Source organism: Ahaetulla prasina, chromosome 8 (assembly GCF_028640845.1).
Source record: "Ahaetulla prasina isolate Xishuangbanna chromosome 8, ASM2864084v1, whole genome shotgun sequence".
Lineage (NCBI taxonomy): Eukaryota > Metazoa > Chordata > Lepidosauria > Squamata > Colubridae > Ahaetulla > Ahaetulla prasina.
The window spans coordinates 31,770,384-31,825,490 of NC_080546.1; the positions used below are offsets into that span (position 1 = coordinate 31,770,384).

The 55,107-nt window shown below is 39.8% G+C and overlaps 1 protein-coding gene across 3 annotated transcripts; it reads right to left on the reverse strand.

The window, feature by feature from the left end:
* Positions 1–3,208: 3,208 nt before the first annotated feature.
* Positions 3,209–54,154, reverse strand: MND1 (meiotic nuclear divisions 1). 3 transcript variants are annotated; one of them, XM_058193633.1, is made up of 9 exons: positions 54,023–54,154; positions 40,902–40,967; positions 39,676–39,733; positions 36,957–37,105; positions 22,480–22,554; positions 21,765–21,879; positions 6,042–6,086; positions 4,058–4,100; positions 3,312–3,426 (listed from the first exon to the last, which is right to left on the reverse strand). In XM_058193633.1, the coding sequence occupies exons 1-9, from the start codon at positions 54,023–54,025 to the stop codon at positions 3,423–3,425; spliced, it is 558 nt and encodes a 185-aa protein (XP_058049616.1). In that variant the 5' UTR covers positions 54,026–54,154; the 3' UTR covers positions 3,312–3,422. The 3 variants fall into 3 exon arrangements, with proteins under 3 accessions (XP_058049614.1, XP_058049616.1, XP_058049615.1); XM_058193631.1 differs by lacking the exon at positions 4,058–4,100 and having other exon boundaries at positions 3,209–3,426; XM_058193632.1 differs by lacking the exons at positions 3,312–3,426; positions 4,058–4,100; positions 6,042–6,086 and adding an exon at positions 13,332–14,069.
* Positions 54,155–55,107: the final 953 nt, after the last annotated feature.

The window sequence follows — 55,107 nt, forward strand, 5'->3', positions numbered from 1 at the left end:
AAGTGCTAAGCTAAAGAACAAAGAAATGCTTGCATGCTCACCTTCTAATAAGTTCCAATGAGTTTTGTGCCTCTTAACTCCGTGCATAGGTAAGCATGCCTGGCAGGCATAGGTCTTGTAGTTCTATTTTGTCAGTACACTATTGTCATTCTCATCATGTACAAAGTGAAGGTTTTCTTCTTCCTCATTTGCGTGGACAGTGGAGGTTCTCCTTTGCAGACACTCATTTTGTATAAGTGATTGTCAGCAAGAGAAGGATAGGCATGCATGCTGCTTGAAGGAATGTCAGTGAGTTTGCCTTTTCCCTCTGCATTTGTTTCAACGATTTGACTTTATCAATTTATCTGTTTATTTACACTTTCTATTTCTAAGGCTGTTCAACTTTACATCTCCAGGCAGTGTGCAAATTAAAAACAAGTTTATTAATTCCCCCCAAAGTAACATATTATAATAGGGGAATAGAGAACCAGCACCATCAAATACAACATAGTTTAATCCAGGTGGATTTATATCCCAAACAGTTTCAGAGATTGGGGTAAAAAAAAAAACAGGTCTTCAAGGTCCCATTAAAAGGACCACAGGGTTGGGCTCAATGGTGGGTTTCAATTTTTTTTACTACCGGTTCTGTGGGTGTGGCTTGGTGGACATGACTGAGGAAGGATACTGTAAAATCTCCATACCCACCCCACTCCAGGGGAAGGATACTGTAAAATCAGTATTTCAGCTGGGACTCGGGAGGCAGAGAATAGATGGGGGCGGGACCAGTCAAAATTTTTACTATTGGTTCTCCAAACTACTCAAATTTCTGCTACTGGTTCTCCAGAACTGGTCAGAACCTGCTGAAACCCACCTCTGGTTGGGCTATTCAAATCTCTGAAGATAGGATTAATCTTCCAGAAGATTAATGCTTATTGTTTTACTAAGGAGAATATATGTCAGGAAACTATATTTAAATAAAAATCCTAAATACCTGCTCTAGCTGTTAGAAAAAGAATAGGGACCATACATTTCCTTTGCCATTACCAGAGAAAGAATGTGGGAACTAAAAGAGGTACTGAAAGTTATAGTTCTGTAGCCTCAACAATATTAGTCTAGCCAGTTAAGAGGCATGCTAGATAGTTGGAAGAAATAAAATAAGAGACTCCCTACACTAATGTTAACTATAGCTATCTTCCCTAGTGAGTAACAGATTGAGAAATCTACCGAGTAAAGTTTCCACGATTTCTTACGATCAACCTTCAGAAGATAAGTAGATCTTAAAATATATTTGTGTCTATGGAAAAGACTACAAAATAAAAGAATCATGTTGTCTTAAAACGTGGCATGGATGAAATTTGAAGAAATCTTTATGAAGAACGAGCAAACTAAAGCCACTTCAAGATTCACAAAGGGTTGAGTCTTACTAACAGTGTCATATATACAGTAAGAACAAAATACCTGGAAATTGGCCACCTGTATTTCTAAAGGAAAAGGGACACGGTGGCTCAGGGGCTAGGACGTTGAGCTTGTCGATCGAAAGGTCGGCAGCTCAGCGGTTCGAATCCCTAGTGCTGCCGTGTAACGGGGTGAGCTCCTGTTACTTGTCCCAGCTTCTGCCAACCTAGCAGTTTCGAAAGCACGTAAAAATGCAAGTAGAAAAAATAGGGACCACCTTTGGTGGGAAGGTAACAGCGTTCCGTGCGCCTTTGGCGTTGAGTCATGCCAGCCACATGACCACGGAGACGTCTTCGGACAGCGCTGGCTCTTCAGCTTTGAAACGGAGATGAGCACCGCCCCCTAGAGTCGGCAACGACTTGCACATATGTGCAAGGGGAACCTTTACCTTTACCTTATTTCTAAAGGCCAGACTTCCAACAGTTATTACCAAACTGAAATCTTTAGGAACGTATTTCATGTATAAAGGATTTCCCACAAATAGAAGTAATGTATGACTCATGGAGGGCTAAATTACAATTATGACATGTTTTATTTTACAATTTATAAACTATCACATGCTTTATTTTGGATTGTCCCAAGGCAGGGTGTCAAACTGGGGGCCTGTGAGCCAGATATGTCACATGCAGGCCATGCCCACCCTAGCTCTGCAAATGAGAAAAATATTGCAAAACTTCAAGTGATGGCAACTTGATGTCACGCGTTTGACACCCGTGTCCTAAGGGATGAGCAGGGCAATAAGATAATGGAAGAAATAGACCTCATTTAGCAATTTCATATGCGAAAACAGATTGGCTAAATCTATAGAGAAATATATATGGATATATTATGCTAAATATGTATTTTGCTCAAAATCTGGAAAGAGAAGTTGGAGAAGCAATACCAATTTTTATCAGCAGTCATATTTGTATACTGTGAAAAAGCTAGTGCTTCTATGTATTTGTTTCCTTTTATTGGTTATTTCTGAAACAAGCATTCTGGGAGACATGGAGAAGACAAATAGTGTGAAAAATATTAACTAAAATATTATATTTTGCCTTTTAACTTCAGCAGGGGTCTAAACTGGCTTACTGAACATGAATTGAAATAATACAAGCTAGAACAAAACAAAGCACAGAACTAATGAAGTTGACAAAGTGACACAGAGTAGAGCTCTTGCAATTGCTGTTGATGAACAGGCTCATAGAAAAAAAATTAGCTGCATTACATTTAATCATATATTAACCATTTTCAGAGTTTTTGAAGCAACATTCTTCCTTCTTTGCTGTATATTTGTACCCTTGCATGAATAAATTGATTTATATTTGAATCCTTTCATGAATAAATGCTATGTGTGAGATCTAATGAAGAATAAGAACTGAAACCTTCAAGCTTATCAAACGTCAGTAATAAGAAGCTCATTAATATCATTGTACATTCCTTTTCCCCACTAAATCATATGAATTGCTTTTCTTTAGATTTTACTTTTTAAAATAGTTCAGTGTTTTTCACTTCAATTTAAGAAAACAGATAAAACAACCAGTCTATTTAATTATGCAGCTGAAGTAGGCTTTTTTGAATTAAATATATGGAAAAGATACTCAAGATAATATATTCCATTCAACTTCCAGGAAAAAACCCTTCATATCATTAAAACCCATTAATGCCTTTTAATTTTTCAAATAATTCTATGACAATTAAAATAGTTTCCTGTTTCTTTCATTGTTTTGTAAAGGAAAACTTTCTGTTTCAGACAATGATCAGGAAGATCAAAGAAGCAAAATTATGTCAGGGTTTTCAGATTTTATTAACAACAGTACTAGTAATGGCAGGAATGAAATACAATTTAAAATGAAAGCATCTTGAACAATATTAAGTTATATGGCATCCTTTTTATTAAACACTTTTAATCAATATAGTCAAAATCTTCTGGTATACCAAATGTTTTGTCAATTTTGCTGTCTTCAAATCCAAACTTCCGTTTAGCCCAAGATTTTACAGCAAATATATTATCTGTAGATAAAGTAGATGAAAAACAATGGATATTAGGGCTTCAAGTGTTTATAATGATAATCAAGATAAAAGAACCTTAATGTTTAAAGATAATTAACAGATCTTCAAATTGTCATGCTGAGGCCCCTCCTCAGACATAAATCACCTATTTGGTTGCAACATCTAACAGTGATTATTTTTCGATTTCCAATTCTCATATAGAGATGAGGATAAGAACTACACTGAAAGAGTAGTATGAGAGTATGAGAGACTTCAGCAGTAATAATTATCCAAAAGGCAACCAATTGCGCCATAGGCACAGGGCGAACAGTTCAGCACAAAATCTACTGAGCTTAGAACTTGATGTACACACTTTACCTGAGGAGTTATATGTGCTTGAACATATATATAACCCCCAGTTATATGTCTGGGGGTTTCTATACTGGCAAGCACCAGTTTTTCCTCTGTTTATTTAGACTCTATCTAGATTTTAACCAAAATTGTTTACTTCAGCATTCGTTTGATTCAGGAATTTTAAAAAAGAAACCAATCCTTCTCCCTCTCTACACTGAAACAAAGACTGAAATACCAAACTATTTGCCTACAACCCAATAGAATAAAATTCTGATAGTTTGGGTTTTATAATGCTAACCTTGATTTGATTTTTCCTGTTGATTTTAGTGTCGCAATATTTCCTGCATGGTAAAATTATAAAACTGATTGTAACTTTGAAAGAATTGTACTTAATAAAGTATGACTGCTCCAAAAAACCTGTCAATAAAGCAGTCAGGCAGAAAAGTTTTTGAGAAAAAGATTACAATAAGGATAGGTATTCATATGTCATGAAGTGAATAAGTAGGTATATGATGACATATATAACATATAGCATATTTAGCACACATTTTTTTTCCAATTTAGTATAAGTTAATTTTATAACAGGAGCTGCTTACATGGCAACTGACACTAAACTGTTACAAAGAGATGAAAAAGCACAAGGAAAGAAATCAAGTATTCAGTTTGCTTGTAAACACTTAATATGTTACTCTTTTATCCTTCAATTACTAGCAAACAATTGAAATAGCTAATTCAAAAGAATATATTCACACTACGGGGAAAAGATTTTTAAAATTAAAAAAAATATTTTAAAATGAAGTCTTTTTTTTTTATTGAAAGAGTTTTAAAAAACAAAAACATTTCCCCCCTTTTTCCCCCCTCCCTCCCAAAAAAAAACAAACCCCTTCCCCCCTCCCCGGCTTCCCGGGTCAATCACAAGGTATTGTTATACATAAACCAAACATAGAATAAAATTTTCCCTTCCAATCCAAATAACCACATCCAAAGCTTTTCATCTCCCAACCAAAATGAAGTCTTGAAAAACTAAAATGCAATCCTAAATACAAGTAGTCCTCGATTTAGAACAATTCATTTAGTGACTGTTCAAAGTTACAATGGCACTGAAAAAACACAACAGTTGAAGCATCCCCATGGTTACATGATCAAAATTCAAATGCTTAGTAACCGACTCATATTTATGATGGTTACACTATTCCCAGGGTCATATGATCACCTTCTAATAAGCAAAGTCAATGGGGAAGCAAGATTTACTTAACAACTGTGTTACTAACTTAAGAACTGCAATGATTTACTGAACAACTGTAGCAAGAAAGGTTGTAAAATGGGGCTAAAATCCCTTAGCAACAAAAATTTGGGGTTCATTTGTGGTCATAAGTCGAAGACTACCTGGTAGATGGCAGTTCTATAATCAAGAAGGGTCTTTCCCAGCTAGCCACTTCTAAACTTCTGAGGAAGAGTCTCTAAAAACTATTTCAATGAACTAGAAATTTCATATAGAAGACAATTCTTCTTATTTAATTATTTGCAGTTTTATTGATTCATTTTAGGTAACATATGCAAATTTACTTTTCAGTGATAAAATTGATGGAGCTGAAACATGATTATGTACCAATTATTTTGGACTTGATTACACATGACTGTTCCTGGAAAACTGTCCCAATGTGGAATATGTTGTAATGTGATGAAATTGTAATTACAATGTAAAATAATATACCATTTATATCGTCATTCACAGTAATCTGACAATCAGCAAACCAATTCGTGTCAGCTGCTTTGTATGATTACCATGAATCATATACTACTGTGCGCACTAATCCAAAATCCCAAGTAACTTCAAATTAATTTACACATTTTACTGCTTCCATTCAAATACTTGGTTAGTTTGCACCAACCATAATTATTTGCAGATTACTTGAAGATTGTCACAAAACACACACACACGAGAGAGAGAGAGAGAGAGAGAGAGAGAGAGAGAGAGAGAGTATAAAATGCTTAGTACCCAAACAATAACAGAAGTAACCTAGCAAAACTGACTCTATAAGAACAAACAAAAACATAAAAACATATGAATCAGAAATCACAAAAATTATATTACAAGCAATGGCAAACTTCATCGGTAATAGTTATTTTATGAGTTTTCAGCAATCTGTTGCCCGGAAAATAAATCAGTTTAATGTAAAAAAATAATAATTAAAATCTTAAGTTCAAACTTGTATCTTTTCATGTATTTATTTTTGTTCACAGAAGAATGAATGGTGTAAAATAATATAATGCAGACACACCAGTCCATCTGTTGGTTGCTTCTTTAGCTATTTTATTCGCTTGACCTAAAAAGAAGAACAAATAAAAAATAAAATTCCATAGAAGCAATTCATTAGATCAATAACTGAACAGACTCAAAATAATAAAAGTATATTTTCAAACTTATTATGCATTTTAAATAACTTGAAAATGTTTTACTGTTCCTTTGAAGTTAATATTCAATCAATCCCCAAAGATAGTTAAAGTTACATCAAAATGAAATTATATGCTGAAGTAATGCCTTCTATCAGTTACAACTGAAATTTCTTGACATATATCTGGCTATACTACAGGAAAATAAGAGTCCTTTAGCGCTTCACTGAATTAGAAAAGGCTATGCTCTAAGAAGAAACAATCTATTGTACAAAAATTTAAAAATTAGGATATCTGAATTCTGTGATGCATGAAGAATGCTATTTGAAACAATGCTTTTATTTGTACTTTTCATCAAAGATGAATACATTTATTTTTAAAAACCATGGATGAATGACAGAATCTTGACCCTTTAGTAAAAATCCCTTGCTCATTTATTATAAATTATTTGGGCAACTTCTTAATGTGCCAGTTCATATATTCTTGTTATTCACTTTTCTCTGCTATGGGACAATTTATAAAATGGGAATTAGGAGCTAGTAAAGTTCATAAGGGTATGCTGAAAAAGCTTCTGTATCCAAAGTTCTACACCAATGAGTTTGTTTGCTTATAGAAACAGAAAACACTGGTTAAGGTGAACATCCCCACCCCCCCCTAAAATATATACATCAATTTTATGAGATTATTTAATCACATTCCAAAATAATACCGAAACATTTCTACAGTAGAGGAGCCTATGATCACTTAACAGAACAATTAATCAGTGGAACAACTTGCCTCCATATTCCAACACTGGAAGTTTTTAAGAATAGAATGGACAACCATTTGTCTGAAATGATATAGGGTTTCCTGCCTGAGCAGGGGATTGGACTAAAACATCTCCAAGAACATCTTACAACTCTGTTATTCTATTGTCCAGAAAATTGTAGAGAAAGAAATACTGGGTCACATAGAAACTGCTGTTGTAGCAAATAAGGTTTTATAGCTCTCTCTTCATTTTCTGATTTCCAGACTTCCACAGTGAGATCCTGAAATTATTTATAGATCTCACATCCACACATAGCCCTGGTTTGTCTAGCATTTTTAGTGGCAGTGATCAGTGTATTTGTTTGTCTCTAGAAATGATAAGAAACATTAATGCAACATAAAATGTTTCATTATTATAAATTTACACTACAGGTAGTCCCCAACTTACGTCCACAATTGAGCCCAGAATTTATGTTACCAACGGAGAAATTTGTTATGTGCGTTTTGTCCCATTTTACGATTTTGCTTGCCACATTTTTTTAAGCGAATCACTGCAGTTGTTAAATTAGTAACATGGTTGTTAAGGTTTCCCCATTGACTTTGCTTGTCAAAAGGTCGCAAGAGGGGATCACATGACCCCAGGACACTGCAACAGTCATAAATGTGAATCAGTTGTCAATGATATAATGTAAATCTGAATGTAAATTTTGTGACTGAGAGGATCCTGCAACAGTCATAAGTGTGAAAATCATCATAAGTCACTTTTTTCAGTGCCATTGTAATTTCAAATGGTCATTACAACGGTGAACTGTTGTAAATCGAGGATTACCTGTATTAGCAAGATTTAATTTGTAAAATAAACTATGTTAAACATGTGGCAGGACAAATGCCCAACTCCAAGTCCTAGCCTATAACATAAAGAACAATTTTATTTAAAACTTGCAGATGAGATCATATAGCTGCTTTAAAAAACAAGTGCAAGTATTTAGAAAAGCTCCCATACTTTTGGCTTTGCCATGACATATAAAACCAAATTTTTTAAAATGAAACTTAGTATGCTAAACTGTTGAGTAAATAAAAATTAACTTCAGATTAAAAATCATAATAATTTTTTTAAAAAAGAAAAGAAAGGAAAAATAAAGTAAAAGAAAAAAGGATCTTGTAAATTATATTACAAAGACAGATTCTCATCTAAAATGATACATATTCCCTGAAATGATAAAATGAATCATGAATATTACAGTATGATTTCACTGTAGTTAGCATAGGTTCAAAAATAAATCTGTTACTTTTAATAATCATATTTTAATCAATATCAAACAAACTGATGATAAAACTTTACAACTTTATAAATCCGTTTTATTGGAAATAAGCAAAAATATTTAAAATTTGAAACACCATTTGTAATAGAATGTTCTTGCTTGCTTTTGCATAAGTCCTGAAATTTGGGTCTTATTTGTACATAGCCATTCTTATTCACTGAAATCAAAGAAAAAGAAAAAAAGAAGTAAAAAACCTGCTTCAAAATGCCCGCAGCTTGCAAAAAACTGGCAGGCAATAAACTCTTTTGTCACTCTTTCCTCCCATGCAGACAGTGTGTGATAACAACCACAGCTCATTTTCTCTTTCTTCTCTAGCCTAATGTTTGAGTCCCTTGTGCATTCTTGCAACTTTTTCCTTCTTCATAGTCCTTTTTCTTGCCCTCTATTGCAATTCTGTCCGTAAAAAGATGGTCTTATAGTTCATGAGGGTTTGTAACCCACATGCTAGGAAATCTTCTTATACAAACAGAATTTTTAAAAACTTTTATTGTATTTCTTTAAGATGTTTCCCCTTGCTTCTCTGCCAAATATTGATAGACAATAAATAAAATTGCTGAAAGTCAGCTATAGATTTCCCCTGCAAGTATTGCATAATGTTTTTAGCCAGACCCCAGGTCCCCAAAATGCACAATTCTAAGACAAACAAAGGGATCCTGAATAAATAGTGATACATCCAAATTCATGTTAACAATCCTACCAATATTGGCCCAAAATAGGACTACAGAGTAAGATTAAACCAATGTTCCATCTTGTGAGTTAATTTTAACCAGCCTGGATAAAACATATCTGAAGCTTCCAAAGTACATGAAACAAAATTTTGCTTTAAAGCACCACTCCATTGGTTTACAAAGACAGAACAGTCAACAGAGTGATGGAACTTAGAAGAGCAGCTGGCCGCCGCATGCATACACACGGGGCAGCTACTCTCTTACAGGTTCTGGTGCTCTGACACGCGCGCATGCAAGCTCCAGTTTTGGCACTTGGTGCCAAAAAGGTTAGCCATCACTGCCCTATACCAACATTCTGATCCACCCGCTGAGGGAGATCAATGACCAACAGGTTTCCAGATGCCCTGATGCAGGACCATTCATTCGCTAGCCATGAGGCTCTGAGGCTCTATGATCTCTTGTGCTTTTCTGCTAGAGAGAGCCCACACAAGCAACCAAAGAGTATTTTTAGGTTTTTTTTTTCTTTGCCTGGAAAAGCCCTGTGCTTGCTACAGAATAGAAAAAACAGTGAGAGCAGAAAAACTAGAAGCCTCTGTAGAATAGAAAAAAACTCATAAGGAGATAGGTGCCCTTTATCCTCCCTCCCCACTTCTATTCCCTCCACTTGCTCTTATCTCTGAATTTACAGGTAGCAGTCACCTACAAATGCAATCCTGATTCCATCTGAGGGTACCAGCTTTGCTAGCACATCAAGAAGTATATTGTGGGGGGAAGCAGATTTAGAAGGAGCAGGCCATCCCTTATCTCAAGGACACAGGTAGTCCTCAAGTTATAAAGGCAATTGGGACTAGAATTTCCAAGAGGAAGTGATGTGTGGTTATCATGCATTATATCACATGACTGCATTGCTTAGTGACGGTAATCTTGGTAATTCTCGTTGCCTTGATTAAGCAAAGTTTGCAGGTTATTAAGTGAGGACCTCACCTGACCATAACTCGTCACTTTGTAAAGATTGCTGTCTTACAATAAGCAGTCAATGGGGAAGCCAGTATGAAGTCATAGGCTCTGGGCAGCCGGCAAGCATGCCAGCAGATGGGTGAGTACTAATGAGTGTAGCCACAAAAGGAAAGTGCTGTTATCGTGCTGTGCAAATACTGGACAGATGTGCATGTTCTGCAGATTGCAGGTGGGCAGTGTGCTGTGTAGCAGGCTCTTTAGAAAAAAAAGATGGCAGAAGTGACTTATGGGACCAACTTGCAACCTTTCCTTCCGGCTTCCCCATTAACTTTGATCAGGTGACCACACACTGCTGTAACTACGCAAGTGTGAAGTGCTTGTTAAGTGCCTAAATCACAAACACATGACTAAAAGAATGATGTGACAGAACTATGAGCATCACTTGTTTGGTGCCGTTGCAAATTTGAACAAAAATTTGCCAAAAGAGCAATTGTTAAGCGAGGACTAAGAAAAATATGAAGGATCAACTGCAGGTATGATACATTTATACATATATAATTCCACTCATAAATTTCTGGAAAGATAATAAAATAACATTACATTTTAACTAAACTGTAACACATTCAAAATTCTTCCAGTCATTTTTCCACTGTAAACATGTTTCTTAGAAACAGCACTCAATAGAGAAAAATACTTTGTGGGAAGGCAACTAACAAGACAAAATGTATGCATACTGCTGCTGTATTTGAGAATATACTATATTTTAGGTATTAATATTGGTTTTACTATAATCAAAAGGGGAAAGGGAAAGGACAGGAAAAGAGATTTAAATGCATTACTTAGACCCATCAACTTTTTTATGAAAAGTTTTTTCATTGAGAATATAAAAGCAGTAGTGAAATAAGGAAAAAGAAAAAAAAGTGTTTGATTTTGAAAAAACATCAAGCATGCATAGCTGAATTTACAAAACAAGAAGTAGCTTGGACCAGTATGAGTTGTCAGCTTGCAAATATCCGCCAACAAGCAAGTTTGAGAGTTAACAATAGCCAAATACTGAAACACTTTCCATTTAGTTATCAAGTAACACAGTATACGATAAATCTTCCCCACCCCCTAGCCAAAAGAAAGCATTTCTGTAATGCTATTCTATCTTTGGTTTGGATTCATTTATTCCAGTACCTTCCAAAATCATAGTTGATAGACGCTCTGAATTGCAGTTATGTACTTTTCTGAAAGAATAATTCTTTGTATTTAACTAATGAGACAACTACTATAAAAGCAACGACTGTTCTCTAGGTCATTAGAACAGTAACCTACTGGGGGGGGGGAACTATTCAAATGCTGACAGTAAAAAGTGGTGAATTCTAGAATACAATAATTTTTATTTTTAAGATACAAATTTGCTTCTATAGCAGAAACTGTAAAATTGAACTTAAAGGGTGGATCCAAAATTAGTGTATTATACAGTATAATTGAAATACATTCAGTTTAAAGGGAGACACATTCCATTTAAATTAAGGCTGATTTATATCAATTGGAATGCTATTTTAAGTATACTTTTTATGATTAGTGCAGTATAGATCTGGAACTTGCTCACCCTATCAGATCTCATGGGAAGGGCAGGTATTCTTAGGGACAGTCAGACCTTAAAATAACCTGTTCCTGTACCATGCAGGGCTTTAAAAGTGATAACCAGTGCCTTGAATTGCAACCAGAAGGAAATCTGGAGCCCAGGCAACTTGCTCAATAAAGTGTAACATGGGCATACTTTAAGAACATTCCATATTGTGAGGGTTTCTGCATTTGGACCACTTGTAGCTTCCAAGTGGTATTCAAAGACAGGCTCATGTAAAACACATTGCAATAATCAAAATGGAAACTGGTTAAGGTGTGAGGGAGCATTAACAAAGGCTCCTGAACTAGGAAAGGGTACGACTATTGCACAAGACAAATCCATGCAAAATCACCCCTAACAACAGCTGAATCCCAGAGAACCCTCAGGCTGCACACCAATTCAGGCTGAGGATGTGCAACGCCATAAAGACAGCAAGTCACCAGTTCCGGAGGGATCAAAACCCCAAAGGTACTGCATCCTGCCAGGATTGACTCGAAATCAGCTCAACACCTCCCCAGATCCACACAGTCTCCACATATAGATAGTAGACGGGAGATACCTAAGCCCTGAGGTGCTCCGCACAAGAGCCTCTCACTCCGTCACCAACATTGACTGGAACATGCCACTGAGAAAAAAGGAGAACCACCATAAAACAATGATTCCAATTTCCAACCTCTGAAGCCAGCCCAAAAGGGTATCAGGATCAATGGTATAAAAAATGGCTGACAGAGCCAGGAGAACCTAAACCAGGGGTGTCAAAATGATGGGCCAGATGTGTCACACGCAGGCCAGGTTCATCTCAGCTCTGCGAAGGGGAAAAACATCATGATACGTCACATGACATCAACGTGACACAAGTTTGACACCCGTGACCTAGGCAGTTGCTCCAAAGGTGATCAGCAAATGTGTTAAGGGTAATCTGGGTTCACAACCAAAGTTGTGGACTGTTGAGCAGAGTACCCTACGCATGAAAACTACTGAGACTGGTTGTATACAATAACAGTCACTTGCAGACAAACTGGGGTTTGATATTCCTTTATTTTTAGGGAAAAGGCAAAGACATAATCCAAAAACAATTCCAGGTCATACACATATAAAGCCAGTCAGGGTTGTTACAAATATCTTCTTACCAATGTAGACTTGCAAAACAAACAAGGTCTTCTTTCAGTTCGGCAAAACACAGTTCAATTCACAACAGTCAGTATCTTGAGGAATCAGTAACTAGCCATGATCAAGCAACGATCATAAAGCTCAAATATACAGTTGCAGCATGTCATCAGGTTACAATGCTGTAACGTCCCTGTAGATTCCCAACAAGCCATAATTTAGTAGTCCTTTTATACATTGGCTACAGAGCTCAACCAATCAGGATGCTTGCATGATGCAGCACAGCCTTAAAGCAATATCATGCCTTTCTACAAACATACATAGTTAGTTTATATATTGCCTGGCCAACTAGTTAGGCAAATAACAATTTCCTGACAAAATGCAACCAATCCCATCTCTGCTATACACTGGCCTGAACCTAGACTGAAAAGGGCCCAAATAATTTGCTTTATCCATGGGTCTCTGAAGCTGAGAATTACCCTGTCATCCATCTTTCCCGAATGGTTGGAGACTGGACAAAAGTTGTCTAGCAATGCTGGGTCCTTCTTGAGAAGGAGGCGCACCATCTCCTCCTTCAGGGGAGGAAGTACCACAAAAAGGAATTAACCACTACCTGGACCCAGCCACATGCCACCTCCAGGAAGCTTTAACAAGGAGGGCATAGGTCTAGAACTCAAGTAACCAAGCTCATAGCTGCAATGACTCTACTCACTTCTTCAGAATAAACTGGCTCAAGCTCCTCCCAGATAACAGGGCTCAGGTGTATCTTAAGTCACTTCCACAAATACCTGCCTAGCCAAAGCTCAATTCCAAATGAAGCTGCGAGACTTTATCTGTGAAATGCTGAGAATTTCCTCATAGTGAAAATAGACAGAATAGTTGGAAATAGCGTGTCAGAGAAATATAGAAGAGATAACTGTAGAGAGAAGACAAAGGAACCTAGAAGAGATCATGCAAAAATAAGGACATTTCAATCACAGCAAAGATCAGAATAATTAAAGCATCGTCTTGCTAATTGTTAAGTTCGGGCAATAAAGAGGCAGGAGACCAGTGAGTAACAACAGCTCTTTAGTTTATAGTGATCCCAGCAAAAGACAACAGGCAAAAACCCCTCTTTAAATACTATTTTGGCTGAGGCTTCAACCAATCAGCAACGTGCTAGTTCCCGCCCAAACTTCCCTCCTAAAGTTTAAATACATTACACTCCTTCCCTCCCAGAATGCATTGTACCCATATTTACATAAAATTAGCATGTTATTTTTCCACGTAGTCACCCAGGTAGACAGGGCGTCTCCTAACTCTTTCTGACCTGCGCAATTCATTCTCTGGGAGTGAGTCGAGCTGGTCGGAGGGACTGTTTGTTCCTCCCCGCTCCTCCTCTGGGCCGTCCGGCCCTGGATTATTGGCAGTCGTCCCTGCTGTCTTCAGGAGGAACCGGTTGGCGTCGCTGGACTTCATCGGATTCAGATAAGTCCTCCGCTCGCCTCGGGTTTGAGTCAGCTGTAGATTCAAACATTTGGTAGTCAGGGTCTGGCTGTTTGGTGTCTGTATTATTTGGTATTCGTTTTCTTAATTGGTCTATATGGCGTCTCCAAACCCTGCCATCCTCCATGTCTACTATGTATGATTTTGGCCCGGTTATGCCTAGAATTGTCCCTTTTAACCATGTTGGGCCTTCGCTATAGTTGTGTGCCCATACTGGGTCACCCGCTGTCATTTCCCTAGTTTTTTCTTGGATACTCTTGTACCCATCTGGGGTATAGGTTGGGTTTAGTCGGTCTAATGGGCACCTGAGTTTCCTGCCCATCAATAGTTCCGCTGGGCTGCGGCCAGTTGTCACACAGGGGGTTCTATGTTGGACTGCTAGGAAAGTATCGATTTTGGTTTGCCAATCTCCTGGACTTATCCTAGATAGCGCTTCCTTGGCGTTCTGCAAGTCCGTTCGTCGCCAGGTGGAAAGGCGCCGAGAGGACATGTCTGATGCCTTCTTCCGCTAAGTACCCCTCGAACTGGTTTGCCGTGAATTGCGGGCCGTTGTCGGAGACTAGGGTGTCGGGCAGGCCGTGTGTTACGAATAGATGCCTCAGGACTGTGATTACTGCTTCGGCCGTCGTGGTTTTCATAAGGATGATTTCTAACCATTTTGAGTAGGCATCTACTATAATTAAAAAGGTCTGCCCATGGAATAGCCCAGCAAAATCTATGTGAATCCTGGACCATGGCCCCTGGGGTTTCTCCCACTCTCTAATTGGGGCTGTAGGGAGTAGTGGCCTTGACTCTTGGCAGGATTGGCATTTCCCTACCCTGTCGCTAATGTCCTTATCCATTAGGGGCCACCATACATAACTCCTCGCCAAACTCTTCATTCTCACAATCCCTGGGTGGCCCGCATGCAACAGTTCTAACACATTTCCGCGTAATTTTTCCGGGATAACCACTCTATCCCCCCATAACAGACACCCCCCTTGAACCGACAGTTCCGATCGTTTTTTCGCATAGTCTTTGAACGCCGCCCGCAGCGGGCCATCCCCTTTGCACCCAACCGATTACAGTCCTTATTGTAATGTCCCTGTACGATGCCCTAGCCACTTCCTTAGATGTGACTGGGCCTGAGTCCAAAGAGTCAATGAGCAAGACGGGTGTCCCCGGGGTCGGGTCTTCGATAGTCTCTGGTAAAGGGCACCGGCTAAGAGCGTCCGCATGCCCTAAGTCTTTTCCCGGGCGATGGAGCAGTTTGTAAGAGTATGCCGCCAGGAAGATAGTCCATCGGGTCAGCCTGGGTGAAAGTGCAACGGGCGTTGGGCGGTCGCCCGCTAGGAGTCCCAGTAGGGGTCTATGGTCCGTGACAATCTCGAAATCTCGCCCGAATAGGTATTCATGGAATTTCTTCATCCCGGAGACTATAGCCAAAGCCTCCCTATCTAGCTGGCTGTAATTCCTTTCAGCTGAGGACATTGTTCGGGAATAATACGCTATAGGGGCTTCTGTTCCATTCGGTAACCTATGGCTGAGCACAGCCCCCACTCCGTAGGGAGAAGCATCGCAAACTAGTACTAGTGGCAACGTGCCATTGTACTGGATGAGGAGGCTATCGCTGGTCAAAAGGTTTTTTTACCCCTCAAATGCCTTAGCCTCCACTCTGCCCCAGGACCAAACAGCTTTCTCTGCTAGTAATTTATGTAGTGGTTCGGCTATTGTTGCCTTATTCCTTAAAAACACCGCATAGAAGTTAACAAGCCCTAAGAATGCTTGTAATTCTGTTTTATTTTGGGGCGCGGGAGCATTCCTGATGGCCCGTACCTTGCTCTCGGTGGGGTGGATCCCTTTCCTGTCTATTCGGTATCCCAGGAACTCTACTGATTCTACCCCAATTTGGCATTTGTTAAGCTTAACCTTAAGCCCTGCAGACCTGAAAATGCCCAATACCTTCCTTAGTTTTGCCCCTAGTTCATCTAAGTTTTCTGCCGATATCAATACATCGTCGAAATATGGTACCACCCCGGGTAGACCCTGTAACAGTCGTTCCATTAAGTTTTGGAACAGCCCTGGAGCCACACTAACTCCGAACTGGAGTCGCGTGCATTTGAAAGCACCACGGTGCGTGACAATTGTCTGCGCCTCGGCTGTGCTGCTATCTACAGGTAGTTGCTGGTAGGCTTGAGCCAAATCGAGTTTGGCGAAAACCTGCCCTTGTCCTAACGAGTGCAGCAAGTGTTGCACTACCGGGACGGGGTATGCGCTTTTCTGCAATGCTTTGTTAAGTGTTGCCTTGTAGTCAGCACAAATCCGGACCGACCCGTCCGGTTTGACTGGGGTTACTATGGGTGTCTCCCATTTTGCATGGTCGACGGGGACTAGTATTCCCTGGCTTACTAGTTTGTCTAACTCCCGGTCAATCTTGGGCTTTAGGGCGAATGGGACCCTCCGAGCCTTTAACCGGATAGGGGCAACTTGTGGGTCTAAGTTGAAAGAAATAGGGGTCCCCACGTACTTGCCCAGGCAGTCCTTGAAGACGTCCTCGAACTCCTTCAGTAGTTCATCCTTGAGGTTGACGTCGTTTCTGTAGATCCCGGTCACTCCCATGCCCAAAGCTCGGAACCAGTCCAGCCCTAGCAAACTCGGTAGAGTTCCATCTACTACGATGATTGGCAGGGTCTTCTTGTGCTGTCCATACTTGACTTGGACGGACGTGACCCCTCGAACAGGGATCCGATTTCCCTGGTAGTCTTGCACTCTTAGCTTCTGGGTTTGTAGCTGGTGCTTAGCGATAGCTGGCAAGTCTCTCACGAGGGTGTCCCAGGACATAATTGTGATTGATGAGCCGGTGTCTACTTCCATTTGGCATGGTACCCCTTCAATGTAAGTTTTGGTAAAAATCTTCTTTTCTAGTCGTGTCGATGTGTGGCCTACTCTCACAGTGGTCTGATTTAACTTCGCGCCCTTTTTGAATGGACCAATCCCGGGCTGTTTCGCTGCTCCGGCGCTCTGATTGGTCGGTTTGAATTTTTGGCGGGAAGGTAGGGGGGCTCGACAGGCCTGAGCTATGTGTCCTTTCTTTTCGCACCGCCGAGAAACCGCGTCCTTGAACCTACAGTTTTGTCGTTGGTGTTGGCCCCCACAACTCACGCACTCGTCCCGGTCCCCTCGTCCCGGCCTCCCGGTGTGGAAAACCTCTTCCTCTTCCTCACCCTCCAATTCGGCCTGGACTTCCTCGCTGTGGACCGGTGTAGTTTTCGCTCTGGCACCCTGCGCGTTCGGCTTTTGCAAGGTTTCCGCCGCTTTGGTGGACATCTTGTGAGCCCTGGCCTCGTCCAAGGCTATTGCCAAAGTCAGGTTGCTCTTAGACAGTAGCCGCCTTTGCAGTCGGATGTCCCTGACCCCACAATTGAGTTGTTCGAATAAGGAGTCCTCCAAATCTCTGTACTCACAGTGGTTCGCGGCTTTCCTCAACATGGCCATGTACACGCTTATCGATTCGCCCTCTCGCTGTACCTGTTGCCTCAACTCGAACCGTTGGACGAATTTTGAGGGTACCGGTGCATAGTGCGCTCGAACTGTTGTTTGTAGTGTTTGCCACGGTACCGATTGTACCAGCGTTGGCTCTGAAAGCGACTCCGCAGTATCAAAAACCTCTGGACCGCAGTGGATTAGGAAGTACACTCGCTTTTGATTGTCAGAGACTCCTTGGAGTTCGTTCGCTTCGAGGAAACACTCGAAACGAGCCATGTACGACCCCCATTTCTCCTTGGCTGGGTCAAATGGCGCTGGCGGCGTGTAGCTGGACATCGCTAACTATCCGCCTTTGAAACTGGCTGGGTTCGCGAATTCCTTTGCTCCTTCAGCTCTTTTCCCGATCTCACTGCCTCAATATCCCACCTTCGTCGCCAATGTTAAGTTCGGGCAATAAAGAGGCAGGAGACCAGTGAGTGACAACAGCTCTTTAGTTTATAGTGATCCCAGCAAAAGACAACAGGCAAAAACCCCTCTTTAAATACTATTTTGGCTGAGGCTTCAACCAATCAGCAACGTGCTAGTTCCCGCCCAAACTTCCCTCCTAAAGTTTAAATACATTACACTAATAGTAATCGATTGTTGCGAAAACTGGACCCTGGGAAAGACTGAAAAACCTACACCTTGGATTTATGGATCTGCAGGTCATTACAAAGAGTACTAGGGTCTGCAAGGAAAAACAATCAATCAGTTCTGGATCAAACAAAGGCTAATTGCTTCCTTGAGACAAGAATCAGCAAGAAGAAATTTAAATACTTTGATGTAAGTGCACGATGGATTAAAAAGAATTATTGTGCTTGGCAAGAAACGGCAAAAAGGAAAGTTAATGGATACAGTGGATAGTAGTGATCAGATAAATCCTTGGAAAGTCCCTGAAAGAGAAATACAATTGTCAGAACAAATTTGTGAACTTTTGCTCATAAGGTCGCCATAAGGTCACCATTTATCATAAACAGTATGTATCACCTGTAAATCTTGATAGACCTTCTGTGCTCTATTTTGCAGACTTTTGCACTGTATTAAGCTACATATGAAGTGAATAATTAGCAATATTTTTATCAGATGAACTGATGTTCATCCAAGTTCAAACTTGGAACAAATGGTTAGCTCACAGATGATAAAAGGAAGAATTTGCTTTCTGTTCTTTCTTCCACTTTTGTAGCATATGCATTAATAGAAAATAATAAAGACAAGCTGCTTCCTATCCAAATATCTAGGGGGTGGGAGACTGGGAACTGCTCTGTGTGGTTATGTAAAACTGAAAAATACAGCAGTAGATTTTCTAGATCACCTTCCACTGCTGAATACAAAGTCAAGTGCTCAACAAACTAAGTAAAAGATATATCTTTTATTATTTAATCCTTGAAAAACGTTTTTTGAATAGCAATGTTATTGGCATTATTAGATTTTACAATGCACGTTCATTAATAAATACTCAAAGACCCAATATTTTAACAATGTAGTTTCATACGGGCTTACCTAAATGCAAACTTTTAATATTTCTTGTTCTGAAGCATAATGGAAGATGTGACTTTGCTTATGCATTTTCTCTATTTAAGAGAAATCCATGATGCATGTTGTAGCAAGAGATAATGCTTACCTACATACGCACAATTAATGATTTCACGGAAAACAGCAAACAGGATTGTCCAAAATTTTCCTTGCACAAAGGATTTACTGTAACTCATCCAGTAAAAGTGAAAGGTACAACTAAAGAGGCAATTTTATACAAAAGGAAAGGAGAAGCCAACATAAGAGGAGACTTTGAAGACTGGACACTAGAGGCATAAGAAAGAACTAAAGAAGAAACCACTAATACAGAAAGGAAAATTTATTTAACTTCGGAAGAATTCAATGATATTTGGGAAAATAACACTAGGAAATTTCTATTAAGATGTCTACTATCATAAAAATAGGCTTAAAGGAGGAACTGGAAGAAGATGCCACTGCAAAACAGGCTATTTTGGATTTGGCTTTAAAAAGATGAAGATTCTTAATATGTTGTTCTTGGTAGCTGTTAGTAGATTTTTATTGACTAGATCTGACTGATGAGGTTTTAAAGATTTGTTTATAGATAGATGAAGAAGCGTGTGTTTTGTATTTTTAAAGAAAACAATAATACTGTTAAAAGTAAAGGAATATGAAACCGATCTATTTGATTATATATTAACACATATGTTGTTATTTCTGGTAACTCTTAGTGACTTTTGCTGACTAGGACTGAGTGTTTAAAATTTGTTCATAGATAAGAGATGAGATATAACATAGGAGAAAGTGTTCTTTTGTATAAATGATAGGGATGGTGATAAGTTACTGAAATTTTACTTGTCTTAAATGAAGAGGCAAGTAATTTCTTTATATATTTTTCTTTATCTTTTTCCTTTTTTGCATTTTTCATATGCTTCTTAGTTTATATTAGTTTTTTAATCTTTGTATTTATAAACTGTCATAAAAATTATTAAAAAGTTGTCCCAGTCATACACAAGAAAAATGTACAAAAGTTGTTAGTGGAGCTTTATAGAAGTACAATTTTAAAAAAAAGAAGAAGTGGGGTACAGAACCCTTCTCCCAAACCAAAACAGTCAAAGCCACCCATGAAGGGTTGGAAGACAAAAGAGAACAAGAATGGAAAGGGAACACAGAAGATAATGCTGCTGGGCGTTTTAGTATTCCAGGTAGCTTTACTACCTCAAAGTTGATTGCCTAATCAATATGTTCAAAGCATCTCACCTGTTTTTCTTCAGATAAATTATGTTTTTTCCTCCTGCTTGAGAAAATGTTTTGTTGCATATTCTACCTAATCCAAGGGAGGAATGTAAGGTAATAGGGTGAACCATATATGGCAGAAGTATATGTGAAAATGATCTACCTGCTTTGGAGTCTCACAGTTGAATATGAATTGGATGTATTATGCAGGAGAGAGGAGGGGAGGGGAGGGGACTGATTCCAAACTACATCACTCAAAGTACAGTGTTCAGATGAAGAAAAGTCTTCATTCCTTCTACTCTTAGTTGGTCAGACTGTACTTAGAATAGTGTGCCCAGTTCTGAGAACCATATATTATGAAATGCATTGATAATCTGAAATCTGTTTAGAGAACAATCAAGTTGATAAGAGACGTAGAAGGGAAAACAAAAAAATCAATTGGAGTTTTGGATGTCCCTCTAAAGAAAACCACAGTAAGAAATGATATCTGAAGAGACGAACATCTGAAGGGCTGTCTGTCATATGGAAAATAACAGAAAATTGTTCCACTTCTACAGGAAGAACCTGTGCTCTTGCCAACAAATCTTGCCTACTATCAGATCCTACTCAAATCAACCTATTATAAATAGCTACAAAGAGTGACTTTTGTAGTCATTCACTATTATCCTTACTAAATCCTATTGTCGCTGCAGCCTTTGTGTTGAGACAGTCTCCTCTGTAAAAAGAGATTCCACACCCAGTCTGAATGGTTTTAACCTACATCTGTTTGTCAACATATCTAAATGTGAGCCCAGTAGGTAGATGCAACAAAAACAGTTTTTCATCTTCTTAGCAGGCATCTTCCATCATGGTTACAGTATCATCCATTTCAACACCTAAATTCTAAGACAGCCTTATTAATTTCAAAGTGAAAGCTTAATCTACAAATAGTGGCTGCCCTGATTTTCATTAGCCATTCAAATGGTGGTAACCATAGTTAGATACTGACTCAAGCAGGGGTAGTAAAAATGGCAAATAACCACATCTCACTGACTATATTGCCACCACTATGATGTTGTTTTATCCACTGCTCGCATGTGCACCAATCCAGCTGAACCAGTTTTCTAAGTCTTCTTTCTTCTCTATGCCACTTGACTGTCTCCTTATAGACACTAACCTCCACAGTTATCTTTGAAGTGGATTTATCCTTTCACAAGTAGATTTATCCCATCCTTATAACCACATTATAAGAAAAACCAAGATGAAAAGCTATGACTAATCCAAACAACAATTTATATATGTTTTCCAAAACATGCCTTCTATTCTGTACTCATAGCATAACACACACACCGCAAAAAGGAAGTATATTGTGACCAGGAGGGAGGTATCAAGAGTTAAACAATCATCAGTGAAAATACTACTGTTTGAAAGCTATGAAAATGGGATTATTACGAAAAGTCCTGGAAAAAAATCAGTATTATAATACTAGACAAAACTTACGGATTTCTTCAACAATATCTGGATCACATTCTTTGTATTTATCTACTTCTTTCTTTAGATGGTCTTTCTTCTGTTGTAAGGCACTAAGTTCCTTTATTAGTGCTGCACGTTCTGCCTGAATACATTTAATTTGGGAGAATCCAAAATAAAATAATCATTATCATTAAAATGTATCAAGTTTTCTGGTCACTGGGCATACAGAGAATCCAATTTCTTTCAAATGTAGCAGATAAAACTACATTTTTTTTCTATAACACACAAGCACAATATAATTATGACACCAACACAATGAGATAGAATTTTTATGTAACAAAATTATAATTGTAACAAATTATAAAAGGATTTAGAAATAAAACTATTTCTAAAATATATTTAGAAGTAGAATTTCAAAGAAACTCCCCTCATGTAACATATAATGTCAGTATTATTACAGAGCTGTGTTTTGGATAACGCAGACAACCCTGCATTCTACAGCTGCTACTTACACAAAACCCATATTTTCATCTTGACCACTATAATACTATGGTATTCTCCACCACCACAAATAATTTTTAAAAAATTATTTCAGAAGGCACCATAAAAGAATACAAAAATGTCACAAGATTTGATATTATCATGCAGTAGTTTTTTTAGGGTCTTCGAGCCACCCCGCAAAATTACACATGGCAAATGGGGCTTGATTGTTTGTCAATCAGTATTCTGAAAAAAAACTTACAGTATCTTGCCGCCCAATTTTTGATTGCTTAATGCTTTCTTCTAAATCCTTTTTCTTCTGACAATAGTCTGAGAACTAAAGGAAAAGAAAAAGCAAATCTCAGATTATATAAACATTAATATTTATATTCAATATTCATTTTTTCAATTTCATTTTCATTTTAAGAAATAAAATTTAGTTTCAAACAGGTTTAGATTTCTATAATATGCCTGTTCATAAAATGATTATTATGATTAATTAATGATAACAAAATATCCATTTACTGGAAGACTATGGCAGGGTAGCATCTTTCTGTTGGATAGCAGACAGTACTATACAGTACAAAAATACGTGGAGAGAAAAATACTTAATACTTAACATTTCAGCTTGCACAATAGGACTATAAAACAGGCAAACTGCAAGACACCTAGAACAGTGCACATGACTGCATTCTGGATCATTTGTGACTTCCTATGTACAGTACCTTGTAGTACAACAGCTGAAAAATGACTAAGGCCATGAGTGATTGTGATAAATGTATTTATCAGTTTATATCTTTGGATGGCTATTTTCACCAGTTTCCAGTTCTAGTGTTGCTGAGATAATCCTGAATTTGCACATTGAATGACAAAAATGCAAGATATTTGTAAAGAAACATTGATATGTGTGTATACAAACGTTACGTACCTAAAACATAGGTGGCGTAGTGTATGCGTATTAAATTTATCACATGGCTTTCCAGAGAGAATTAGTTTAATTTACAGCAACAGAACACACTCAGTGCCTTATCATTCCTTGTTAGGTTTTAAGACAACTCTTCTCAAACCTGGGTAAATTACCTAAAATTGAGTAAAATGGTAATAATACACAAACCACAGGGGCATTTAAATAAGGACATTCTGATAAGTAGTAAAAAGAACTACTTATAAAAAAAATGCAATGAAATTTGGGAAGTGCTACTTTAAGATGTCACAAGAGTTCATTGCTTTTCAACTTAATATCTCTCAAATTTCCATGAATTAATCTTAACTTTGTAGATGACAGCAGCTGCTGATAAGCTTACAAAAAGCATTTTTAAAAGTTTGAAAAGATATAAACTCTGCATGAATATAATAAAGCACTATAATCTGAATATTTTATATGTTCTGAACTTCTTAAGAATATCAATAATCAGTAAGTTTTTTTAATATTTGTAAGTACATAAGCCTATTGCCGTGATGGCAAACCTATGGTACGAATGCCAGAGGTGGCGTGCAGAGCCCTCTCTGTGGGTATGCGTGCCATCAGTAGCTGCTCTTCCTTTTTCCAGCGCGCATTTCCGGAGTGCCAGAAAATAGCCCAAAAAACGGCTCGAAAACGGCCCAAAAAACGACCCGGAAAATGGCAAAAAAACCAGGCCGTTTTTCAGGGCTGGTGCGCCGGCGCACACACATGCACACATGTTTCAGTTTGGCCACTTGGTGCCGAAAAGGTTCGCCATCACTGGCATATTGGATGAGTTACTCTATTTTTAATGTCTCTGAAATGTTTGCTAATATAGCAATTTTTATGATCGGATTTCCAGCTAAAACTTAGAATGGTCCACAGCATACCATATAAACTATATTCTGTTTTGTTGATTCACTGACAAGTAAATTGTAGAATCTACTCTATCCACATTGCATGGATAGGCTCCATGTATGGAAAAGGCTCTCAAAAGGTATTTTTGTACACAATAGCTTTATACAGCAACTCTTTCGTTTTTGCAGCAAAGATGAAAAATTAATCTTGGATCTCAGCCTTCTACATTCCAGCATTTTAACATTTTAAACAAAAATCTCTTTCAACTGATAGTATTGCTTAGTTTAGCAAATCTTTCTGAATTACTATACAAATTGACTTATCTGGAACTGATGACTAAATATTTACGATCACTTTAATAGGATATAAGATAGCCAGTAAAAGATCAGCATTTTTACATAATTATTCTATTAGGCATTTCTGGTAAACCATAAATAAAACCTGAGGGTGTTGCCATTTTTTTTACTAATGTTCTCCAACAACCAGTAGTATGCATAACATTCTGCTTTGGCATATGAAAATATTGCTCTCCTTTTAAACCGCCCCAAGTTGGTTCCTATGAAATTCACACAAATTTGCATTATGCAAAGTTCTTCCTTAATCTTTGTGCTCAAGATTTTAGGATTGTAAGCATACCTAGCATGATAACCACTTTCACTTGCTTTGATAATGCATAATTTTACATACAGGTACATCCTGAACCCCCTTATTTATTTTAAGGTAAAAAGCTACAAATGTTGCTGTATTTCATAAAATTCAATTGATTTTAGTAATGTTATTTATTTAGTAACAGTAGTGAAAATATAGCCTTAACCAAAGTAATAAAACTAAACGTTAAACAATGTTTCCCTGAAAATAAGACCCGGCCTTATTTTCTTTTGGGCCTCAAAATAAGCATTCAGGTTTATTTTCGGGGAGCTCTTATTTTTTTGACGTGGAAGGATGCCTTGAGTCTTGTCTTGCCGGCAGGACGCTGTGTGGTGTATTGGGCCGTTGTGCATGTGAGCAGCTTCATTAGCGTGACGAGGATTGCCATGTCCTTCCGAGAGCAGCTCCACCAGCGCAGCAAGCCTCGCAGTGTCCTTCTGAGAGCGGTTCTACCAGTGCGATGAGCCTTAAGGTATTTGACTGCAAACAGACACAAGCAGGGCAGTAGCATGACAGATATTGGGGTATGGGAGGCCTGGCTGTAGCAGTCCTAAGATAAGTGGGTGCGGAGCGCGTGGGGTACCTCCAACCCCACACCCCCGCCCTAGCTTGATTTTTACATCTGCGCCTCGCCCCACTTTGTACAACCAGATGGTGGGTGGGGCCTAACTAGGGCTTATGGGGGGGGTAGGGCTTATATTAGGTGTGAAAATTGGGCTAGGGCCTGTTTTCAGGGTAGGTTGTATTTTCCGGGAAACATGGTACACTCATAAATTTCCCAGAATAATTCCTGAAATTTGTGAGCTTTTTCAACTATGGAAAAAAAAATCCTGCAAAAAATAATAATCCTGCATAAGCATGATGAAGTTTGACTATCTTATGTGGCCAGGTATGTTTAGATGCACAAGGAATTTGTCTCTGGTATAGAAGCACTCAGTGTACATGCAAAGCAACAGAATGATGATGATGATGATGATGATGATGATGATGATAATAATAGCCATTAGATACGCAGTTGGAATAGTGAACTGGACTAAACAGAATTTAAAGCCCTGGATAAGACCAGAAAAATAATGACAATGAATCATGTCCTGCATCCTCACAGAGACATAGATAGACTCTACCTACCAAGGAAAATAGGTAGCCGTGGAATATTGTGATGTCCTCAGTTGATGAAGAAAAAGAAAAAAGAGCATTGCAAGAATACCTAAAGAACAGTGAAAAAGATGTTTTGAAGCTAGTATACCGCCAGGAAGGCTTACTGGCTACTGGAGAGGCTAAACTGGCTTACAAGAAAGACCAAATGAAGAACAGAATGGATGAATGGGAAGACAAAGCCAAATGTATGGCCAAATGTATGGCCAATACATTTTTAAAAATAGCAGGTAAAAACAGTTACGTTATCTTGGTTATCTTATCTTTAAATTTACTGAATTTATATTATCCTCATAAATTAACCACTGGGATAGGACAGCTGAGAGAATGTACTTTCTATTTCATAGCAAGGGACATAAAGTACCCTGATCCAGTCCTTTAAATTTGGCCAATAGCGGGATAATTCCACTGGGATTGTTTCCCCTGCTTTGCTAGACAGAGCATTTCGCTCCTACTGAATAGTAAGCCTTGCATCGGGCAACTGAAAGGCAGGAATTATTCAAGCAAGAATATTATGAAACGAAAATGGGGAAAGCATAAATTAGATATTAATACCACTTATATTCATATCTTCATCATAGATTTTTAAAGAAACAATTTTCCTATTTTCCTTTTTTATGGCCCTTTCTTTATATTTCTTGTCTTTATAAACCAGAAGATAGACCTGGTTTTACCGTCTCTTATTTTTATTTTACTTATCCGAACTACTTCAAGAGGAAATTAAAAAATAATAAATAACACTTTATTATATCTTATAGGAAACTGTTGCTTACATGCTAATGTAGTGAAAATTATTAAAATGTATCAATTGTAGTGAAGATCAGTTTAAATATAAATGGGAAACTAGAATTTGACCATACATATATACTGATTTTTAAATATACATCTATTCTCTACTATATGTAAATGTTACAATCTCTCATTATGTATACATTGCATGTACAATTATACATACAGTTTACATTTCACATGTATTTTTCACATCCTTGGATAAATTTATATGGGGGCCGAGAATAAAACGCTCTTACATTTTAAGCAATCTCAATATAGGGAGGTGGGATAGTTCTTAGCAAATATGAATTTTCCCTTCATAAAGTGACACATCCTGGGTAACATGTTGATTTAACAATCTTTATTTTTATTATGAGATTTACAGCTTTAAAAATATTTTTTTTCTTCTTGTTGACCATCTTGAAATTTAGATCAGAATTGCTATGCAGGAAGAAAATGTCTCTATTGAGTTGAACTTGATTATACTATTATATAAATATTGTTGTGTTGTGTTATAGAAATGGATTGCCACTGTCTTCTTTTAGGATCTTTTTTCAACTTATCAGTCTTGGGCACAAATCCTAGGAAATCCTGGTAGTTTCTTATTCAAGTACTAATCAGGTTTATCCCTGCTTATTTATTTTCAGAGATTAGCGAAGCTTAGAAATTGCTGGACTGGCTTTAATTCTCCCTTCCACAGTGATTTTGATAAAAATTAATTTTTCCCATTGTTAACAACAAGAAGTAGACCTTGCTGGGAAATATTGAATTCCTCCCAAACTGCTCCCTAGCCTAGTATTGATTTACAGAATGGCAGAATGGCAGGGGCACTCAGCAGAATAGTTTCAAGAGTTAACCAAAATCAATAAAGTCATTCCAAAGTCTTCTGGGTACTGCCAGAACACAGCTCTTATGGAATCATTTGGCAAAACTTTTGAAACCTGATATGTTTTGTTTCAGGTTTAAAACAGGACACATTTTCCATTTCATAAAAGCCCTGCATGCATAGTTTATAAATGTTCCCTAATACACACTTACAAGAATTCTCGAAAAGTTACAAACTGGGCCGATGTGGAAAACAAGTCATTCTTCCTCTCAGCATCTGGCAAGCTGAATTCTGTCCAACATATGACTTATATTTCAATCTCAAAAGGAAAGTTAGACATAATATTCATCATTTAAAATCAGACAATTCTTCTATAATCAAAGTAGGGCATTCCTAATAATGATTAAATTTGAAAAGTGTGACCTTCTGCTTACTACCTAATAGAAGTGACTAGATCAAAAATGTATGAAAGATACATAGAAGAAATAGCAATAAAATGGCAGTTGAGCAAATCAACTGATCTTTGGTAAGCTTCTTACTATCGCACTGCAACAGAAAATTCTAGCACCTTTTTACTTTGATCCTTCATGGTTGTAGTGTCTGCTTGTTTTTGCATTGTTCTTACCTAGTTATTATAGCAAAACTATCTATGTGTGAAATAACAAAGAAGCTTTTTTTATCGGCTGGCCTGATACATAGTCTAACTCTGATTAGGGTGGAAAGAAGTGATTGGCCCAGAGCCTCCAGCTGGCTTCCATCCCCTCCTCCAGAGGTGGGTTTCAGCAGGTTCTGACCAGTTCTGGAGAACCGGTAGCGTAAATTTTGAGTAGTTCAGAGAACCAGTAGTAAAAATTCTGATTGGCCCCGCCCCCATCTATTCTCTGCCTCCCAAGTTCCAACTGATTGGGAGGAAATGGAGATTTTGCAGTATCCTTCCCCTGGAGTGGGGTGGGAATGGACATTTTACAGTATCCTTCCCCTGCCATGCCCACCAAGCCATGCCACGCCCACCAAGCCACGCCCACAGAACCGGTAGTAAAAAAATTTGAAATCTACCACTGCCCTCCTCCCCCAGTTCAGCATATCAACCACTGTACCATGCTGCTAGTACTATAAGTATAGCAAATTTATTATATAGACTTGAGAACATGAACCAGTTACAATGCCCTAGAATTTTGTTAGGGTAGGCTAGCCTTTACCAAAATCTTAACAGCAAATATTTAATCAGGGGGCAGTTAATTCTTAGATTCAGGGCACTAATCTTAAAAAAATAAAATGTTAAAAAAAATCACAATATTTCTATTCAAAATATTTCATGTGATCCCAAAATATTTCATGTATCCCAAAAATTTTACATTATCTTAAGTAGGAATATCGATATCTTATTGCCTGGTATTATTTCTGCTTTAAAACTTTGTTTTATTATTTTCATATTTGATAACACTAGAGATTATTTTCATATTTGATAACATTAAAGATAGCACTGTAGGCAGTGATGCTTTAATGTCTACAGTGCCAGATGTAATTTAATCATATGTACTTCAGACTAGTGCAATGAACTAGCCAGGAGTACATATTATCAATGAAACTAGCAATATCTGATTCATAGTAAATTGCATAGGTAAAATTACCTTTTGAAATATAAACTCAGCATATTTTAAAAAAAGATTCTTACATTCATTGTTTTACTATCGCTAATATTCCACTTTTTCTTTGGCTCCATTTCATTTTGGAGTTAAACAAAGCATTCTTCCTTCTTATATCTGTGTAATCAACACAAATGTAGCTGTTTTATTCATATCTGAATCTTAGAGTGCTCCTGTTCATTTCTATATTACTTGCTCAAAATATTTCTGTCATCCTAGCATTCCTTCCTCTGATCTTATTTATGACTGCTTCTTATTCTCTACACTTTATCAGTTTTCACTGAAACGGCAGCTGTACTGTCCCTGCAAATCAAACTGTTCATGTTCTGAGTAGCCTTTATGTAATCTATATTAACCTTTAAACGTTCTAAGTTCTTCCCTTCCCATCAGGGAACCAAGAATTCCTGGCCTCTAACAAAGGGAATGTGGCCAGGATTCTTATAGCACAGGTGAATTCCTCCCAGCATAGAGTAGCAATGAAATAAATGTCACTAGAAAAGCACTTGTCTATTATGAAGGTCATGTACGCTAGCACTGCTCTGCCAATAAAAAATAATAAATTCAACGACCATGAGAAACATTCAATTAACTAGATGGCAGAAGAAATACTTATTAGTTGGTAATTGCATGTGGTAAAAAAATAATCATAATATTGGTGTTTTTTATAAAGGAAAAACTGTTCCTTTATATTGTATTAAGAGGAGCAGGGCAGCAAAGCAACTCAGTAGACAGAAAAAGTATATTTGCAAACATTTTTAAAGTTATCCATGTAATATCCAAATACAACTTTGCATCTGGTTGTCCAACTTTTATTTCTCTAAGATAAGTAGCATTCATAAAAACTACTGTACATTCTCAGGTCTCTGTTTCATGAAGTTATTAATGGTGCTTCAAGCCCTTGCATGGTAAATTCATTACTTAACCACGCAAAGGTACCACAAAATGGCAATAAAGAAGCTTCCTCTACTAGCAGCTCAGCAGAACAACATTCCATTTTATTTGCATAAGTTTCAGTTTTGATAAGGCAACCTAATCAGCTTTCTGGATATTAAGATTATTGAACCTGACACTCCAAGGCTTTCTCTCACATTCCCATGTTCATCAAACTGTAACACCGATCAAACCCTCAAAAAATGTTAGTGTAGCGTAGTAGAGTGCAGGGGTTCCCAACCTGTGGGCCACCGCCCACTACCGGCTGTGGCCTATTTGCAACTGGGCTGCCTGAACCTGCCACTCACAGAAATGAATCTGTGTGTGCGCACACACCTGCCCCTGACACAAAACCATCCCTCCCCCACCCCATGCCAGGCCGCGAACCTGGAAAGGTTTATTTATTTATTTATTATTTATTTATTTATTTTTCAAATTTATATACCGCCCTATCTCCCTAAGGACTCAGGGCGGTTCACAGGCAGTTAAAATACATATAAATACAGATTAAAAACAACAATTAAAAAACTTATTCTATTGCCCAATTTAAAAACAATATAAATAATAAAAAACCCCTTAAAACCAATAACTTTAAAATCTAATCCAGTCCCGCGCAGATGAATAAGTGCGTTTTAAGCTCGTGACGAAAGGTTCGGAGGTCCGGAAGTTGACGAAGTCCTGGAGGGAGTTCGTTCCAGAGGGTGGGAGCCCCCACAGAGAAGGCCCTTCCCCTGGGTGTCGCCAGACGGCACTGCCTAGCTGACGGCACCCTGAGGAGTCCCTCTCTGTGAGAGCGCACGGTCGGTGAGAGGTTTTTGGTAGCAGTAGGCGGTCCTGTAAATAGCCCGGCCTAATGCCATGGAGCGCTTAAAAGATTGCCACCAACACCTTGAGGCGCACCCGGAAGGCCACAGGTAGCCAGTGCAGACTGCACAGGATAGGTGTAACACGGGAGCCCCGAGGGCTCCATCACCCGCAGCCGCGTTCTGGACCAACTGAAGCCTCCGGATGCCCCTCAAGGGAGCCCCATGTAGAGAGCATTGCAGTAATCCAGGCGAGACGTCACGAGGCGTGAGTGACCGTGCATAAGGCATCCCGGTCTAGAAAGGCGCAACTGGCGCACCGGCGAACCTGGTGGAAAGCTCTCCTGGAGACGGCCGTCAAATGGTCTTCAAAAGACAGCCGCTCATCCAGGAGAACGCCCAGATTGCGCACCCTCTCCATCGGGGCCAGTGACTCGCCCCAACAGTCAGCCGAGGACTCAGCTGACTGTACCGGGATGCCGCATCCACAGCCACTCTGTCTTGGAAGGATTGAGCTTGAGCCTGTTTCTCCCCATCCAGACCCGTCGGCTTCCAAACACCGGGACAGCACTGATAGCTTCATTGGGGTGGCCCGTGGAAAAGTACAGCTGGGTGTCATCAGCGTACAGCTGGTACCTCACACGAAGCCACTGATGATCTCACCCAGCGGCTTCATATAGATGTTGAACAGAAGGCGAGAGAATCGACCCTGCGGCACCCACAAGTGAGGCGCCTCGGGGCCGACCTCTGCCCCTGTCAATACCGTCTGCGACGGTCGGAGAGATAGGAGGAGAACCACCGATAAACGGTGCCTCCCACTCCCAATACCTCCAACCGGCGCAGCAGGATACCAAGGTGGATGGTATCGAAAGCCGCTGAGAGGTCTAATAGGACCAGGATGGAGGTACAACCCCTATCCCTGACCCTCCAGAGATCATCCACCAACGCGACCAAAGCCGTCTCCGTGCTGTAGCCGGGCCGGAAACCGGACTGAACGGGTCTAGATAGACAGTTTCATCCAGGTGCAGAAACTGATATGCCACCATACTCTCTACAACCTTCGCGGCGGGTTGGAGACCGGACGATAATTACCTAAGACAGCCGGGTCCAGGAGGGCTTCTTGAGGAGGGCCTCACCACCGCCTCTTTCAAGGCGGCCGGAAAGACTCCTCCAACAAGGAGGCACTCAGAATCGCCTGGAGCCAGCCTCGTGTCACCTCCTGAGTGGCCAGCACCAGCCAGGAGGGCACGGGTCCAGTAAACACGCAGGCATTCAGCCTACCCAACAACCTGTCCATGTCCTCGGGAGCCACAGGGTCAAACTCATCCCAGAAAATGTCACCAAGACCACCCTCAGACGCCTCATCTGAATCGCCGCAATTTTGGTCTAGACCGTCTCGAAGCTGAACGATTTTATCGTATAGATAACCGTTAAACTCCTCAGCACGTCCCTGCAACGGGTCATCCCGCTCCCCCTGGTGAAGGAGGGAACGGGTCACCCGAAAAAGGGCGGCTGGGCGGTTATCTGCCGACGCAATGAGGGAGGAGGCGTAGCAACGCCTCGCTTCCCTCAGTGCCACTAGGTAGGTCCTAGTATAGGACCTAACTAGTGTCCGATCAGCCTCTAAATGGCTAGACCTCCAGGAGCTCTCTAGGCGTCTTCTCCGGCGTTTCATCCCCCTCAGCTCCTCGGAGAACCAAGGAGCCGGTTGGGATCTGCGCCGGGTCAGAGGCCGCAGGTTGGGGAACATTGGTGTAGTGTGAGTGTGCATATGTATGCAGGAGCCTGTGTTTACAAACAATGTAGTCATCAAATGAGACTGCATATTTCTATATTTAAATTCTTCATGTTTTTTCTATTTTTTAGTTTGTATTAATTATCTTAATGTTCAATAAAATTATAATAAGGTGTGGAAGATACCTGCCTGCCAGTAAAAAGATACTAGAGCCAAATCACTTTCAGACTGGAAGAGGCTAACACATTTTTTAATATGGTGACAGAAACAAAATAAAGCTATTAAAACTTGCTCAGTTCAAATGTCTTATTAGAGTACTTGGTAAGGGGAAAGGTCACACATTACTAAACATCTGCAATCATTCTTGCATAAGAATTATTCTTATGGTCAATACAATCATCAAATGATCAAGTATCTCCAAGAGCACAATCCACTACACAGTTGGCATGCAAATTTTACTCAAAATAAGTTAAATTACACAAGCCCAAAGAGACTGCTGCTGCTGCTAGTCCAAACTATTATGGGTGTGGCTCATCATATTCTGAAAGACCAATGGAAACATAATGAATGTCACAGCAGAACCAAGCCAAATTGTTCTGCTTGGATTATAATATTATTTGGTGAAAGAAGCATGGGATTTCCATTTTCTGTGTAAAAAGATAATAGAGCTGAAAATTTTGTATCCTCTACCTCAGTTCCCCAACCAGCTGCAAACAGCTCAGAGCCCACTAGTGGGCAGCAGCCCAGAGATTGGGGACTCTTGGTCTAGTTCAATTACTATATTGGAGTTTGTCAAGGGTTTATTTACACATACTTTGTTTGCAGATTGAGATACACACACACACACACACACCTTAAATCTGCAACAGATAGTCCCAACAGACTTAGGGCCATTTATTCAATTATTACAGCAGTAGTGAATGGATTTACGACCAATCCCCATAATTATGGCCCCTGTAACACCTCCATAGTCAAACTGTTAAAATTCAAGAGCTTGGCAGCTCCTTCTGCACTTAGGACTGCAGGGGAGATTCAACTACCCCCACTTCCCTATCTCCCCTCCCATTTTGAATTTTGGGCCCCCTACACTTTGCAGTCCCTACTGCCACAGCTGACATTTGCAGTTTTCTTGCTCCCATTGCTGACCAAGCATGTCCAGCCTGGTTCTTCGGGAGACAGCTGCTGGCCACACAAGACTTTCTTTCCCAGATTGTGCATAGCAATTTCTTCATGAGACATGGGTAAGATGGCCTCATGTGGCCAGCAGCTGCCTCACAAAGAGCCAGGCTGGGCATACTTGGCAGCAGGAGCAAGAAGATAGTGCAAGATAGAACAAGGTCAGCTGGGGAGGGGAGCTGGGTGAAGTGGAAGGCAACAGGGGGCTTGGAATGGAGGGTTGTGAGGCTGCTTGCAGCTGACACTGGGCTGGGGCAGCTCTGGATTCCCAGGGTAGCTGTGGCTTTGTGCTGCTTTGTTTGCTTGGGCCATGCTGCACAAAAGCTTATGGGCTTTTTGCAGCATCAAAGCCATGGCCTGCCAAGAAGCCCCTGAGCTGCAGTGTGGCAAGGAGTTCCAGAATTATGTGATTTTGGGACATCCTACAAAACAGGATGCAGGGCAGCCAAAAGGGCAGAGATGGGAGGGAACAGGCAGTTGTATGCGTGTGGGGGGCGGGAACAGAACGTGAGACAGTTCCTTAGCCTGGAAGAAACAAAAGTTGGGGCTAGGAGGGACCAATTCCTAAATGGCTTAGATTGGGTGGGTCCTTGCTAATGACCAGTGGAATTTGGTTAATACTGGCAATGGGGGATGCTGAGACTGCCTTTGCTAAGCAACACAGTCACATGAGGTCATGCTTTATATTACATTGCTTAGTGACAGAAATTCTGGTCCCAATTGTAATCATAAATCAAGGGTTACCTGTATTTCCATTTCTGTCTCAAATACTGTACATGTCAGAAAGGATTATGCTATTTATTAACTAGCATATAATTTTCATCTTAAATTACATGAAAAACACCTTTAAAATTTTCCAAACATTATGTTTTTTTTCACCCTTGCCTGTTTACCATGTTTTTCACACCTTTACTGTTTATGCTAATCTATTTGTATATATGTGTGTATGTTAATAGAAGTTTCTGTATAGTTGTTTTAAGATCCTCAAAAATTTGGTTATGAAATGACACATAATTGCTTCCACTACATTGCTATCAATCTTGAGAAAAGAGAAAAAAAAGCACAGCTGCATTTTATTAAAATTTTTTTTATCCCACCTTTGTTATTGTTACGAATAACTCAAGGTGGCAATTGCAATTGTAATAAAGGTAGTGCTTCACTTACAACTCCAATTTAAAAAAGGATTTTTGTAAATTGTTAGGGATATTATGTGAGACACCCATGTGATCACCTTGCTCAACAACTGCAACCACATTTATTTCTACTGTGGTCGTTAAGTGACTGCATGAGTCATTAAGCAACTGTGTGCAGGAGTGCACAGGGGAGGCTTTTGGAGGCCTGACACCCACCAGTGTGCAGAAACCTGCTGCAGGTCAGGAGGCCTGACTGACTAGAATGACTGGCATGTGAGCCTTTTCTCTGCCCCACTGCTCCTGGAAGGCCTTAGCTAGTAAAACCCACTAGCACATGGAAAGGGCCGGTTTAGCTCTGCCTGGTAAGGCCTGTTATTAAGAACACAAAGCCTGCAATTACTGCAGGTTCGAGCCTGGCCCAAGGTTGACTCAGCCTTCCATCCTTTATAAGGTAGGTAAAATGAGGACCCAGATTGTTGGGGGGGCAATAAGTTGACTTTGTAAATATATACAAATAGAATGAGACTATTGCCCTATACATTGTAAGCCGCCCTGAGTCTTCGGAGAAGGGCGGGGTATAAATGTAAACAAACAAAAAAAAAAAAGAAACTTGTTGCAGGCTTGATCCACTGATGTACAGGCCTCCTCACTCCTCCTCCACTCTTGAGAGGTTTAGGCCTTTTACCTGCCCCGCCATGCCAAGATGTTCTTGGCTAGCTAGGCCCATTGATGTATTTAGAGACTGGCACAGGTTGCGTCCTGCAAGTCCCTGAGTAGCCGAGTGGTAAGGAAGTTGGAGGCCTGCAAACTGCAGCTGCTTCATGTGCACTGCAGCTGGCCTGAGCTCCCTTGATGGATGAATGGCTGCAGGGACAACGGCAGGGGTGTGTGAGGATACTGCATTATCCCTGCAGTCAGTCATTAAAGGAGAATGATGCAGTGGCTGTAATTTTTTAAACCAGGTTATAGTAGCTTTTGGGGAAGGTGTCTGTCATAACTTTGAAAGTTCAGAAGTTGAAGACTATCTGCATTTGCATTTCTACAGTATTACAAATTACCACAAATGTAAACAAGTAGCAGAACTGTATCTCAACCTTATTAATGGCACTCTTAGAAGCTTGGGAAAAATTTAAGTTTGAGATAATCCTTCTGTTCCCCGACATCTTGATATCTGGAGAGCTTTGAAAGGTACGTGATTGTTGACGGGGGAGGGATGGGTGTGCGGTGCAGAGGAGTTCCAACTGGCTGTGAGATCTCAAGAGGCAGCATCCGGAGCATGGGGTATCTCAGTGTGTGGGTGGGAGGCCTTGGGAGACTGGAGGCACGTTGCTTGTACCTGTACACCCGAGGCACCCCATATTCCACTTATAACACCTGCACATTCATTTAGCAAGTGCACTGGAGAGAGCAGAGACACCTTAAGTGAGCTGGTTCATTCAACACCATCCCAATTTTCAAATGCAATGGGCAGGATCTATTATGATTGTAACTCGAGGATTACCTGTATGTTGCTTTAAGAATCCTTTCAGTGAAGATGACCAATTTAAATGTAAACAATCTCATCCTCATCCTCTAGGGCACAACTTTTGAAAAGGAACCATTCCTTTATTGCTAACTATGGCAATGGATATAAAGATCCAAAAGCCATAGGTAACTACACTATTACACTATAGCGAAGACTTTTGGAATTAAGTGATAGACAGCAAGATGGGCAGTATATAAATAAATAAATTTAAAAATAAATAAATCAGATATGTAAAATGTGTAAACCAAATTTAAAACCTTCCAAACATTACAGTTACAAAGTAATTAATGTGCCTTTTGCCTACTATTAAATGAACAGCTTTGACAAATATCTAAAATTTAGTCCCTAGCATATATATATATATATATGACTCAAAACCAATAAAAAACTCAGCATTACTAACTCTAAATATTTGAGAAAAACACTAGTAAGTTCGAATAATACAAATAGTAAAATACTTAAAATAGAAAAAATTCTTAAACATAATGAAGATACAGCACAACTAAGTTAAATGAGAAAATACTTATTTTTGAAATAGATTGTTATTTAGTGATCACTGTATTTGCATAATAGGATGCATATAGAATTACCTGATTCTGCAGTTCCTCCAGTTTAGATTTTCTTGTGTGCAATGCTTTACTTGGAAAGGCCCAAAAATAATTTGATGTTCCAATCCTGTCAGTGTCTACCATACCATCATCAACTAAGCTTTGTAAGATATCCTTCACTGACATAGTCGCTGTCGAAGAAATAATCATAATTATTATTTTGAAAACTTATATAGATTAGGGAAAACTATTATTCATTAAAACATCAGAGAGAATAATAAAGATTCAGAATGTCCTTTGAGAATTTTTCAACAAGTCCTTTGCAAATTACCATAAACTAGCAGATGGCAAATTAGGCTTACTTATGTGTATAGCAGCCCAACACAGAGAGTTCCTTTAAAATCACTGCCACGAAAAAATAGCAAAAAATATTAATTTACATAGCTTTTTCTTGTAAGAAACTAGATTTGTAACAGAACAACAGGATACCAGTGGGGCAATTTCAATTCTGTCAGTACATAGAATAAATATCAAGAAGATACTTCAGCATAGATCCAGAAGAATTTCAAATTCTTCCCAGTCCATTATTATTTTTCTAAAGGAACTCTGAAAAAACATTGGTTTTAAATCACTTTTCCCATTAATGTATCTAACATGATGTATTCCCCTGAACTAGTTGATTTTCCCTGGGAGCTATCTTTCCCATCTCTTAAGATCAGAACACTTTTTAATATATGAAGTCAAATCAAGAAGAAATGAATCTGCACACTGAAAATTTAAGTCAGATTTATGAAATTAGTCCAAAAAAATATACATATTAGGTAACTTAGCTCAAATATTATATACAATCTGCAGAATAAGTAAATGGCAATGCTGTCTGTTGTCTATACTGAACGCAGAGATTACATAACTGAATTGACTTGTCAATCTAGCAAGGAAACAGGTTAGGGGTTATGTTTTGTAGTTACAACCTAAACATTTACTTACATGCATACATACATATATATACACACACACACAATATATTATGCATTCCACAAACAATAGTAATTTTTGTAAGTTATTATGTCTCATAGAAATATCAATTTTACCCTAAATTTATTTATCTGAATTAAGGTAAAGTCAAATCTATTAAATGTAAGGGACCATAAAGGAGTTCCAGTTTCCTCTAGAAATTCTCCATTATACTCCTAATGGAGAATTTCTAGAGGAAACTGGAACTCCTTTATGGTCCCTTACAGTGAATAAATTTTGCTTTTCCATTATCCACTTGATCTATATATAGAGTATACAAGCACACACAAACAAACACACACACACACACACACACACACACACACACAATATAGTATATATAGAATTTATACAATCAGTTGAAGTAGTTAATCTCATCTAATTTATTACCTGTTCCTATGTTACCATTAAGTAGGATTCCCTAATGAATTTTGAAAGCATTTCAGGTCTTTGTAATTGTATAAATGTGTCGTCCTGTCAAACATTATGTAAAATATGCAGCATGAAAACATCATGAATTCATAGTGCATAGAATACATAAAGAGAGTGTTTGATGTAGTGCTTAAGGTGCTGGTCTAGAAACCAAGAGACTGTGAATTCTAGGCTTCTTTTACATATGAAAGCCAGGAGTGACTTTGTACTCTCTCAGTTCAATCTACCTCACAGGGTTGTTGTTATATGGAAAATAGGAAGCCAGAGTGTGAGGTAATTTCACACACTTGAGTTTTATATAAATATATAAAAGGCAGAATAATAATATTTTTAAAGATCTGAAAAGTGTAGAGATTATGGCATAAACCGATAAAGTGGTTAATGGCAAACTTGTGTCATACCAAAAAATCTTGGACAGCACTTAGAAAATCTACACAATGACAAAATTTCTATCTGTGAATTACAAAAGGTCCCACTGCTTGGGTTCACAGATATATTATGCCAAAACGTAACATCCTAGGTTCTTGAGACAAACGTGATATGAATGAAGGCTAGCATCAGCTAAAGAACTGGCAGGTGTAATTTACATTATTGTGTATATACAGTAAAAATTAGTGTGGATAGTGAATGCAGAAGTACCTGGAGATAGAAGAATAGAAGAGGAAGAACTGGAGAAAATCACAAACTATAAACACCTGCAAATAGAAGTAGAATGACTATATGGCAAAAAAAAAAAAAAAGTAGCAGTAAAGAGAGTGTGACTAGTAATAGGTGCCTTGGATGCAATCCCAAAACATCTGGAGCACCATTTGAACATCATCAGCGCTGACAAAATCATAATCAGTCAGTTAAAAAAGGCAGCTTTACTTGGAACAGCTTGCATCCTGAGACGATATCTTTAACACCATCAAAAAAAAATAAAAATCTGCCTATCCCAGGTCCTTGGGAACTTGATTGGTGGTTAAAAATGCCAAATTGAGTTTAAACACCTGGCTGACTGTACAACTAATTATAATAATGCCTTACATAGAGCCAGTTTGGTCTAGCGGTAACAGCACCAGTCTAGAAACTGAGAGACTGTAAGTTCTAGTCCCACCTTAAACATGAAAGTGACTTTGGGCCAGTTACTCTCTTTCAGCCCACAGATTGTTCTTATGGAGAAAATAGGATGAATATTAAATTAAACTACCAAACCCAGTTAGATCCAATTTTCAGACTTCTGTGAGAGTAAGAACATGATGTCTTTGGAAAAAACAAAAACCCTTCAAATGGAATTAGGACTCAAGGTTAGAAACAATCAAGTCTAGGTACTCACTTATTCCTTTTTCTTTTGAAGCAATTTTCTCAATATCCTTTAACTGGAATACATCTTTCTGATACCAAAAAAGTGAGAAGAAAACAGTTTGTTTTGTAATGTGCCCTATTATAGCAAAGGACAGAAACATTACTGAATTCACTAAATTCTCTCATTAAATGCATTACAAGAAGAAAAGAAGAAAAATTATGTTAAAAATAATTTAACCAGAGTATTAGAAGACATTTTCTGATAAGTATGAAAAAACCATCAGATCACTTGCATTTCCTCAAAAGACACATGCATTTCTCTGCTACTAAAGTAATTGCATCCTGATATTTAGTAAATACTAGTTTCTGTATTTCTTCTTCATTTCTTCTAACATTTTTAGACAGTGACATCAATAACTGATAATGTATGTTTTGCATCTGTTCTAGAATTATCCTTTTCAGATATAAAATTAGATGGAACTGTTGCTGCAGGATCATGTAAAGGAATATCTTTAAAAACCACCCAAAGTAGATAATAATAAACAAATATCTGTGAAAATAAGAACATTTAGTTTGGCTCATTTTTAAATTTAGAAAGCATTAAATCAAATAAAATTCTTTTGTTCAGCCCTCTACAGCCAAATAGTTTTAATTTCACATGCAATTCAAAATAAAGTACAAAGAAAACTAATATATTAACATGAAAAATATTCTTCTTTATAGCATTGAAATATATGACTCAGAGCTCTACACATAAAAATATGATAATATTCCAGATTAAAGAGCTATTTATTCATGTATGCATCTTCCTTGCTCCACCATTCACGTTGCAAGTACACTAACATTAGTTTAATAATTATAGGTTCCTAATTCATCAAAGTCTTTTTATCTACTAAAATAGTTTCCCTCAAATTAAGATAAAATATATAAAACACTATATACATTTCTTAGAATATCTGGAATGTTTTACATTATAAAGCAATTTATCAAAGGTCAGCTGTCAGACTGAGAGTAGAATTTAAGAAGAGTTCATTATATCACAGTGTCTAAAATTTGTATGCCTTTTTGACATGATCATTTTTCCATTTGAATTTACATAATAAATTACTCTTAGGCATCATGGAAGTGACTACAACCATTAGTATATAGCAAGGACCTTTAACCAGTCTTTTTGGCAACACTGTATTTTCAAATCAGACTCTCAATTTCTTTTTAAAAAATCCAAAGTAATAGAAAGCAACAACAAATATTACTTACTGTTTCAAAAAAGATTTCCATCATTCGAGTTCTCTTCTCTTCAACACTCAGACCTCTTTTCTTTGACTAAATAGGAAAAGCCATGCTACATAAATATAACTGTATTCAAAAATCTTAGATACATAAGTCAAAATGAAGGACTACACTGAGAGACTGAAGAGTCTCAACCTATCTGATGGGCATCAGCTTTGACAGACTTTGTAAAAACTTCCCACACAATTTTTTTGCAATTTTATATATAAAATTATATTCAAAAGATATATCTGATTTCACTCATTAAATTAGTTTTATATGTTTATCTGCATAGATTTTACTACCTATAGTAATTTAATGTATTTTTTCTTCAACAGAAATATCAGTATATGCAACTACTTCAAAATTATTAAGACACTTGGGCAAACAAGGAATTTAATAAGTTAAGAAAATATGCAGATTATAAGCACATCTAGTGAAATTGAAATACTTTGAGATAAAACTTCCAATAGAATATTTGAATATGAACACGGAACTATGTGAGAAATGGGATAATGTTTGTTCCTTTTTATTTTGCTCTTTTTATTTATTATTTTAATACTTTTTGAAACAAATTTTGAAACAAATAAGTGATGGGAGACCTTTTAATTAAGGTGAGATTTAAGACAGGAGAGATTTTTATAGATATTACCTTGTTTTTATTTCTTTTTGTCACTGGTCTTTGATAATATTAGGGATAAATATGGCTGTATTTTGTTCAATGAAGAAGGGAGGGGCAAGAAAGGGAACAAAAAATGTGGGAACTAGATTTGATTAAATGCTATTCAGGATAAAGGGGTGGAATAGATGTTTTGATAGAAATGGGCTATAATAAAAATTTGAAGAGGGGAAGGGAAAATATTGGATAAACAATACAATGAGGGGTAAAATTTGAAATATGTTTAATTATGTACCTGACCGATATTTTGTTCAACAAAGATCTATATGTGGTTTTTTCTTTTAAAAAAATAAAAAAAACTTTTCAAAAAAAAACCACACCTATTAAGACACTCAAATATAAAACTTGTTTCTGATGTGTTTCATTTATCCTGTTGAAAATACAAGGAATATTGTCTTGATACTGTAGAATCATATATTTTTGTCTGATTTATATTATTCCATAATAGTTGTCTACATGCATGTCACAATAGAAATATAAAATAATTTAACACAAAACAATGTATAATCAAACATTTGGTTGATTCATAAAATATATTTATAAATTACAAAGTAAATGTATAAAACAACATTACAAAGTAAATGTATGAAACAACCTCCAAAAACGAAGATTTTTAAAACAAACTACAGGGCTTTTTCAAAGCTGAATGAAAAATTTTCTTCTGATGCCCAAAATACATTTTCTATATATTTTAATAGTTCTGTACTGAATGTACACACACACACATACATAAAACTTGCATTTTGTGTAACATAAAAGTATAGGAAATATATAAACACAGCTATTCAAGCTTTTTTCTTTAAGACTCCTTATTTGCTTCATACGATCATTTGGGAAGTCTGCCTGGAGCTGATGCTAAACCAGCTGCTATAGTATAGCAATACCATTTTAGGACCAAGTATCAAGTTGCCAAATTCTATCAAATTATTGCACAAATCCATATACTGAGCCCTGGTAGCGCAGTGGTTAGAATGCAGTACTGCAGGCTACTTCTGCTGTCTGCTGCTGACTGCAGTTTGGCAGTTGGAGTCTTACCAGGTCAAGGCTGACTCAGCCTTCCATCCTTCTAAGGTCGGAAAAATGAGGACCCAGATTGTTAGGGCAATATGCTGACTCTGTAAACTGCTTAGAGAGGGCTGTAAAGCACTGTGAAGTAGTATAAAGCACTGTGAAATCTAAGTGCTATTGCTATATTAGAATAGAATAGAATAGAATTTTTTATTGGCCAAGTGTGATTGGACACACAAGGAATTTGTCTTGGTGCATATGCTCTCAGTGTACATAAAAGAAAAGATACGTTCATCAAGGTACAACATTTACAACACAATTGTAAATATTATAATGCTAGTCTATTTTTATACCTGCCTGTTTATGCAGCTTGCCATTCTGAGAGTTTTGGGAAACACAATATAGAAAAACTGCACTAAAAAAAGGTCCAAAGCCACTATGTGTCCAAAATATCTATTATAGTACGGTCATGAATGACAGCTATGTTAAAGCAACTCATTTCTTTCTACGGTTATCAGCCTATCTAGCAATAAGGTTACACATACCAAAATTGTGAGTAGATACAATATTAACCACTGAAGATACTATTACCCTTTCCTGGCAATGCTTTTATTTACATATTCTTTGTAATGTATCTTTAAATATTTTGGCGGGAAACAAGCACGTTGCTGATTGGTTGAAGCCGCCGGTTAGACTGTATATAAGGAGAGGTTTTTCCCCAGCCTGGTTGCTGGGTTCACCATATATTAAAGAGCTGTTGTCACTACCCTGGTCTCCAGCCTCGTTACTTCCCGAACTTAACACTGGCGACGAAGGTGGGATCTCGAGGCTAAAGAGCACCAGGAACGGGCTGAACGCACGGAAGAACCGAACCCAGCAAACTCAGGGCAGAAACGCGGAGATGGCCAGCTACACTCCGCCGCCGTTTGACCCAGCCAGGAGAAATGGGGAACGACATGACCCGTTTGAAAGCTTCCTAGAGGCAAACGAACTGCAAGGAGTTCCAGACAACCGCAAAGGGCATATTTCCTGAGCCACTGTGGTCCCGAGGTCATCGACATCGCGGAAGCCCTGGCAGAGCCAACGCCGTACAATCGGTATCGTGGCAAACTCTGCAAAATCTATTGAAGACCCATTTCGCGCCAACACCGTCCAAATACGCACGGCGTTTTGAATTTGGAGGCGCCAGACAGCAAGAGGCGAATCCATCAGCGATTACATGGCCGCCCTGCGAAAAGCCTCCAAGGACTGTGGGTACGAGACTTGGATGAGGAGCTGTTAGAGCAACTCATCCGTGGGGTCAGAGACATTCGTTTGCGGGCGGCTGCTATCAAAAAGCAATCTAACGCTGGCAAACGCTCTGGGCGAAGCCAGAGCTCATGAGATGTCCACCCAAGCGCGGAAACCCTACAAAGCCACTCACGCCAGCAGCGGCGAAATCAACCCCGGTCCACAACGAAGAAATCCAGACCGAATCAGACGGCAAGGATGAGGAAGGAGTTTGCCTCACCGAGAGAAGGGGCAAAGAAGACCGGGATGAATGCGGAAGTTGCGGAGGGCAACACCAGCGTCAACGCTGCAAGTTCAAGGACGCTACATGTCGGCGGTGCGAGAAGAAGGGGCACCTGGCTCAAGTCTGTCGAGCACCCCAACCTTCCCGCCGAAAATTCAAACCAACCAATCAGAGCGTGGGATCGGCAAGGCGACCCGCGATTGGTCAAAACAAAAAGGGCGCGAATTCAAATCGAACGACCGTGATCATAGGCCGTGCAGCAACCCGCGTCGAGAAGAAAATCTTCACTAAACCGAAAATCGAAGGAGTGCCGTGCCGACTAGAAGTGGACACTTCTAGTCCTGGGACACTTTTGCGAGAGCTTTGCCGAGAATCGCCAAACGCAAACTGCAAACACAGCGGCTACGAGTTCACAACTACCAAGGGAATCGCATCCCTGTTCGAGGGACCACCTCCGTCCGCGTCGAGTACGGACTACACAAGAAGACCCTGCCCATCACGATAGTCGAGGGGACCCTGCCAAGTTTGTTGGGACTGGACTGGTTCCGTGCATTGGGCATGGGAGTGACTGGCATCTACAGAAGTGACTTTAACCTAAAAGACACACTCATGGACGAATTCGAAGATGTGTTCAAGGACTGCCTGGGCAAGTACAAGGGAACCCCTATTTCCTTTAATTTAGACCCCCAGGTAGCCCCCATACGGTTAAAAGCAAGGAGGGTCCCTTTTGCCCTTAAACCCAAGATCGACAGGGAGATAGACAAGCTCATCAGTCAGGGGATACTGGTGCCAGTCGATCATGCAAAGTGGGAGACGCCAATCGTCACCCCAGTGAAACCAGATGGGTCAATTAGAATATGCGCTGATTACAAGGCAACGTTAAACAAAGCCTTGCAAAAAAGCGCCTACCCGGTCCCCGTGGTGCAACACTTGCTGCACTCGCTAGGGCAAGGGCACGTTTTTGCCAAATTAGATTTGGCCCAAGCCTATCAACAACTGCCCGTAGACGCCGACACAGCCGAAGCCCAGACAATTGTGACTCACAGAGGTGCTTTCAAGTGTACCCGGTTACAGTTTGGGGTGAGTGTGGCTCCTGGTCTATTTCAAAATTTAATGGAGCGACTTCTGCAAGGGCTCCCGGGGGTAGTCCCCTATTTCGATGATGTATTGGTATCAGCCGAAAATTTAGAAGAATTGGGGGAACGATTGAGAAAAGTTCTGGGCATATTCCGGTCAGCCGGTCTAAAGGTTAAAGTAAACAAATGCCAAATAGGGGTAGAATCCGTAGAGTTCTTGGGTTACAGAATAGACAAGGAAGGAATCCACCCCACTGAGAGCAAGGTCAAGGCAATAAGAAAGGCTCCAGCGCCCAAAAACAAAACAGAGCTACAGGCATTCCTGGGTCTAGTGAACTTTTACGCGGTCTTTTTGAAAAATAAGGCAACCGTCGCCGAGCCGCTACATAAGTTACTGGGAAAGAATACTGCTTGGTCTTGGGGAAAGACGGAAGCTAGGGCTTTCGAAGCAGTAAAAAACCTACTCTCGAGCGATAGCTTACTAATTCAGTATCATAGCACAATGCCATTGGTATTAGTTTGCGATGCTTCCCCTTATGGAGTGGGGGCTGTGCTCAGCCACAGGCTTCCAAATGGCACAGAAGCCCCAATAGCCTTCTACTCCAGAACGATGTCCTCGACAGAGAGGAACTATAGTCAGTTAGATAAGGAAGCTCTAGCTATAGTGTCAGGGGTAAAAAAGTTTCACGAATATGTTTTTGGTAGAAACTTTGAAATTGTCACAGACCATAGACCATTGTTAGGGTTACTGGCTGGCGACCGCCCAACGCCTGTGGCACTTTCGCCCCGATTGACCCGATGGACTATCTTTTTGGCCGCCTACTCCTACAACCTGCGGCATCGCCCAGGAAAAGAATTGGGACATGCGGACGCATTAAGCAGATGCCCACTACCAGGGGCGATCGAGGACCCCACTCCGGGGACGCCCGTACTATTAATAGACTCCCTGGACTCTGGCCCAGTCACGTCTAAGGAGGTGGCTAGGGCGACATACCGGGACATTATTTTGAGAACTGTACTTGGTTGGGTACAAAGAGGGTGGCCCGCTGCGCCGGGCGAGCGTTTTAAAGAGTTTGTAAAGAAACGTGGGGAACTTTCGGCTCAAGGGGGGTGCCTGCTATGGGGGGATCGAGTGGTGATCCCAGAGAAATTGAGGAAAAGGGTGTTGGATCTCCTCCACGAGGGTCACCCAGGGATCGTAAGGATGAAGGGTCTAGCGAGAAGCTATGTGTGGTGGCCCTTAATGGACTCGGAAATTGCTGAAAGGGTAGGGAAATGCCAGGCCTGCCAAGAGTCCAGACCGCTACCCCCAACGGCCCCGGTTCGGGAATGGGAGAGACCCCAAGGGCCCTGGTCGAGAATCCACATTGATTTTGCCGGCCCCTTCCACGGCCAAACCTTCCTGGTAGTAGTCGATGCCTACTCCAAATGGCTGGAAATCATTCTCATGAGATCCATGACAGCCGAGGCCGTGATCTCAGTTCTCAGGCACCTATTTGTAACCCATGGGTTGCCCGACACACTAGTTTCCGATAATGGCCCGCAATTCACGGCAACCCAATTTGAGGAATACTTGGCAGAAGAGGGCATCCGACATGCCCTCTCGGCGCCTTTCCACCCTGCGACGAATGGCCTTGCAGAGCGTTTCGTCCGGAGCGCAAAAGAGGCATTCTCCAGAATCAAGCCAGGCGACTGGCAAACAAAGATCGATGTTTTCCTGGCCGTCCAACACAGAACCCCCTGTGTCACAACCGGCAGAAGCCCAGCAGAATTATTAATGGGCCGAAAACTCAGGTGCCCACTAGACCGGTTAAATCCAAACTATACACCGGAGGAGTACAAGGGGGGACTTGGAAAAACTAGAGGGATGGAAATAGGCGACCAAGTGTGGGCACACAACTATGGTGAAGGCCCAATCTGGGTAGCAGGACAAATCTTAAACATAACAGGTCCAAAATCATACTTGGTGGAGTTAAGGGACGGCCGAGTATGGAGGCGCCACATAGACCAAATACGAAAACGCATAGCCGAACAATCCGATCTAGACGAAACAGGCCCTGACTATACAATGTTTGAATCCACAGCTGACTCAAACCCGGGAAAGTCGCAGGACTTATCTGAGTTCCGGGAGGTCCAGCGACGCCAACAGGTTCCATTAGAAAACAGCAGGGACGACTCTGCAAATAATCCAGGGCCGGATGGCCTAGAGGAGGAGCTGAGAGGAGCAAACAGCCCCTCCGGTCAGCTCGACCCACTCCCAGGGAATGAACTGCGCAGGTCCAAAAGAGTCAGGAGACGCCCAGCCTATTTGCGTGATTACGTTGAAAAATAATATGTAAATACCATGTAAATAGGGGTAAAGTGTTTTCTGGGAGGGAAGGAGTGTAATGTATCTTTAAATATTTTGGCGGGAAACAAGCACGTTGCTGATTGGTTGAAGCCGCCGGTTAGACTGTATATAAGGAGAGGTTTTTCCCCAGCCTGGTTGCTGGGTTCACCATATATTAAAGAGCTGTTGTCACTACCCTGGTCTCCAGCCTCGTTACTTCCCGAACTTAACATTCTTTAATCTATTATAATCAATTAAACAGTGTGGACAGCAACAGGTGTTAAGTTTTAAAAACTCAATAGCAAAACATTTGTTCAACTTTCATTAACAGGTTTTAAGACTAGTAGTTGTAAATGATTTGTTTAAAATAATGTGTTTCACCACCTTCATTTAACTGGCTGTGGTCCAAGTTGTTTCCACAGCTACAGTATCTAAGTTGTGTTTTTATGGTAGGGTGTATAGACATATACCTTTTCTCTATGCATTTCTCTTCCTTGTGCAGTAAACAGAATTGTAAAGGGAATAATTTATAAACATAATCAAAACATACTCTGTACTTACAATCAGAGAAGAAGTGATAGAGGGAGCTGAAACTGCAGGAACCCTGGGTGAGAGTGACCATGTCATACTAGAATTCAACATAATGCAAACATAAGCAGTAGAACAAAATGATACCAGAGTCTTAGATTTTAAATGAGCTGATTTTAATAAACTCAGGGAGAACTTGGAAAAGATTCCTTGGATGAAAATCCTAAAGGGGAAAACAACTCAAGAATCTTGGGAAACACTGAAAAATATGATCATAAAAGCCCAGACCAGCGCAATACTGCTGAGAAAGAAAATTAAGAAATCCAAGAAGAAACCAGCATGGCTACAGATCTCTCTGACAAATTAAAAGACAAAAAAGACAAGTGCAAAAAATGGAAAAAGGGACACATAATTAAGGCAGGATATCAGCAGGATATCAGCAGACAGCCAGAATCTGCAAAGATGAAGTCAGGAAAGCAAAGGCTCAGAATGAACAAAGACTTGCAACAAAAGTCAAAGATAACAAAAAAAGTTTCTTCTAACACATAAATAACAAGAAAAAAATCAAGGAAACAGTCTGTCCACTAAAGAGAGAAGATGGCAAGGAAGTAACAGGCAATAGAGTATACTACTTAGTATAAGACACACCTTAGTTTTTGGAGAGGAAAATAAGAAAAAAGCTGATTGGCAGGTGAATTGGCCTCCCGGAATACCCCCAATCAGCTGTTCCCAGAGCTCTGGGCCTTGCTTTTTTTTTTTTCTGCCTCTGCAAGCCTCCAAACAGAATTTTTTCTGAAGCTCTATTTGGGAGCTTCTTTTCTGAAGCTTCTGAAGCTTCTTTCAGCCTCTGAAATCTCCGGTTGAGAAGCTGGGTGAGAGCCCAATGCTCTCTACATGGGGCTCCCCTTGAGGGACATCCGGAGGCTTCAGTTAGTCCAGAATGCAGCTGCGCGGGTGATAGAGGGAGCCCCTCGTGGCTCCCGCGTGACACCTATCCTGCGCAGGCTGCACTGGCTACCTGTGGCCTTCCGGGTGCGCTTCAAGGTGTTGGTGAACGTCTTCAAAGCGCTCCATGGCATAGGGCCGGGCTATCTACGGGACCGCCTGCTGCTACCGAATACCTCTCACCGACCCGTGCGCTCTCACAGAGAGGGACTCCTCAGGGTGCCGTCGGCGCGACAGTGTCGTCTGGCGACGCCCAGGGGAAGGGCCTTCTCTGTGGGGGCTCCCGCCCTCTGGAACGAACTCCCCCCAGGACTCCGTCAACTTCCGGACCTCCGAACCTTTCGTCGCGAGCTTAAAACTCACCTATTCATCTGCGCTGGACTGGGTTAGTTTTTAAACTTATGGGTTTTTAATGGGTTTTTATTCTAAATTTTAACCGTGGCCAATTTAATAAGTTTTTTAATTGTATTTTAATCGTATTTATATTGTATTATTTTGTATTTTTTATCAGGCTGTGAACCGCCCTGAGTCCTTCGGGAGAAGGGCGGTATAAAAATTTAAATAATAAATAAAATAAATAAATAAAATTCGGAGTATAAGATGCACCCAGATTTTCACCCTCTTTTTTGGGGGGAAAAGGTGTGTCTTATACGCCAAAAAATACGGTACTTCTTCGTAAGCTAGAAAAAAGTGGAATAGCTAGCTGCACTACCAGATGGACTCGCAACTGACTGACAAACCATACTCAATGAGTAGTTCTTAGTGGGTCTAAGTCTACATGGAGAGAAGCAAGCAGTGGGGTGCCACAAGGTTCCGTCTTAGGCTCAGTATTCTTCAATATCTTCACAAACAACTTAGATGAGGGAATAGAAGGGGAACCCACAAAATTTGCAGATGATACTAAGTTGGCAGGAATAGCTAACACTCTAGAAGATAGGCTCAAGATCCAGATGGATCTTGACAGACTTGAACACTGGGCCTATCTACCAAAATGAAATTCAATGTAGAGAAAAATAAAGTCCTACATTTAGGTAAGAAAAACCAAAAGCACACATATAAACTGGGGAAAACCAGACTTAATAGCAGTGACTGTGAGAGGGATCTTAGAGTCTTAGCGGACAATCAGCTAAATATGAGCCAGCAGTGTGCAGCGGCAGCTAAAAAGGCCAATGCAATCCTATTTTGCATTAACAGAGGGATACAATCAAGATCAAGTGAGGTACTAATACCACTCTATAAAGCCTTAGTAAGACCACACCTAAAGTACTGCATCCAGTTTTGGTCACCACACTATAAAAAAGATGTTGAAACTCTAGAAAAAGTGCAGAGGAGAGCAACCAGGATAATTAGGGGACTGTAAACTAAAACATATGAAGAACGGTTACATGAACTGGGCATGGCTAGTTTAGTGAAGAGAAGGACCAGGGGAGACATGTTAGCAGTGTTCCAATATCTGAGGGGCTGCCACAGAGAGGAGGGAGTCAAGCTGTTTTCCAAAGCACCTGAAGGCCAGACAAGGAATAATGAATGGAAACTGACCAAGGAGAGATTCAACCTAGAAATGAGGAGGAAATTTCTGACAGTGAGAACAATCAACCAATGGAACAGCTTGCCTTCGGAAGTTGTGGGAGCTTCATCACTTGAGACTTTCAAGAAAGATTGGACTGCCATTTGTCAGAAATGGTATAGGATCTCCTCTTTGAGGGAGGGAGAGGGACTAGATGACCTATAAGGTCCTTTCCAACTCTGTTAATCTGTTAAAGATTAGTATTACTTAGGGATTTTTTTTAAAAAATAGGGTATTTTTAATTTCCAGGATTAATATCCCACTCACTTTCACAAGAAGAGAGATCTTTAAACAGCCATTATTCATGATACTGTAAAGACAATTCTTGGACCAATAATGAAGGGAAGGAATGACCATTACTATTATGGATTTCTTAAATACTGATGGCTAACTCTGCAAAACCCAGAAGCAGAGGCACAACTCCGGCAAAAAAGAGTTTTAAAAGTGGAGATTTGTCCTAAGCAATTTACATATCCCACCACAGCAATATCCCTATACTTTGGGATTGATGTTATGCATTCATGTTTCAACTCTTGGCAATTCTCTGGTCCCTCTACATCTTTCAATCTTGCACTATTCAACTACTACTACTAAACTATTACATTATTAAACTAAACTACTACACCTATATGTTGGGATTACTAGATACAATAATGAAAGTGTTCAGAACCAGAGTATGAATTGTGTGTACAGCTAATCCTTGATTTACAACAGTTCATTTAATGACTGATCAAAGTTACATCGCTGAAGGAATTGACTTATGGCCATTTTTCACACTTATGACCGTAGCAGCATCCCCATGGTCATGTGATCAAAATTCAGACAGTTGACAATTGACTCATGTTTATGATAGTTGTAGTGCCCTGGGATCACATTGTACCCTTCTGACAAGCTAAGTCAATGGGTAAGCAAGATTCGATTAACAACCGTATTACTAACTTAACAACTGCTATGATTCACTTAAAAACTGTGGCAAGGAAGGTCATAAAATGAGGCAAAACTCACTTAACAAATGTCTCACTTAGCAACATAAATTGTGGTTGTAAGTTGAGGACTATCTGTATTTAATAGATCCAGCATAGTGAAATTACTAAACTGGTCTGAAGGTGGGGAAATATGGTACCCCATTCACCATTCTCTCCCCAAAGTCTGCTTGGTTTCTGTATGAGCAAGGGAGGGCTGGAAATACACATAATTGTAAATGGATATAAACGCTCAATTTATGGTCAATATCATTCAGTGATTAGAATAGAATAGAATAGAATTTTTTATTGGCCAAGTGTGATTGGACACACAAGGAATTTGTCTTGGTGCATATGCTCTCAGTGTACATAAAAGAAAAGATACGTTCATCAAGGTACAACATTTACAACACAATTGATGATCAATATATCAATATAAATCATAAGGATTGCCAGCAACAAGTTATAATCATACAGTCATAAGTAGAAAGAGATTGGTGATGGGAACTATGAAACGATTAATAGTAGTGCAGATTCAGTAAATAGTCTGACAGTGTTGAGGGAATTATTTGTTTAGCAGAGTGATGGCCTTCGGGAAAAAACTGTTCTTGTGTCTAGTTGTTCTGGTGTGCAGTGCTCTATAGCGTCGTTTGAGGGTAGGAGTTGAAACAGTTTATGTCCAGGATGCGAGGATCTGCAAATATTTTCACGGCCCTCTTCTTGATTCATGCAGTATACAGGTCCTCAATGGAAGGCAGGTTGGTAGCAATTATTTTTCTGCAGTTCTAATTATCCTCTGAAGTCTGTGTTTTCTTGTTGGGTTGCAGAACCGAACCAGACAGTTATAGAGGTGCAAATGACAGACTCAATAATTCCTCTGTAGAATTGGATCAGCAGCTCCTTGGGCAGTTTGAGCTTACTGAGTTGGCGCAGAAAGAACATTCTTTGTTGTCCTTTTTTAATGATGTTTTTGATGTTAGCTGTCCATTTGAGATCTTGCGATATGATAGAACCCAGAAATTTGAAGGTTTCTACTGTTGATACTGTGTTGTCAAGTATTGTGAGAGGTGGAAATATGGAAGGGTTTTTCCTAAAGTCTACCACCATTTCTACGGTTTTGAGTGTGTTCAGTTCCAGATTGTTTTGGTTGCACCACAAGGCTAGTCGTTCGACCTCTTGTCTATATGCGGATTCGTCATTGTCTCGAATGAGACCAATCACTGTTGTGTCATCTCCGAACTTCAGTAGCTTAACAGATGGATCATTGGAGATTATAAATTGATTCTGACTCAAAGGATCGTTACAAAGATTAAATGCAAGAGAGAAGGTATAATAAAATAGAACAGAATTTTTTATTGGCCAAGTGTGATTGGACACATAAGGAATTTGTCTTGGTGCATATGCTCTCATTGTACATAAAATGTACCTTCATCAAGGTGCAACACTTACAACACTTAATGATAGTCACAGGGTACAAATTTAACACTTAATAATAGTCATAAGCTACGATTAAGCAATCAGGAAACAATCAATTACAGTAAATTGTAAAGATACAAGCAACAAAGTTACAGTCATAAGTGGAAGGAGATGGGTAGGATGAGAAGATTAATAGTAGTGCAGATTTAGTAAATAGTTTGACAGTGTTGAGGGAATTATTTGTTTAGCAGAGTGATGGCTTTTCAGAAAAAAACTGCGTAAGTAAAATATGGAGCTTTGTTTTGATCAAGTCGATTTATGTATTATATATGGGGTGAGGGTAGTTACTTAAGACCAGAGGTCTTCGAACTTGGCAGCTTTAAGACTTGTGGAGTGGAAGTTGGGAGTTGAAGTCCACAAGTCTTAAAGCTGTCAAGTTTGAAGACCTCTGCTTAAGACAGACGTGGGGAACGATTGTCCCTTTACGACTTGTGGACTTCAACTCCCAGAATTCCTGAGTCACCAAGGCTCAGTATGGCCGGCTCAGGAATTCTGGGAGTTGAAGTCCACAAGTCATAAAGGGGGCCATCGTCCCCCACTCCTATTTTAAGAGATCAAAACCTGTCTGTCAGTGCCCTCTTCCTTGGGGGAAAGCTTTAGAGAGTTCAAAGACATTCACTTCTAGGCTAGTGGGTTGTCTGCGACATCCCCAAATAAGTTGCCTACAACTAGCCCTCCATCAACCGACACGCTAAGTTGAAGGTAACCGAGTTACGCTGAAACACGTCAGGGCGCATCAGGTGCGGGAAGCTGATCGTTGAAACCTAATTTCTTACAAACCCGACTAACCTCGAGGGAAAAAGAGGTTAAATTACACCGGCTTCTTCCATCCGTGCGTTGGACTCCAGTTCCCACTTTCCCCAGGCACCTCAACGGGTGTTGGGCATGATGGGAGCTGTAGTTCAACGGGGGGAAATAACATCGTCACTCGATCGTATATATATATAGCCTTTGCAAGCCCGCTCTATGGGAGCGGTGTGAGTGACTTAGAAACCTCGCAAGTCCGGCGGACACGGGCCGGCTTACCATCTCTCCTATCCGCAACAGGTCGTCCTTCAAACGGCGGGAACGGGATTTGAGCGGGAAAAGCAGCGGGAAACCATCCCGCCTCCTTTGACGACAAAGTGCCGCCTGATGGCGCTCAGCTGTATTTGCACACTGGCAGCAGATGAAGAGGCCCCGCCCCCTCCTTTTTTTTTCTTTCGTGTCCTATAGAGCTAGAAACGGCTTAGAAAATGTGAGCGCGCACGCGAGTGCTCGCTCACGGTATTCGGCTCTTTTCTCCTTTTCCCAGTTAAGGCCAATCATTATAATGGTTTTTATTTTATTTATTTATTTTATTTATCAATCATATATAAGATGACAGGTAAAAGTATAAACGTAATTTGGACACATGAAAAGAGTAAGTAAAAAAGGAATATTAGGACAGGGACTGTAGGCACGCTGGTGTTCTTATGCATGCCCCCTACAGACTTCTTAGGAATGGGGTGAGGTCGACAATAGACAATCCAAGGCAGGGGTCTCCAACCTTGGTCCCTTTAAGACTTATGGACTTCAACTCCCAGAGTCCCTCAGCCAGCAAAGCTGGGAGTTGAAGTCCATAAGTCTTAAAGGGACCTAGGTTGGAGACCCCTGGTCTAAGGTCAAAGTTTTGGGGGTTTGGGGAAGAAACTACAGAATCAGCTAGTGCATTCCAGGCATTGACCACTCTGTCGCTGAAGTCATATTTTCTTCAATCAAGTTTGGAGCGGTTTACCTTGAGTTTATATCTATTATTTGCTCGTGTATTGTTGTCGTCATTATATCATCATAATCAAATTTACGGGACCGTCTACTGCCGTCTTCTATCTCCCAGCGTCCGGTGCGTTCCCACAGAGAGGGATTCCTCAGGGTGCCGTCAGCCAAACAGTGTCGACTGGCGGCCCCCAGGGGGAGGGCCTTCTCTGTGGGGGCTCCTACCCTGTGGAACGAGCTTCCCCTTGGGCTTCGACAATTACCCAACCTTAGGACCTTTCGCCGCGAACTTAAAACCTATTTATTTCGTATGGCTGGACTGACCTGATTTTTAAATTTTAATTGAGTTTAATGTGTTTTAAATTTATGTAATTTTA

What these genes read in the sequence shown, in the direction of transcription:
- MND1 (XM_058193631.1), bottom strand. An exon ending in TGGAAATCTTTTTTGAAACA is followed by an intron (nt 39,734 to 40,901) that starts GTAAGTAATATT and finishes TTTTGGTATCAG; the next exon opens with AAAGATGTATTCCAGTTAAA. An exon ending in AGCAACCAACAGATGGACTG is followed by an intron (nt 3,427 to 6,041) that starts GTGTGTCTGCAT and finishes CTTTATCTACAG; the next exon opens with ATAATATATTTGCTGTAAAA.